At 43.2% G+C, this 72,089-nt stretch overlaps 2 pseudogenes; both read left to right on the plus strand.

Moving 5' to 3' along the window:
- Positions 1–25,966: 25,966 nt before the first annotated feature.
- Positions 25,967–28,161, plus strand: LOC138986923 (testis-specific Y-encoded protein 1-like; annotated as a pseudogene).
- A 10,220-nt stretch (positions 28,162–38,381) lies between these two features.
- LOC138986924 (testis-specific Y-encoded protein 1-like) lies at positions 38,382–49,126 on the plus strand (annotated as a pseudogene).
- Positions 49,127–72,089: the final 22,963 nt, after the last annotated feature.

Consider the following 72,089-nt stretch of genomic DNA (forward strand, 5'->3'; position numbering starts at 1 on the left):
GAAGATCCAATAGCAACAGCCCTAGTCTTGGGTGGAAGAAGCACACTGGAACAGGAGTTTCCAAGGACTGGGTTCTTCAACTCCCAGCACTATGTGCTCAGGCCCTGCCATATCATCAGACACGCTCATGGCTCCATGTCCCTGTGGTGTTCTGCATCTGAGGTGTTCTGCATTCCCCAACCAGGGGCTGTTTCTCACAGCTACTGTACTCCTCCTGACTTGTGTGTGCTGGGTAGTGTCATGTCACTGCTTACCTGGTCAGGATTTGCAGTCCCTGTTGCACACTGTGTCTTCCAAAAAGGGGGTGGTATGCATGGGTATGTATGTGTGTATGTGTGTGTGTCTTCAGCAAGAAAGTCCTGGGTCTTTGACCTGCTCCCTGTCTTCACAGCGGATGGCAAGCATGTGTCTGAATTTGTCTGGCACTCAGAGCAGATGAGAACAGCAGCCTCTTCCAGTTCCACCTTGCATGTGGACCACCTGGTGCCTTTGCACTGCAATAATGAGTGCAACTACAGGGGCTCTGATTGACGGTCATGGGTCTTAGGACACCCCCACTCTCACCTATTTCCCAGGATTATCCACATTTATAACAATAACTGTCTCTGATGGCTGCTCTGGTGTACTGTCTCTGGTCATTCTTGACCTAGAGGTCTCGGGTGCTGCTTCTTCTCAAATGCAGGCCTGAGGGAGACACCCAAAGTCATGGCTGTGACACTTACAGGTGTGGCCCTGCCAGACCCCTCTCAGCTGTGCCTTTGGAACCTGCCTTTCCCCCGGACCACACTTCATTCAAAGGTCTCCCACACCTTCCCTTTTCCCTTGCCCTGTGGCCTCATCTGTTTTAGCAGGATGTTTAGCACAACCCTCTTGAAGGTGTTTTTGCCATTCTTTAATTTGGCTATAAAGCTCACAAATATTAACAACACAGTAACACAATTTTTCTAATGTGCACTGTTAGAGTTTGGGGAGCTCTTGATGAGTTTCTTGGTTTCAGTTAGAAAGCCCTGCATTACTCTTAGGGCCATAGAATCTTCTGAAACTGAAGGAAAGACTACAAATATTCCGGACTAATTTGAGTATGATACATTTTTCTAAAGACTTAAACAGTTTCTTCTTCCCCACCACCCAAAATATGACCCCGAACTCCTGATGATCTTCATGATTTTATTGTGGGAATCTGGTAGGATTGAGATTTTTCAGTGCTTTGTAATTTCATCATTAAGCTTTTCTGAGGTGAAAAACACATTGGAATTAGTTTTTAAATTAGTCCTAGACACAGCAATCAGGGGGAAAAGGAAATAAAAGGAATACAGATTGGCAACAAACTATTACTGTTAGAAGATGGCATGACCCTCCACACAGTGAACACTAAGGATGCCAGCAGAAAATTACTCGAGCTAATCAATGAATAGAGTATAGCTGAAGAATACAAAATTAATACTCAGGAATCGCTTTCATTCTGACACACCAGCAATGAAAAATGAGAAATAGAACTTAAGGAAAGTATCTCATTCACCATCCAATGAAGAGACTCAAAGATTTAGGAATATGTTCCCCCAAAGAAAGCAAGGACGTGGTACAGAAACCTATAAAACCATGTTGAAAGAAATCAAAGATGGCACAAATAGATCAAGAAGTATAGCATATTCTTGGATCAGAAGAATCAATACAGTGACCATGAGTATACAACCCAAGACAATCTATTGGTACATTCATTCACCATTGATATTCTTGGATTCAACTGTGGAATCCCCATAAAAAACACCAACGGGGATTTTCACTGAACTAGAGCAAATAATTTCACAATTTGTGTGGAAACACAAAAGACCTCAATGAGCAAATCAATCTTGAGAAACAATGGAAATGGAGGAATCAGCCTTCCTGACTTCAGACTATACTACAAAGCTACAATCATCAAGATAGTAAGGTACTGGGCCAAAGATAGAAATACAGATCAACGGAACAAAATAGGAAGTCCAGAGATGAAGCCACACACCCACGGCCACCTCATTTTTGACAGAGGGGGCATAAATATGCAACGGAGAAAAGACAACCTCTTGAACAAGCAGTTCTGGGAAAACAGGTCAACCACATCAAAAGAATGAAATGTTTTCTAATGGCACACACAAAAATAAATGCAAAGTGGATTAAACACGTAAGTGGAAGACCAGAAACTATAAAGTTCTTAGAGAAAAACATAGGCAGAACACTCTCTGACAGAAATCACAGCAAGACCTTCTCCTCCATGTCCCACCTCCAAGAGTAATGGAAATAACAGAAGGAAACAAAAGTGACCGATTGAAACTTCTAAGCTTCTATGGAGTGAAGGAAACTATTAGCAAGGTGAAAAGACAGCCTTCAGAACTGGAGCAAATTACAACAAATCAAACAACTGCCCAAGAGTTAATCGCCAACATATACAAGCAGCTCATGCAACTCAATACCAGAAAAACAAACAACCCGATCAAAAAGTGGGCAAAAGAACTAAATAGGACATTTCTCCTGAGAAGATATACAGATGGCTAATGAACACAGGACAGATGCTCAACATCACTCATTATCAGAGAGATGAAAGTCAATACCACAATGAGATGTCATCTCACACTGGTCACAAGGACCATCACCCAAAGTCTCAAACAAGAAACCCTGGAGAGGGAGTGGAAAGGTAACCAGCTTACACTGTTGGTAGGAATGAAAACTGGTATAGCCACAATAAACCATATGATTTCTTAAAAACCTGGAAATAGAACTGTCATATGACACAGCAGGGAGAAGGCAATGGCACCTCACTCCAGTACTGTTGCCTTGAAAATTCCATGGATGGAAGACCCTGGTAGGCTGCAGTCCATGGGGTCGCTAAAAGTCAGACATGACTGAGGGACCTCACTTTCACTTTCCACTTTCATGCATTGGAGAAGGAAATGGCAACCCACTCCAGTGTTCTTGCCTGGAGAATCCCATGGATGGAGAAGCCTAGTAGGCTGCAGTCCATGGGGTCTCACAGAGTTGGATATGACTGAAGCGACTTAGCAGCAGCAGCATGACAAAGCAATCCCACTGCTTGCATACACCCCAAGGAAAGCAGAACTGAAAGAGACACATGTACACCAATATTCATCTCACGACTATTTACAATAGCTAGGACATGGAAGAAATCTAGATATCCACTGCAGATGAATGGATAAGAAAGTGGTGGTATATAAACACGATGGACTATTACTCAACTGTGAAAAAGAATGCATTTGAGTCCATTCTAGAGAGGTGAGTGAAACAGGAGCCTGTTCTACAGAATGAAGAAAAGTCAGAAAGAGAAATGTAAATACTGTGTAGGAATGCATATGTATGCAATTTGGAGAGATGGTCACGATGATCCTACATACAGGGCAGCAAAAGAGACAGAGATGGAAAGAACAGACTTTTGGAGTCTGTGGAGAGGGCAATGGTGGGATGATTTGAGAGAATAGCACTGAGACATGTACATGACCATACGTAAACAGATGACCGGTGCAAGTTCAGTGCATGATGCAGGACACTCAAAGCCAGTGCTCTGGAACAACAAAGAACAATAGTCTGGGGAGTGAGGTGGGAGGAAGGTTCTGGATGTGGGAACACATGTGTACTGGTGACTGACTGGAGGCAAAACAGGAGAGAAATCTTTTCTCTTCTTTCTTTCTTCCCAGTGTTTTCACAGCAGATATTTTGGTTTTACCCCTAAGTTCCATTATATTGAAAGAACCAAGAGTTAACATTTTCCTCAAAATAATTCAGCCTCATTCGTTTTTAAAAGAAATATGATACTTTAAAACAATGAAAACACACTGTTGTTTATTTAAGGTACAGTGTGCTTTAAACAACATTCATATTGAAGTTTTACTCTTTTTCACAGGTGATGACCAAAATTCAAACTGTAGCACGATGCTCAGACCTCTGAGTTCAATTCAGATCTGTAAGTAACAAGAACACCTGATCTACATAAAAATTAATTCTTTTAATAATACATATGGGATCTTCTTTACACTACTTAGAAAATCAGTCCTTTTGAACTAAAGTTAAGGACACCAACCAGATTGTTTTCTCAATTCCTGTTTTCACCGAATCTCTATGATTGACATGAGAACATCACATGTTATACACGCTATTTTTTTTTTTAATGTTTTAAATAAACATTCATTTTAATGGGAGAAGAAAATGGTAACCCACTTCAGTATTCTTGCCTGAAGAACCCTGTGATCAGAGGAGCCTGGAGGGCTGCTCTCCATAGGATTGTACAAAGTCAGACACGAGTGAAGCGACTTAGGATGCATGCATGCATGCACTGGAGAAGGAAATGGCAACCCACTCCATTATTCTTGCCAGGAGAATTCCAAGCACAGAGGAGCCTGGTGGGCTGCCATCTATGGGGTCACACAGAGTCAGACACTACTGAATCGTCTTACAAGCAGCAGCAGCAACAGCATTCATTTTAATTGGAGTTTGGCATCTTATTTCCTCATAAAGAGAGAAGGTGGTAATCAATCAAATTCTTCTGACTCAATTCATCACAAGAGTGGCACTCTAGTAAATCACCGGGATAACTGACTTTGGCAAGAACTGGGATTCTGACATAAAACTTATAAAGATAAACAAAATCTCCAAACTAACGCAGACTTTTTTCATTACTATTGTCTTTAGTCTTTTCCCCAACTGAGCTGCTTAGTCACAGCTCCAGAAAGCTATTCTCTTTTCCTTCTTCTGTGGGGCTTGGTATTCACGTGTTCCCTTTGGTTAGATCCCTTGCTTTCAACTCCAGCTCAGTGGTGACAACCTTCAGGTCTCAAATAACATACTATGCCACTGGTGCATTTTACATTCTTACCACAGAAAATAACTGTCAGTTGTACCTCCACAGTATTAACTTAGCCACAAGGAATCTCTGGAAAAACTGAACAAAATGTTAGAGAGAGAGGAGAGCACTTCTATGAAATCCATTGTCAGTATTACAAATGACATATAAACTACAAAGTCATCACTAAATAGACATCTTAATACGCATTTCATTACTGGATTCTTTCTTTGTATATAATCGTTTTATACTTTCTGATTTGCAACTGATTCATAAAACCTGGGGTCCACTTTTTCAAATAAAAGTGCCTTTTTTTTAAAGCCAAGATTTAACTGACATCTTTAAGATGTTCATTTTAACATTTACATAATTCATAACTCCAAATACATAAAAGATGATGACAAAAACATCATAAATTCATAAAATAAAAAGGTATGTTAAATTTTTAGAGCCTCTGATAAATGATAGCAAAAGTGGAACAGGGAAATTTTCAAAACATTTAATGATATTTCAACAATATTTTTCTAATCTTTTTTCATTTCATAGTTCTCGTGTGCTTTAGAATGCATTATAACATCAGTAGAGTATTAGGCTTCCCTGGTGGCTCAGAAGGTAAAATGTCTGCCTGCAATGCAGACCCGAGTTCCATTCCTGGGTTAGGAAGATCTCCTGGAGAAGGAAATGGCAACCCATTCCAGTATTCCTGCCTGGAGAATCCTACAGACGGAGGAGCCTGGGAGGCTACAGTCTGCGGGGTCACAAACAGTCAGACACGACTGAGCAACTTCACTTTCACTTCAGTAGAATATTATGATATTTTAAAAAATCTGTAAAATATGGTTAAAAAAATTCTGGTAACAGTTTCACTATTAAAGATACATATTCAGCTGTTCTAATTCATGTTGTGAGTAATCTGAAACAACTAGGGTTTTCATTGTTATTTGTGACCATGACACCGCAGGATGCGAACCATTCTTTTCCAACCAGGAATTGAACTCATGAACCCTGCAGTGAGAATCTTAAAACACTAGACCACCAGGGTAGTGTCTTGGTTTTATTTCTTAAATGATTTGGAAATCCATCAACGAATAATATGGACTGATATGAACAGGATAGATGGGACACACTGAGTAGAAGATTGTAAACTGTATAATCTTGGTGAATATGTGATTGCTCACTTCAAATTAAAATTCACTTTGAGTGTCTGAAAATGCTCTTCATAAGAATGTTGGTGACTGAAAGATCTTGAAATCCGTGTTCTAGGTCAGTGATACAATTTAGACTTCGTAAAATCTGCTCCTGGAATTCTAAACTTCTGCTTTTTCAATCAAACACTCATTGATTCTTTTGCGTGTTTGGTTTCTACAGTGCATTTTTACTACAGAAGTACCAAAAGAATAAGAAGAAGTCTAACAGGGCTTACAAGAGTATAAGCCATACTGTCATTCCAATTACTTGATATGCCTGTCTAATCAAGAGATACAAATCAATAAAATGTTTACTTAAATACGTCCATAGCAGAAAAGTGAGGCATTTAAACTCCTACCATCACTATTTCCTTACCAAGATAAACAACCATTTCCCACAAATTCCAAACCAAACGTTTGTCCTAGAGTGATACCAGACAATTAATGTAACCTCTAAATCCATGGGCAACAAAACAGGCCTTCATTTTAAGAATGCTTTGGAGTACACTGGAATTCCAATACTTCAGCAAGATGGCTGCAGTTTGCTTTTCCTCTTTTAATATACCAGCCTTGGGAGATGATACATTTTAAAACTGCCTGTTAAACTTCTTACTACTATCACTGTAGACCCCCTTGTCTAATAAAGTGTCATTATGGAGTACCCAGTGTCAGACCTAACTGATTAAAAAAAAAAAAAAAAAAGAGGATCCAAAGAATTATAAAGTTTTAGAAAATTTAGGAAGGTTGCCAAGCTAGCTTCTGAATATTAATGAATATTCAAATTCATGGATTATTACTGCTGCTCAGTCGTGTCCGACTATGTGTGACCCCATAGACGGTGGCTCACCAGGCGCCCCCGTCCCTGGGATTCTCCAGGCAAGAACACCGGAGTGGGTTGCCATTTCCTTCTCCAATGCATGAAAGAGAAGAGTGAAAGTGAAGTCGCTCAGTCGTGTCCGACTCTTAGCGACCCCATTGACTACTGTCTACCAGGCTCCTCTGTCCATGGGATTTTCCAGGCAATAGTACTGGAGTGGGTTGCCATTGCCTTCTCCATCATGGATACATAATCCTCAATATATATTCAATTCAATGTTCAACCTTCTGAGACCAAAGACGGTGAGAGAATTGACTACTTTCATATATAAAACAGTAAAAAGCACACATACACATGGTCCAGCCTGGAGTTAATGTCTTCATCCTCACCTTCGGGGTCCTTAAACTGGATTTCATCATCATCTTCAGGATCAAAGGTGTCTGTTTCATTAAGTTCAGCTAAAAAGAGTAAGAGCATACTCTTAAAGATATAAAATCAAGATGTTATTAGATTAATTGTCTATTTAAGGAAATAATACTGGATTAATACTAAAACACTGAACTGTACAAGAAACTACTTGTAATAAATCTTCGGTTCAACAGTTTTATTCCAGAAATCTTCCTAACTACACACATATCACAGAGAACAAACTCACAATGAAACCGCTAAAAGAAGTTCACTGCCAAGTAAGTATTTATCTGATTCCCAATTATCTTAGTATTTCTTAAACGACCTATACATCATCAGAATCTTCACTCTTACTCAAAAACTCATGTTAATGTGTTAGTCACTCAGTCGTGCCCAACGCTTTGCGACCCCATGGACTGCAGCCCACCAGGCTTCTCTGTCCATGAGATTTTCCAGGCAAGAATACTGGAGTGGGTTGTCACTTTCTTCTCCAGGGGATCTTCCTAACCCAGGGATCGAACCCTGGTCTCCTGCACTGCAGGCAGAGTCTTTACCAACTGAGCTACAAGGGAAGCAAAAAAACAAAACAAAAACAAAACAAAACAAACAAAACACCTCATAATTTATATAATAAAATGCACTGTAACAGAATAAAAAAATGCTATCATGTTCAAAATGTGAGTTTAGTACACTTCCTCTTTTTTTTCTACTAAAAACTTATTTTAATTTTCCCAAACTTACTAGAGGAAGAATAAAATATTTTTGTCTCTAAGAAATAAAAGGGATTTAAAAACACTGTCCACAAAGCTCCACAACAGTACTCTATACACTAAGAAAAACTGAATACTCTTTTCCAAAAAAATCAATACCAGTACCATAAATGTTGTCCTTGATTAGCTGAAAACAGGTATGATCTCTTAAGAGTTGTTTTTAAGAGTGTAAAAGAGGCATTCCTTTAACAATTATTATGTACAAGTATAGGACTTGTAAGCTTTTTAATTGCCCACCAAAAGAACATATATTAGGGAGAGAATCCATTACTAAGTTGTTAATATTCTGAAGTATTTAATACCTACTTAAAGCAAATTTAAGCATCTATGCAAAAATACAGAAAAGAGAATTCTGAAACGACCGTTTCACCTAAATACTAAGTAGCAAATACTATGAAAAGACAGGGAAATGTAATAACTTTGATATTAACTACCATATTTCTGAAGCTCTCCATAAGCTTTCATATTTCTAGCTTCATCTGCATTGTACTTTAAAATTACATCAGCTTTGTGGTCCTTGGAGAAAAACAAGGAAGGATCAAAACTGGTTATGCAAAGAATCATCATTTGTCTCATAAATTCCTTTCAAATTAAACACACTTAGACCTCCTCTGTCATCTGCACACACACACAATCCTCGTGATGAAGTTTGCATGCATGACCAAATAAAGTATAGACTAGGAAAGTTATGTATACAATGCACTGAATCAAAGAAAGAAAAGAAAACAGGTGGGGTGGCAATGCGGTCCTTGTCCACACTCTAACACTGTAGTTCAAACTGAAAGTGGTATTATTACCCAAGAGATATCTTTCTATAACCCATAGTTCTTAGAGTATCTTACCGATTTGAATTATCTGTGGTGCTTTTAAAAAAGATACCATATCTTCCTAAAACCTGAGAGGCCTGAAGTGAAGTCTTTGTGTGTTTATGATGCAAATATGCTTGAGAATTACTGCATTTTAGGGAGTTCACTGTTCTCCATTTTAAAGAAGCTGAGTCACTGACAGAGGAAAACATTCTGAATGCTTACAATTAAGCTAGAAAAGGCCTAAAGAAAGACAACTGAAAATATCAGTCATAAAACTGCAGTGTAATACAAACCAACACTTCTCACACTACAATGTGTACCAAAAACACATAGGTATGTTGTTAAAACTCTGAGTGTAACTCAGTAGTGAAGAGATAAGCTAATAACCTGCTCATACAATTCCATAGAGTAGTGATGCTGCTATTATCTTTAGATTATGATGTGAGTACCAAGGGTTTGTAATTATCCACAACTGATTAAAAATCAGAAGAGCTATTTGTGGCTATCACTTTACAGTTATATTTTAATCCCTTAAGGGATTAATATAATTGTGGTTACACCACCCATCAAACAGAGGATTTAACTGGGAATTAACTATCATTTGATCCATTTGTGGGGTTATATGAAGTTAAACTAAAATAAATGGACATGAAAATGATGCAGTTTTATGGACAGATTCTATGTTTTTAGTCAGCAAATACAAAAAATGGAAAGGTTTTGCCTATGCTCTCCTCTAGGTGTTTTATAGTTTCTGGTTTAGATCTTTAATCCATTTTGAGTTTATTTTTGTGTATGGTGTTAGAAAGTGTTCTAGATTCATTCTTTTATAAGTCGTTGACCAGTGCTAGAGAGGGTGTGGAGAAAAGGGAACCCTCTTACACTCTTGTTGGGAATGCAAACTAGTACAGCCACTATGGAGAACAGTGTGGAGATTCCTTTAAAAACTGGAACTAGAACTGCGATACGACCCAGCAATCCCACTGCTGGACATACACACCAAGGAAACCAGAATTCAAAGAGACATGTGTACCCCAATGTTCATCGCAGCACTGTTTTTAATAGCCAGGACATGGAAGCAACGTAGATGTCCATCAGAAGATGAATGGATAAGAAAGTGGTGGTACATATCAAAATGCAATATTACTCAGCCATTAAAAATAATACATTTGAATCAGTTCTAATGAGTGGATGGAACTGGAGCCTATTATACAGAGTGAAGTAAGCCAGAAAGAAAAACACTAATACAATATAATAACACATATATATGGAATTTAGAAAGATGGTAATGACAACCCTGTTTGCAAGACAGCAAAAGAGACACAGATGTATAGAACAGTCTTTTGGACCCTGTGGGAGATGGAGGGGGTATGATTTGGGAGAATGGCATTAAAACATGTATAATATCATATAAGAAATTAATCGCCAGTGCAGGTTTGATGCAGGATACAGGAAGCTTGGGGCTGGTGCACTGGGATGACCCAGAGGGATGGTATGGGGAGGGAAGTGGGAGCGGGTTTCAGGATGGGGAACCCGTGTATATCCGTGGCAGATGCATGTTGATGTATGGCAAAACCAATACAATATTGTAAATTAAAAACATAATAACAATAATAATAATAAAATAAATAAAAAAGAATAAAGCTCAAGGACACACACTTCCTGCTTTTGAAACACAACTGTTCAAACAATATGGCACTGACATTCCAGCAGTAATGCAGATCCTGGAACAAAACTGAACACTCAGAAATACAATTTTTCAAAACCACCCAACTAACACTTATGAAAGGAACCAAGATCACAGTGTAGAAAACACATCCTCTCCAAGAGACAGGACTGGAAACACAATACTTAACATAAAAGTAGACCCCCTTTGTTACACTAGAATCTACCTAAAATTACCCTGAAATAGATCAGAGATTTAAACACAGAGCTGAACCCATAAAACTACTACAAGAGAACACAGTGTACAACTACCAAATTCCACCCTGCTCTTTGCTTTTGGTATAGGACACCAAACCCATAATCAACACAAGCAAAACCTAGTAAGTGAAACTATATCACACTAAATAGATTTTTCACGGAAAAGGACACTGTCAACAACAACAACAAAAGACAGTGTACTAGGTCGGTAAAAATATTTGCAAATGATATGACCGATAAGGGATTAACATCCAAGGTAGATAAATCCTGCCATTTGCAACAACATGGATGAACCTGGAAAGTAGTGTGCTAAGAAAAACAAGACACACAGAGAAAGCAAACACTGCAGGACCTCATTTATATGTGGAATCAGGACTGAACACAAACTCATCAAAGTTCAGGGATGCTCCTAATTGCTCAGCTTTGAGTGACCTGGATTTTCTGCACAAGCCTGAAATGAAGAGAAGGATTATCAGTTGCCTGGCTGAGTATATAAGGTATGCCTCACCATGCACAGAGCCTAAAAACAGAGGTTGAGAGGTCTGCTGGTTTTTAATGAAACCTCAAACATGGGCTTTCTGCTAGGTTATAAACAAGCATTCAGTGGCCACACACAAGGAAAAAATACATACCATACAGAATCTGTTTCAGAAATCATCCAACAAATGATGACAAGAAAAAGCTCAGGGAGAAGAAATCTGATGTTCCATCTCACCATGTTATATCTGCATTTTCTAGTTTTCAACAACAACAAAACACGAGATGCACAAAGAAATAGGAGAAGGTGTCTGGTCACATATAAGGAAATAAGTACTTAATACAAAGCATGGCTCAGAAAGCCTAGAAGCTGGACTTAACGGAGACTTTACATCAGGTAGTATAGATAAAAAGAATACGAGAAACAATATGTGTGTGTGTGTGTGTTCATGTGTGTGTATTTAAATTGTCAAGAATATTTCACTAGAGAACCAGGACATACAGATTCTTTAAAAGAAAACCTGTGGAGATGAAAAGTGGAGTGGCTGACTTCAAACTGTCTCTGTAGATCACTAATAGAACAACCACACCAAAAAATCAACAAGGAAAGAGAAGACTGAAATTTTACAAATCAGAAAGTCTTAGGTATTTACAGAAAACATGACCTGATAACAAAATAGAGAGAAACAGCAATTATTTCACTCAAAATTTACTTAAGCACAAGTGATGGGTTTGACCCAGAAATCAGAAGGATTTCTGTCTCACAAGTCATATTTCAAACATTGAGATAATAGTGGGCAACTACCAAGTAGTTCTCTAAGTATCCATCTCAGATTTATAACTTACACTTTAAAAGCTCTAGTCTATGTCTTACCTTTCTCCTATAAGCCCCAAAAAACCTTTTTTGGAGATAGAGGTTTTGCCTTATTTAATTGAATCATCTACAGCAGTGGTTTCTCAAACTTGGAAATGAGATCTTTAAATTTTAAAATCATAACTGAGAACCCAATATAAACTTACTAATATTTTTTTCTTTTGATGAATGAGAATACTAATGAAAATCATTGTCATATGCTACTGTTCTTATTTCAGCAAAAGTCATTTTTCAAAAATATTTAAAATGTAAAACTGGAGGGAGTCCTCTGGTGGTCCAAACATTAGGATTCAGGGCTTTCACAGCAGTATTCTGGATTCAATCCCTGACTGGGGAACTAAGATCCCACAAGCTTGCAGTGCTGTCAAAAATTAAAAAAAAATTGAAAGGAAAATGAATAATCTAGCTCTGTGAAATATATTTCATAAAATACAATGATATCTTCTTGTTTTACTACAGAAACCTGAAAAAGTCAGCCTGCAGCATAAACCCTGAAAATCTAGCATGAAGCTTTGAATACACTTGGACTTTAAATGAATACAGAATGATGAGCTGTAGTATTTATCCAAAATGATAAGAGAATATGTATTGCATATTATATTTAAAATAAGAAAAGAAACAACCAGTCTTCCCAGAGAACACATATACCGTAAGTCAGCCAGAATCCTATCATCTTAAACATAAGTGAATCGTAACAAATTTTGATGCCAGAAGGATGAGAATCATAACTGGCTAGGACAGGTCAAATGCATTTTATCACATCAGAGAAATAATGATATTAATGATTCCTAAATTCAAGAACAATATAAATTTAAGTGTAGTTGTTACCTGATAGTCTCAAAGACCAATCAATATAATATCTGAAGTATTTATCCAAATCTATAAAATAAAACTCACAGTATATTACATTTAAAATACAAACAAAAAATAGTGTTTGGTGTTAAGCCATACTTAACGTGATACAAAAAGTACAGTTCACAGACTGTGTGAAAACTGTCTGCTAAGGTTTAGGGGAAAACTACAGATGTGTGTGGGTGTGTATGGGGGTGTGTATGTGTCTTGTGTGCATGTGCAGGTATGTGTATATGATGTGTGTGTGTGTTCATGCCTATGAGACAAAGTCTAGTTATAGATAGAGACAATATATTAAGCAAAAACTAAAGTTAGGCAGTTCAGTTTGGGTCAAATTTTCTAATTTAGTCTATTAATAAATACAATAATTTTACTTCAACTAAAGTCTTTTAAAATTACAAAAGCATAGTTCTTTGTCACATAAATTACTTTTATTCACAAATCGCTCTGCGAATTTTTAGTTATTTTAAACAAATGAAAATAACCCATTGACACAAATATAGCCATCCATTACCAATCTACATCAGTTCAGGCCCCAAATCACTAACTGGAGAAGAATGATTCAAGAGAACAAAAGGATTTTTTAATCCAAAAAATTAGGGTTGAAAGAATTTTTAAACAAAGTGATCAATAAATATGCCAAAGTTACTAAATAAGATGGTCTATCATGTTTCAATTTCAAATGTTCCTAACAGGACCTACAGCTGTTGTTACAAATCCAAGTCTTACGCTGGACCATACACTATCAGTTCAGTTCAGTTCAGTTCAGTCACTCAGTCATGTCCGACTCTTTGGGACCCCATGAATAGCAGCACACCAGGCCTCCCTGTCCATCACCAACTCCCGGAGTTCACTCGGACTCACGTCCATCGATTCAGTGATACCATCCAGCCATCTCATCCTCCCTAGTCCCCTTCTCCTCTTGCCCCCAATCCCTCCCAGCATCAGAGTCTTTTCCAATGAGTCAACTCTTTGCATGAGGTGGCCAAAGGACTGGAGTTTCAGCTTTAGCATCATTCCTTCCAAAGAATTTCCAGGGCTGATCTCTTTCAGAATGGACTAGATGGATCTCCTTGCAGTCCAAGGGACTCTCAAGAGTCTTCTCAAACACCACAGTTCAAAAGCATTAATTATTTGGCACTCAGCTTTCTTCACAGTCCAACTCTCACATCCATACATGACCACCGGAAAAACCATAGACTAGACTAGACGGACCTTTGTTGGCAAAGTAATGTCTCTGCTTTTTAATATGCTGTCTAGGTTGGTCATAACTTTCCTTCGAAGGAGTCAGTATCTTTTAACTTCATGGCTGCAGTCACCATCTGCAGTGATTTTGGAGCCCAAAAAATAAAGTCGGACACTCTTTCCACTGTTTCCCCCTCTATTTCCCCTGAAGCAATGGGACCGGATGCCATGAATTTCATTTTCTGAATGTTGAGCTTTAAGCCAACATTTTCAGTCTCCTCTTTAACTTTCCTCAAAAGTTTTTTAGCTCATCTTTCCTTTCTGCCATAAGGGTGGTGTCATCTGCATATCTGAGGTTATTGATATTTCTCCTGGCAATCTTGATTTCAGCTTGTGTTTCTTCCAGTCCAGTGTTTCTCATGATGTACTCTGCATAGAAGTTCAATAAGCAGAGTGACAATATACAGCCTTGATGTACTCCTTTTCCTATTTGGAACCAGTCTGTTGTTCCATGTCCAGTTCTAACTGTTGCTTCCTGACCTGCATACAGATTTCTCAAGAGGCAGGTCAGGTGGTCTGGTATTCCTATCTCTTTCATAATTTTCCACAGTTTATTGTGATCCACACAGTCAAAGGCTTGGCAGTGTCAATAAAGCAGAAATTTTTTTTTTTTTTTCTGGAACTCTCTTGCTTTGTCCATGATCCAGCAGATGTTGGCTATTTGATCTCTGGTTCCTCTGCCTTTTCTATATAGTTAATTAGCAATTAGAGTCATTTTGTCTTAAAAATAATTTTCTTTTTTTCTTTCATGGGTTAATATTTTTGTTAAGAGTCTAGGACATTTGTTTCATACACAGAATTTGTCTGTTTCCTCAAGTGCAAACATATCTGGCATCAATCCAGCCTAGGTGTCACAAATCATTCTTTCTAAATATAAATCCTATTATGAAAGTTATCGAGGATTTTCTAATTTTATGGATTTATATTGTCACATAAATCACTATTTTTGAAGTCTTCAAGAATTCACAAAGGTAAGTTTTGTATTAAAGTAAAATATATAACCACATTGACTTTTTGTCTCAAGCTTCCTCAGATAAGAAATAGAGGAAAACAATAGAATGGAAAAGACTAGATATCGCTTCAAGAAAATTAGAGATACTAAGGAAACATTTCATGCAAAGATGTGCACAATAAAGGATAGAAATGGTATGGACCTAAGAGAAGCAGAAGATATTAAGAAGAGGTGGCAATAATACATAGAAGAACTGTACAAAAAAGATCTTCATAACACAGATAATCATGATAGAATGTCCACTCACCTAGAGCCAGACATCCTGGAATGTGATGAACCTTAGGAAGCATGACTATGAACAAAGGTAGTGGAGGTGATGGAATTCCCCTTAATCTATTTCAAAACCTAAAAGATGATGCTATGAAAGTGCTGCACTCATTATGCCAGCAAATTTGGAAAACTGAGCAGTGGCCAGGGGACTGGAAAACGTCAGTTTTCATTCCAAACCCAAAGAAGGGTAATGCCAAAGAATGTTCATACTACCGCACACATGCACTCTTCTCACACACTAGAAAGGTAATGCTCAAAATTCTCCAAGTCAGGATTCAGTAATACTTCAACTGTGAACTATCTGATGTTCAAGCTGGTTTTCAAGAAGACAGAAAAACAAGAGATCAAGTTGCCAACATCTGCAGCATGATCAAAAAAGCAAGCAAGTTCCAGAAAACCATCTACTTCAGCTTTATTGACTATGCCCAAGCCTTTGACTTTTGTATTGTGTATCACAATAAACTGCGGAAAATTCTCAGAGATGGGATTACCAGACCACTTGACCTGCCTCTTGAGAAATCTGTATGCAGGCCAGGAAGAAAGTTAGAACTGGAAATTTGATTGTTGTATGCTTGTTTTGTTGTTGTTGTTTGTTTTTATCTTCCTAAAAATTGTATACTGATGCCCTAACCCCAGAAGATGATAGTATTGGGAAGCAGATCCTCTGGGATGTCCTTATGCCACCATAGAGGAACTGTTGGGAAAGGAATCTCTCCGCGTATGAAGGAGACCTCAGAGGGCCCGCCATGAGCAGAGGCAGCAAGGACTCAGCAGTTTGCAAATCAGAGGAGGATCTACACCAGAACCCTAACCCTACCAGCACACTGATCCTAGACTTCCCATGACTGTAAATGAAACTTTCCATTGTTGAGGAGCCAGTTTGTAGTATTTTGTCGTAAGAACTTGAATGAAGTGACACACTGGTGACAACATGTTTCATTCTCACTGTCTAGTAACTATGAGGCAGTGTTCCTCTTGAGTTGCTTATGTGTAATTTTCTATGGAAGAATTATTTTGATGCATGTCATGTAGAAATTGTATAGGTACATTTTTGTTAGGCCTAGAAACTTTATTCCAATTGAATGTCCCACATTAATTGGTGTTAAAAAGTGAGTAATCTCTTTTGTTTCCTCTCCAGTCACTTGAAACATTCTGTAAGATGTCCTGAAGGGGAGCACAAAGTACTATTTTAATGGAAACCTAACAGTTCTGTTTTGTAGGATTTGAGAGTATTGGAACACAGTCCTTGGCATCAAAATCTGATACTTCCCTCATTCAAATCAGACATTGTTACATAGGTTCAGAAGATATGCTGTACCATGTACTCCCAACACTGAAACCTCAGAAAGCAACCTTTTCATTTTTTCAAATTATTTTAGTGGAAGATATTAAATTTACAATATCAGGTTAGTTTTTGCCTTACATCAACAAGAGTCAGTCAGCAGTACACATGTGTTCCCGCATCCAGAACCTTCCTCCCACCTCACTCCCCAGACTATTGTCCTTTGTTGTTCCAGAGCACTGGCTTTGGGTGCCCTGCATCATGCACTGAACTTGCACCAGTTATCTGTTTACGTATGGTCATGTACATGTCTCAGTGCTATTCTCTCAAATCATCCCACCATTGCCCTCTCCACAGAGCCCCAAAGTCTGTTCTTTCCATTTCTGTCTCTTTTGCTGCCCAGCATGTAGGATCATTGTGACCATCTCTTCAAATTACACACATATGCATTGCTACACAGTATTTGCATTTCTCTTTCTGACTTTATTTCATTCTGTAGAACAGGCTCCTGTTTCACCCACCTCTTTAGAATGGACTCAAATGCATTCCTTTTCACAGCTGAGTAATAGTCCATCGTATAGATATACCACCACTTTCTTGTCCATTCATCTGCAGTGAATATCTAGATTGCTTCCATGTCCTAGCTATCATAAACAGTCGTGGGATGAATGTTGGTGTACATGCGTCTCTTTCAGTTCTGCTTTCCTTGGGGTGTATGTAAGCGGTGGGATTGCTGGGTCATACAACGGTTCTATTTCCAAGTTTTTTAGACATCATACGATTTATTGTGGCTATACCAGTTTTCATTCCTACCAATAGTGTAAGCTGGTTACCTTTCCACTCCCTCTCGAGAGTTTCTTATTTGAGACTTTGGGAGATGGTCATTGTGACCAGTGTGAGATGACATCTCATTGTGGTATTGACTTTCATCTCCCTGATAATGAGTGATGTTTAGCATTTGTCCTGTGTTCATTAGCCATCTGTATATCTTCTCTGGAGAAATGTCTATTTATTTCTACTGCCCACTTTTTAATCGGGTTCTTTGTTTTTCTGGTATTGAGTTGCATGAGCTGCTTGTATATGTGGGAGATTAACTCTTGGGCAGTTGTTTGATTTGTTGTAATTTGCTCCAGTTCTGAAGGCTGTCTTTTCACCTTGCTTATAGTTTCCTTCACTCTGGAGAAGCTTAGAAGTTTCAATCAGTCGCTTTTGTTTCCTTCTGTTTTTATTACCATTACTCTAGAAGGTGGGACATAGAGGAGAAGATCTTGCTGTGATTTCTGTCAGAGAGTTTTCTGCCTATGTTTTTCTCTAAGAACTTTATAGTTTCTGGTCTTCCACTTAGGTCTTTAATCCATTTTGCATTTATTTGTGTGTATGCCATTAGAAAACATTTCATTCTTTTAATGTGGTTGACCTGTTTTCCCAGAACTGCTTGTTCAAGAGGCTGTCTTTTCTCCATTGCATATTTATGCCCCCTCTGTCAAAGACAAGATGGCCGTGGGTGTGTGGCTTCATCTCTGGACTTCCTATTTTGTTCCGTTGATCTGTATTTCTGTCTTTGGCCCAGTACCGTACTATCTTGATGACTGTAGCTTTGTAGTATAGTCTGAAATCAGGAAGGCTGATTCCTCCATTTCCATTGTTTCTCAAGAGTGATTTGCTCATTGGAGATCTTTTGCATTTCCACACAAATTGTGAAATTATTTGTTCTAGTTCAGTGAAAAACACCGTTGGTGTTTTTATAGGGATTCCACAGTTGAATCCAAGAATATCAATGGTGAATGAATGTACCAATAGCTTGCCTTGGGTTGTATACTGATGGTCACTATATTGATTCTTCAGATCCAAGAATACGGTATACTTCTTCATCAATTTGTGCCATCTTTGATTTCTTTCAACTTGGTTTTATAGTTTTCTGTACCAGGTCCTTACTTTCTTTGGGGGAATATATTCCTAAATATTTGAGTCTCTTAATTGGATGGTGAATGAGATACTTTCCTTAAGTTCTCTTTTTCATTTTTCATTGCTGGTGTATCAGAATGAAAGCAATTCCTGAGGATTAATTTTGTATTCTGCAGCTATATTCTATTCATTGATTAGCTCGAGTAATTTTCTGCTGGCATCCTTAGTATTCGCTGTGTGAAGGGTCATGCCATCTTTTAACAGGAATAGTTTTTTTTTGTTTGTTTTTTTTTTTTTTTTTTCCAATCTGTATTCCTTTTATTTCCTTTTCCCCTGATTGCTGTGTCTAGGACTAATTTAAAAACTAATTCCAATGTGTTTTTTACCTCAGAAAAGCTTACTGATGAAATTACAAAGCACTGAGAAATCTCAATTCTACCAGATTCCCACAATAAAATCATGAAGATCTTAAGGAGTTAGGGGTAATTTTTTGGGAGGTGGGGAAGCAGAAACTGTTTAAGTCTTTAGAAAAATGTATCATAATCAATTTAGCCTGGAATATTTGTAGTCTTTCCTTCAGTTTCAGAAGATTCTACAGCCCTAAGAGTAATGCAGGGCTTTCTAACTGAAACCAAGAAACTCACCAAGAGCTCACCAAACTGTAACAGAGCACATTAGAAAAATTGTGTTTCTGTGCTGTTAAAATTTGTGAGCTTTATAGCCAAATTAAAGAATGGTAAAAACACCTTCAAGATGGTTGTGCTAAAGATCCTGCTAAAACAGGTGAGGCCACAGGGCAAGGGAAGAGGGAAGGTGTGGGAGACCCTTGAATGAAGTGTGGTCCGGGGGAGAGGCAGGCTCCAAAGACACAGCTGAGAAGAATCTGGCAGGGCCACACCTGTAAGTGTCACAGCCATGAGTTTGGGGGTCTCCCTCAGGCTTGCATCTGAGAAGGAGCAGCACCCGAAGCCTCTATGTCAGGAATGACCAGAGACAGTACACCAGAGCAGCTACCAGAGACAGTTATGGTTGTAAATATGGATGATCCCAGGAAATAGCTGAGAGAGCGGGAGTCCCAAGACCCATACCCATCAGTCAGACCCACTGTAGTTGCACTCACTAGAGCAGTGCAAAGGCATGAGGTGGCCCACAAGCAAGGTGGAACTGGAAGGGGCTGCTGTTCTCATCTGCTCTGAGTGCCAGACGAATTCAGACACATGCCTGCCATCCGTTGTGAAGACAGGGAGCAGGTCAGAGACCCAGGGTTTTCTTGCTGAAGACACACACACACACACACACACACACACACACACACACATATACACATGCACACCACCCCCTTGCTTGAAGACACAGTGTGCAACAGGGACTGCTAAATCCTGACCAGGTAAGCAGTGACATGACAATTGCCAGCACACACAAGTCAGGAGTACAGTAGCTGTGAGAAACAGCCCCTGGTTAGGGGATACAGACCACCTCAGATGCAGAACACCACAGGGAACATGGAGCCATGAGCTTGTCTGATGGTATGGCAGGACCTGAGCACATCAGTGCTGGCTGGGCATGTGGAAGTACCCAGCATCCTTGGAAACTCAGTTCCAGTGTGCTTCTTCCAACCAAGACTAGGGCTGTTGCTATTGGATATTCTGGACCAGCATGTGGCCTGAATGGCTCCTTGACCTAAAGCACCCTCAATTCCATCATGATCAGCAACCAAGATAAAGACTTTCTTAGCTACAAGATCGACTTGAAGGTCATTGAGGGAGACTGATTATGGGTGGGTATGGGACCTGGTGGGGAGTGGGAGGATCGTGTTAGCCATGTTCCTGCACTGTGAGACTTTGGAGAGGCATCATGGAAGTTTTTAATGCTTGCCTGGGAGGCAACCTGAGGCACCTAGAAGCTTGCACTTTTATCCTTGTCCCTATCCTGGCAGGTGCAGGTGCAGAGAAGGTCCCACTGCAAGCCAATCTTTTCCTTTTGGGACAACTCCTACTTCTGGAACACGATGATCATTAAGGAGTATTACCTTGGCATCACTGGTAAAATGTGGCTCCAGGGTGGTGAGTGTAGGTGTGTAAGGAGGTGGATGATCCACCTGTGGAATCCGCCCCTGTGTCCCCTGTCTTTCTGCAGGTTATAGGGCACGTTATTCCACTCCAGTCCACTGGTTCTGGGACTTTGAATGAGGAGCACAAGCCGCAGGCTGGACATCAGGTGCCTTAACTTTCTCAACTGGTTGTCTGGCCGCTACTGCCCAGAGTCAAACAGGATTGCTGAGGTGGGTTTGCTTTGGGCCTGCATACAGGTGTCGATTGATGTTGGAGTTCTTGGATGCTCACGGGAGGGTTGGGGCCCTGGTCAGCCCCGGGCTGATCTTGCTTGTGCTGCCAGCAGATCATTGGTGGAGATGTGGGGGACGATCATGTGAAATATTATCCTAGGAAGGAAGGTTCTGCTATGAGCGGTAACTGACAGAAACACATGTGATGAAAGGGGTCTGGAGGTGTGCCCTGTAGTGTAGTGCTGGGCCACTGTCCTTTCCCAAGTGAGGATGCTCAGGCACATGCAAGCTATCTGTGGAGCCAGATTTTGGGTCATGCATGTAGCAGATGACCTGCTGAGACCTGGGGCTTTGGGACTCAGTGTGTCGATGAGTGAAGCAAGACTCCCTCAATTTAGCTGTGGTTGCAGTGTGAGAGTCCTAGGTGATACTACTAGAGGCAGGGTGAATTAAGTGTCTTTGTCAGAATCATCCTTCCGTGGGTCCTGCCATCCCCTGGCCTCTTGTTTCTCACTGAGTTTAACCTTACCATGGGAAGGCCTATCATTGAAAGGGCGTCCTCTCAAGGGTCCCAGCGGACCTATGTGCTGACTTTGGGATCTTCTGTGATTTTGCACATTCACCAATCAGCGTCTCACCATGACCACACTTGCTGCACTGGAAGAGGCTTCTGGCTGCCTTCAGAAAATATGGAAGTGCTTGGGGAGGAGGTGGACAGAGAGCTCTAAGTGCAGAACATGGTGCCTACTCATGTCATCTCTGACATTGCTGGACATGGGAGTCTTCAGCTCCTGAAACACCTGTGTTCCCTGTTTGCGTTTGTGTCCCCATATCAAGCCTGTGTATGTATACATGTGTGTGTTTGTGTCGCCTGTGTTTGCGTGTGTGTGTGTGTCCAGCCCAGGGAAAAAGCAGAGATAAAGACGACAAGAGAGGAAGAGCCAAGCAGTCAGAAGAGGCAGCTCAAGGTGTCCCCAGTCTGAGGGTGGTAGGTCGCCCTATCTCCGCAGTGACCCTGTCCAGGATGGGAATGAGGAAAGGATGGCCAGAGATAACTCAGGACCTTGGCTCCAAAAATCTGCAATGAGATGAATTACAAAAACACACTCACCATTTCTACCATGTTCTTGTATGTGTTTGGACGAGAAGAGCAGATGCATGGTCTGCGGATTCACCCAGGGCAAATCAGGTGGGGTGGGGCTTTAAAACCCCCACCTGTGGAGCCCACAGTCTGTGTGAATATGGGCTGGCCTGTGGAAGTGGTGGATGTGGATACCGAGGGCCTGGGATGGTTGAGGAGGCTATGGTCTTGCTGAGAAGGACAGAGACTCAAAGGAGAAAGAGGCACAGATTGACTGCTGTCCTGGAGACTTGTCCTACACACGTGAGAAGGAGACCCGGGAAGGTCCTGGGCCAGTGCTTGCTAGGATCAGCCCATCAGCCGGCACCCTCTCCATGAAGGTGGCAAACACTGGCATGATGTGACACAAAATGTGAGACATGCTAAGGTAGGCTGTCCATGCAAAACCACAGGCATCCTAGGAGAGACAAGGTGTGAGCGTGGCATGCCTCTGGGCACTTCCAGCCTCCCTGGCAGTGCAAAAAGGCGAAGAAAGTGCAGGTGTTGGTGTACGTGTGTGCTCCTCTGCTGGGGTGTGCCTATGAGGGAGGGAACAGGGAGGAAGCAAGGATGGTGGGCTTATTGCATGTCCCATGGGAACTCAAGAGAGTGGGAGACAGGGAAGCCCCTGGGGGCAGTTCGGGGCCTGCTGGTTTTCAGGGTCCAGGGGAAAGGCAATAGCAGTCCTGCCAAAGATACCCCATGGCTCGTGCAGAAAGCCCTGACATAAATTCCCTCTTTCTTCTGGGGCTTTCCCTTGGCTTTGGGGGCCTGAGGGGCAAAGGTGAGTGTCTGCACCTAGGGGAGGATTTTGTCAGTCTCTCTGGACCACAATCTCTGATTTTGTTGTAGGCAATCTGCACCAGGTGACACTCAGAGGGAAGCTGCATTCCAGGTGACCGTCTTGGATGTCCGTGTACACAACCAAGGACTGGCTTCCTTGGCACTTGGGCTGTGTAGGTAAGCAGAGATGCCTGGCTGTAGGGAGTCCTACCTGGGCTTAATGAACCCAATGAAAGAGAGTATTTGCATTTAGCAAATCAATGAGGCCTGGGTGGAATCAAGCCCTCTTGGTGTTTTTGAGATGGAAAAGCTGCTTTCTGCCCAAGGGAGGGATGAGCTGTGGGCCCAGAAAGGGCAGGTTTCCCAGATCATCATCTGTTTGGGGACTCCATGGGTCTGGGTAGGAATAAACAGAAGGGACTACCTGTAGGAATGCCACCTTACCATTATGGCTCGGGTTTCATGCCTTGTATCAGAAGAGACCCTCTATCTATGGGCACCTTCTTCACAATATTGGATCACACCCAGGCCTGTCACAGACCCTGGGGGCCCTTGGAGGCTCGGGCATCTCTTTGGCCTTTTCCTGCTAAAGGGAGGTAGCTCTTGGAGGCACAGGTAGACAGGTGAAAATAGAAAGCTACACAGGTAGAAAGAACAGGGGGCCTCACTCAGAATTTTGGGGGTAGTAGGCTAGCAATCGGGACACAACATTGACCAGGAATGACCTAGATAGGAACACACTGAGAAAGCAGTTCTCCAAGTCAGCTGAGCCCAGACATCCTTGTTTTCTGGTCTCCTGAAAGAATGCACAGGCAATGGATCAGGCCAGCATGACTGGTACTGTGAAGCTGTCCAAGGTGATGGGAGAATGCAGAATGCAGGCACATGTCTTTCAGGTCTCCAGGGCGAGCATTTCCAACCCTGCGCAATGCTCTGCAGATCGGTCCCTGTCAGGAGCAAATGCCAAAATTTTGTAACCTTTGAGGCTAAGTCACAGAGCTGGAAGTGCAACCTCACATGATCAATGAGAAAGTGAAAGAAAATAACCAGGACAAAGAAAATAGGGTGCTTACCAAAATTGATGCTCCTGGACAAGAAAGTTTGTACTTCTGCATATGTGCAATTCCTCTCAGGGATGTTGGTGTGTACACAAGCATGTGTGTGCATATGTGCATGAAAAGCACCTGACAGTACGCTTGTGAGTATGAAGTATAGAAACTGACCTAACCAGGTGATGAAAGTTGGATAGCAAAACCATGCAGGTCATAGGGAAAGATACATACTCTGGCCATCAGAAACACTGGAGCCAGGGTACCAATCCCTGTTATCTCATTGGATGAGCAATTTCTAAGTGGAATTACAGTGGTGCACCCAGGATGCCTGGCAGGAAGAAAGTGCCTGGGGGTGACCAGTAAGAGTGCAGAGGATCCGAGACACAGAACAGGCTGCACTCCCAAGACACAGAAGCCATGGTGGGTGATCCCATAACCCCTTGGACATGCAGCTACAAGGGCCTTTTTATCCTTATCAAACTCTGGGCTTTCTTTCCCTGACCTTGCCATGAGCATGAGCATCCTTTGCCTTTTTTCTGAGGTTTCAGAAATGGACCACCACTGCAGCATGAGCACCTGCTACCTGTATCAGTTTGAACCATCACTGTTTGTACTCTTTGAAGAATGCATATATCAGAGGTAAGGACTATAGGATGGATGGATTAGCTTGATCCTCTTGCTGTTCCTGGCCCCACAGGATTGGGCAACTGGGCAGGCTGTTACGTGTTCTCACATGGATAACAGAAGCACTTTGAAAGGGCCTCGATAGGGTAAATGGGCAGACATGCATGTCTCGGTCACCAGGGAGTCATGAAACTTAACAGGGAGTTGTCCTTCGTGTCTCATTGGTAGGTGTTTGAACAAGGTTCAAAGAATTTCCTCATGCCAGCAGAGCATGCCCCATTTCTCCCTCTGTGCAAAGTGTGGCCAAGACGCTGCAGACCTCTGCAATGTTCACGTCTGTCCAGCGAGGGAGGGAGGGTAACACGACCCCTTCTGAGGTTTAGCAGTGACCGCCCACTGTTGGCTTTCAAGTTTGAGAAAGCACTCTCCAAACGTGTGGACTAAAAAAGTCAGATCGTGTACACCTGTGGCGGATTCATGTTGATGTATGGCAAAGCCAATACCATATTGTAAAGTAATTAACCTCTAATTAAAATAAATACATTTAAAAAAAAAAAAAAGTCTGATCTTAGGTTAGTGCAAATCACTCAGGAGGAGAAGGGCTTGCCTTCACGGCAAGGATAAGCTTCTTGTATGAGTGCTGGTGTCCAGACAGTGGCAAAGGGGAACAGCACCACTTAAAGAGACAGAGACCCATAGACACCAGCCCTGGTACATACATAGAAGGATTGCCCAAAACAGTGCTATGCCAGAAGCAGAGATAAAGAGACACAGAGTGAGCTCTGTACCCTAAGGCTCTGGTGTCCCTGAACAATGGGGATCAACTGTTGCAAACCGTTGGGTTTTTCCCTACTCCGCTAGCATCTGGACAGCAACAGGTACTCTGTCCCATGGAGAAAAGTATCCAGCCACTTGGAGCCCCTGTGTATCATTTGGATACTCAGGGAGAGCTCTCGGTTATTGAAGGTCCTGTGGGACACAGGAGTGTGTTGTTCAGATTGCGGAGCAGGAACCCGTGGTTGAAATTTCCAAATGCAGGTCAATGACAGCGCCTGGGGTAGCGGCAGATGCAAAATCTGCTAGCTCCCTAGAGCAGAATCTGGCCACGTGGTGGAGCTGGAGCCCAGGAACCGCGGAAGATGTCCTCCGGTCTAGGGGCGTGTCCATAAGGGTGCCGTCCAGTACCCTCTCAGCCATTGGTCTAGATTTGGGCCAGCAGCATGTGCGTGGCTCACAGCCTAGGGCCGTGCCTGTTTGGCTGATGTACCAGAGCCTGTTCACCCGGTCCTGGGCTGACCACCACCCCTTTCTTCAACCTCAGGCCACCACAGACACACCAGCCACTGCCTCCCGACCATGCCTCTCACTCCCCACCCCGAAAAAGCAAGTTGGCCCCACAGGTTTTTTGCAGCCTGGGCCGCCATTGCACACCACTTGCTTTGGTGCTCTTATGTCCCATCCTTTCATATCTGACCCAGCCTGGGGTCATGGTCAGGGCCAAGAAGAGCATGAGAGGTGGTCAGAGGAATGTCGGAGTGTCCTGGGACCCCAGACCTTCTTAATTGTGAGCCCGGGTGCTCATGGGGATGGGGCCCTGAAGCCTGCCCTTGTGATGCTGTGCATGGCTGCGACCTTGCAGCCACCAGTTGTCACACCAGGCGAAGATGCCCCTCTCTTCAGTGTGGAGGCAGCAGGGGACCTGCTGGACAGGACCTCTGCCCTGGTGGACAGAGACATGGCGCAGATCAGGCGGATGTTCCAGCTGCTTGTGGAAGACATCATGGAGGAGGTGGAGGTTTTGGCTGATGAGAAGCAGCAACAGGGGTCCTCCCAAGACCTGGATGAGAAGATATTAGAGGATCAAGGCCAGCAACGGCCGGGAGGCCTGAATGAACTTCTGGCGCTAGATGCGCTTCAGGCTCTGGCCACCCTGCAAGTGGAACTGAGCTCTGACCATGAGAAAAACTGCAGGGCCTAAGTTTAGTTCATGTGCAAGAGCCATCAGAGGAGGAAGTGTGACTTGGCTCAGAGGAGTGCCATTATCCAGGGCATCCCTGGCTTCTGGGTCAAAGTGGTATCCTTTCTGCTGCTCCTTGGGGTCTGCTGCTCAGGAGGAGGAGGAGGTGCAGGGGCAGGAGCAGGAGGATGGGTGGGGGCGAGGGCGCAGGATGCGTGCTGGTGGACCCTGAAGGAAGTGTGGTACTGGGCAATTGGCAGGCTCCAAAGGCACAGCTGAGTAGAGTTCAGGCAGGGCCTCACCTGTGAGTGTTGCAGTCATGACTTTGTGTGTCTACTTCAGGCCTGCATCTGAGGAGGAGCAGCTCCGAAGCCTCTAAGTCAGGAATGACCAGAGTCAGTACCCCAGAGCAGCCTCAGCAGACAGTTATTATAAATGTGGATGATCCCAAAAATAACTGATATGGGACACACACACACACACACACACACACACACACACACACACACACATAAACATACACAAACACACACCAACTCCTTTGCTTTCGGACATGATTTGTTACAACGACTGCAAGTTGTTTGACCACGTAAGCAATGACATGCCACTACTCAGCATACACAAGTCTGGAGAAGAGTAGGGATCAGAAACAGCCCCTTCTTGGGGAATGCAGACCACCTCAGATACAGAACACCACAAGGAACCCAGAGCCATGAGCGTGCCTGATGGTATGGCAGGGCCTGAGGACAACCGTGGTGGCTGGGCAAGCAGAAGTGCCCAGCATCCTTGACGATGCCTGTTCCAGTGTCCTTCCACCCCAGACTAGGGCTGATGTTCCTGGCTCTTCTTGGCCTAGTATGTGGCTAATATGGCTCCTTGACCTAAAGCAGATTATGAACCACCCTCAAGTTTCTGTCATCATCAGCGACCAAGATAAAGACTTTCTCAGCTACCTGATCAATTTGCAGGCCAGTGAGGGAGACTGAAGACGGGTGGGTATGGGACTTGGTGGGGAGTGGGAGGATCATGTTATCCATGTTCCTACACTGTGAGAGTTTGGAGAGGCTTCGTGGAAGCTGTTAATGGGAGGCAAGCTGAGGTCCCTAGAAGCTTGCACCTTTCTCTTCTCCCTATCCTAGCAGGTACAGGTGCGAGCCATCCCTGGTCCCACAGCAAGTTGATCTTTTCCTTTCGGTATAACCCCTACTTTTTGAACACAGTGATCATTAAGGAGTATTACCTTGACATCACTGGTAAAACGTGGCTCCTGGGGTGATGAGTGTGGGTGTGCAAGGGTGTGTATGATTCACCTGCGGGATCCGCACCTGTCTCCCCTGTCATTCTTCAGGGTAAAGGGCACATCATTCCACACCAGTCCATTGGCTCTGGGACTTTGAACAGAGAGGACCCAGCTGCAGGCTGGTCACCAGGAGCCTTAATTTTCTCAACTGGTTGTCAGGCCACAACTGCCCAGAATCAAACAGGATTGTTGAGGTAGACTAGTTTTGGTCCTGCATACAGTTGATGCTTGATGTTAGAGTTCTTGGCTGCTCATGGGAAGGTTCGGGTCCTGGCCAGCCCAGAGCTGACCTGGCTTGTGTTGCCACCAGATAATCAGCTAAGACGAGTAGGGTGATCCCCTGAAGTACTACCCCAGCAGGGAAGATTCTTCCGTGAGTGGTAACTGACAGAGACACATGTGGTAAAGGGTCTGGAGGTGGGCCGTGAAGGGACAGCCATGTTGGAGTCGTGACACTTTCCTTTCCCAAATGGGGATGCTCAGGCTCATGCAAGCTGGCTGAGGAGCATGAATTTGGGCCATGCATATAGCAGGTCGCCTGCTGAGGCTAGGGCCTGAGCATTCAGTGTGTCCGTGAGTGAAACAAGTCTCCCTCAAATCAGTTGTGGTTGCAGCATAAGACTCCTAGGTGATACTACTAGAGGCAGGGTGAAGTAAGTTTCTTTTTCAGAATCATCCTGTTGTGGGTCCTCCCATCCTCTGGCCTCCTGTTGCTCACTGAGTTTGACATTGCCTGGGCCCTTCATTCCTGCCCCTTAACCTGGGAAGGTCTATCATTGAAAGGGCATCCTGTCTGGGATCCCAGTGCACCTGTGTGCTGACTTTGGGTTCTTCTGTGAATTTCCACATGCACCGCTTGGTGGCTCACAAGCACCACACATGCTGCTGGAAGTGGCTTCAGGCTACCTTGGGAAAATATGAAAGAGCTCGTGGAGGAGGTGAACAGGAAAGAGCTCGTGGAGGACGTGAACATGGAGCCACAAGGGCAGGGCATGGTGCCCACCGACAACATCTCTGACATTGCAGAGACCACCCACCCTTAGACTGGGGACACCTCATGCCTCCACTTATGGTAACTAGGCTCCTCCTCTCCTGTCACCTTCATCTCTGTGTCTTCCCTGGGCTACACACACAAACACACACACTCACAAACACAGCCGACATAAGCACATGCGTGTATACACACACATGCTCGGCACGGAGACACAAACACAATCAGGGAACACGGGCTTCTGAAACACATGAGTTTCCTGTTTGCATTTGTGTTCCTGTGCCGAGCATTTGTGTGTATGTGTGTGTGTGTGTTGTGTGTGTGTGTGTGTGTGTGTGTGTGTGTGTGTGTGTGTGTGTGTGTGTCTGGCCCAGGGCAGACACAGAGATGAAGGAGACAGGAGAGGAGGTGCCAAGCAACCAAAAGAGGAGGCACGAGGCGTCCCCAGTTTAAGGTATGTTGGTCGCCGTATCTCTGCAGTACCCTGTACAGGATGGGAACGAGGAAAGGATGGCCAGTGATAACTCCAGACCGTGGCTCCAGAAATCTGCAATTAGACCAAATACAAGACAAGCTCACCATTTCTACTGTGTTGTTGTGTGTGTTTGGACCGGGAAGAGGGGATGCATGGCCTGAGGATTCACCCAGGACAAATCAGGTGGGGTAGGGCTTTGAGACCACTGGCTTTGGAGCCCTCAGCCTGTGGTCACATGGGCCGGCCTTTGGAAATGGTGGATGTGGCTATGGCAGGACTGGGATGGTGAGGAGGCTAAGGTCCTGCAGAAAAGGGCAGAGACCTGAAGGAGAAAGAGCCACAGATTGTCTGCTGCACTGGAGACTTGTTCCACACACGTAAGGAGAACTGGAAAGGTCCTGGGCTGTGCTGCCCAGGATCAGCCCAAAAGCCAGCATGCTATGTCCATGAGAGTGGCACACACTGACACGATGTGACACAAAACGGAAGATAAGTTAAGGCAGGCTGTCTGTGCAAAACGACAGGCCTCCTAGGAGAGACAGGATGTGAGTGTGGCATGCCTCCAGGCACTTCCAGCCTCCCTGGCAGTGCAGGTAGGCAAAGAAAGTGCAGGGCTTAGTGTACGTGTGTGGCCCTCCGCTGGGTTGTGCCTGTGAGGGAGGGAACAGGGAGGAAGCAAGGGTGGTGGGCTTATTGCATGTCCCAAGGGAACTCGGGGGAGTGGGAGATGGGGAAGCCCCTGGGGGTAATTTGAAGCCTGCTGGTTTTCAGGGTCCAGGGTCTAGGCAATAGCGGTCCTGCCAAAGATACCCCATGGTGTGTGCTGAAAGTCCTGACGTGAATTCCTTCTTTCCTCTGGGGTCATGCCCCTGGCTCTGGGGTCTAGAGGGGCAAAGGTGTGCATCTGCATCTGAGAGAGGATTCTGGCTCTCTCTCTCTGGAGCAGATTCTCTGATTTTGTCATAGGGGATTTGCACCAGGTGACACTCAGTGGGACCCTGCCTTCCAGGTGACTGTCTTGGATGTCTTTGGGCCCAACCAGGGACAGGCTTCTTTGGCACTTTGGCTGTATAGGAAAGCAGATATACCTGATTGTATGAAGACCTACCTGGGCCTAATGAGAGCAACTGAAAGGGAGTCTTGGCATTTAGTCAATCAGTGATGTCTGGGTGGTTCTAACACAGTTGGTGCTAAGTTACAGAGTCAGAAGTGCAACCTGAGATGAGCAAGTGAAAGAAAATAACCAGGACAAAGAAAGTTGGATGCTTACCAAAGTTCATGTTCCTGGAGAAGAAAGCGTGTACTTCTGCATATGTGCAAGTTTCCTCTCAGGGATGTTACTGTGTACATGCACATGCACACAAAGAACCACCTGCCAGTACGCTTATGAGTATGAGCTGTCGGAAGTGACCTAACCAGGTAATGGGAGTTGAATAGCAAAGCATGAACGTCATAGGGAAAGACTCCACCTAGACTCCAGCCAGCAAAAGCACTGAAGTCAGGGTACCAATCTCTGTTATCCCACCGAGCAAGCAAGTTCTAAGTGGAGTCAGAATGGTGCACCAAGGATGCCTGGCAGAAAGGAGAGGCAGGAGGAAAGTGCCTGTGGGCGACCAGTGAGAGTTCAAAGATTCCAAGACACAGAACAATCAGCAACCTCAGACAAAGAAGCCAAAGTGGGTGACCACACAACCCCTTGACCACCCGGCTACAAGGGCCGTTCTGTCCTTCTGAAGTGCCAGGCATACTTTCCCTGACCTTGCCATGAGCATGAGTAAGGTTTGCCTTTTTTGTGTGCTTTCAGTGATGGACCAGAAGTGCAGCATAAGGACCTGCTACCTGCAGAGTCTTCCAGTTTGAAACATCACTAATTGAACTCTTTGCAGAACACATATATTGGTATCAGGACTACAGGATGGATGGCTTAGCTTGATCCTCTTACTGCTCCTGGCCCCACAGGCTTGGGCAACTAGGCAGGCTTGGGTGTGTTCTCACATGGAGAACAGAACCACATTTGCTGTGAACCACCTCAGGAGATCCCATGCATGCAAAGGTCATGCAGAGAAGACCTGACAGGCAAAGGTGGATCAGGACTCGAGGGATTACCTGGACCTGCTCAAGCATCTGCCCGAAACCAAAATCTGTCTCTACTGTTTACTATATTATGCCTTTCACCAATTATTTTGACATTAACAGGGGGCTCTCCCCGACCACCTTTCTCTGAAGAAAATCAACGTAAGGCTCTAGTTAATAAGTCTCCTGGGCTTGAAAGGAACATTTTAATTCTAACCCCTCTGTTACTATTTTAGCTTCCTTGGCAGGTTTATCTACACTCTTGTAACTAATGCACATGATTGTTCACAACACCCCAAGCATAATCTTTGAGTAAAAAAAAAAAAAAAAAAAAAAAAAAAAAAACTTTATTAGAATAATACTGCATTGTTGAGCCAATGTTTCCTGAATTTTTTCCTTACCCAATTTTTACCCAATTAAAGGCACCTGGGAGGATATTAGCTAATATAGTTGGTATGCAAGAAAAACAAGCAGTAGCCTTGGTATTAGCAACATAAGACCCTTGAGTTAATAAGTACTTTCTTTGTTGTAACCCACTGCACCTTTGCTCCATAAGAATGTAACTCTGTTTCCTGAGGGGGACTACAGACTGGAAAGATAAAGGGAAAGTAGGTTTTCAGGTTGACCAACATTTATCAAGAAAGAGTCACAAAATGTTAACAGGCCATGGGGCCAGAAGATAATGTACATAACATAAGACCCTTGTTTGTGAAAGCTTTGCAAAAAATGTCCTGGTTTCGATAAAGGTAAAACTGATGGAATGTTGAGCTGATTCTGCATGACTTTGTATCTTTCACTTCTGGAAATGTGTAACTCAGAGTATAAAAGCCCCTTTTGAAAATAAAGCTGCAAGACCCGTTTCACCTAAGCTGGGTCTCCCCTGTGTCATTCTCTCTCTCTCTCTCTCTCTCTTTCTCTCTCTCTCTTTTTCTCAGCCAGATTCCCTAGAGCACAGAGGCTCTCTGAGTTCACTTTTTTGCCCAGGCTTCTAACACCCAATCGAGAAGGTGCTCTGCAACTTCGCTCCATCGAGAGGGTGCCTGTGACCTCCATGAACACAGCAAGTGCTGTGTCAAGGGCTTTATTGCCTTTCTGTGTAAACCAAGGAATATCAGCCTCTTTTTCTCTCCTTTACGTTCTCTCTTTTTGCCCGGGCTTCTAACACCCAATCGAGAAGGTGCTCTGCAACTTTGCTCCATCGAGAGGGTGCCTGTGACCTCCATGAACACAGCAAGTGCTGTGTCAGGGGCTTTATTGCCTTTCTGTGTAAACCAAGGAGTATCAGCCTCTTTTTCTCTCCTTTACTTTCTCTCTTGCTGAGGGTATCCCTGAATCCTGCTGGGGCTGGACCCCAGCAAGTGGCGCCCAGAACAGGAACCTGAAGTTAAGTCTCCCCATTGTCCAGTTTTTGGGACGGCTAGGACTCCACTTAGGGTGCTGCAAACCACTTTGCATAAGATAGGTAGGGTGAGGAAGAGTGGGTAGTGTTGAATCTTTCCTTGAAGACAGAAATCACTGACACGGGTAACAACAAATCAAAAGAACAACAACTCTTTATAGGAGTAATCTTGCAATTGTTAAATAAAAGAGGAATTAAAGTTAAGAAGGCTAGTATTCAATCCTTTTTTACATTTGTACAAGAGCAATGTCTTTGATTTCCAGAAGAGGGCACTGATAACCTAGATACCTGGGAAAATGTAGGGAAACAGGTAAAAATTTATTACACTTTGCATTGCCCAGAAAAAGTAACCACTGACACCCTTTCTCTTTTTAATATGATTAAGGATGCTTTAGATCCTGCTCATAAATCTGAAGAGTAAATAATTTGAGACCATAATGTGGGGCGGTTAGGATTGTACCTGCCTAACTGCCAGCAGGGTGAAGAGGGTACAGAATGAATAAGAATATTATCTAGAAAAATAGGTTTCTCTGCATCTAAGAATAGACAAATGTTTATTGAAGTATTACTTCACATGTTGGTCAATAGAGGCATTAAAAAAACCACAGGAAGACTGTCTAAATTTCTATGTTTGTTTTATACTTTGCATAGGCCAGAAAATATTCCTTTAGATGCGTTTGCTCTGTGAAACATGATTAGAAATGTCCTGGACCCTTGTCATGAGGCTGTTAGACAGCCTATGTGGGAGGCTATAGCGGTCGGTGGTGGGTCTCCACTTTTGTGCAGATCATATTTTCTGCCATTGATGAACAGGAGGGGGCTTACAGGACCCTACGGTCAGGCGCCCTGGTGAGCCCCCTCCCCCTCTGCACAAACCTTTAAAGACTTATCTACCACTTTCTGATTTAAGGTGATCGCCGCCACCTCCGTTTGCGCCTCCCAAAGCCTCCAAAGGTCTTGCCTAAAGCTGAAGAAGATAAAAAGTGTTTTGCACAACAGAACTATTAAAGCATACGCATACACAATATGCAGAGCATACTCCTTGGAGAAAACCCCTCAGGGGGGCCTCACCCAGGCTAGGAGAGAAGCGGAATGGTAAGGGGTTTTAACAACAATATTAACCCCGGACATGCTGGTTACTCCAATTGCAACGGGAGTGGCTGGCCCCCTACCTGAGGGTATTGTACGATTTGTGCTTGGGCGTAGCTCGCTTTCTTTTCAAGGAATTTCACTGGTGCCTGTTGTAGTAGGTTCTGATTATATTGGGGAAATTAAAGTTTTGATCTTGCCACTTACCAAAACTGTGCAAATTAATAAAGGTCAAAGAATAACACAGCTTTTGCTTTTAAGTTATTATCAGAAAGGTAAAAAACTTGACTTCTCAAGCTAGAGGCCACAGAGTATTTGGATCTAGTGATCTAGCTTTTTGGGTTCAGGAAATTACAGCTTCTAGGCCTTCAAAAGATCTTTTAATTCAAGGAAATGAAATAGGGCTGTTAGATACTGGAGCAGACGTCTCTACCATTGCTGGACTTTAACCTTTAGAAGGGACAATTTTAGTTTTCACAGATGATTCCTCTAACGTTAAAGCAGACACAATTATTGATAAAATATCCCATGTTCAGGTAACTGAAGAGACATCTGTCCAGAGAGCTGAGTTATGAACAGTTATTTGGGCTCTTCAACATTTAAGAGACCACACCTTCAATTTTTTGACTGACTCCCAATATATTGTAGGGTTGTTTCCTCATATAGGGACTGTTAATATTCAAAAAAAAAAAAAAAAAAAAAAAAAACTACTATATTCTCCTTGTTATCTGATTTACAGAAAAAGATTAAACACAGAGATAACAAATATTTTGTGGGACATATTAGAGCCCATTCTGGCTTGTCTGGCCCTTTACATGAAGGAAATGCTTTGGCAGATGCATTGACTAAATTAATTGCTTTAAACTTACAGAAAAAGATGGACAAAGCCAAAAATTCTCACAAAATTCACCATCAAAATGCAGCTGGTTTAAGGTATGAATTTCATATCCCTAAAAGAAACAGCTAGACAAAGAGTTAAGTTATGTTCAAATTGCCCACTATTTAATCCATATCCACCGTTAGGAGTAAATCTCCGAGGCCTTAAGCCTAATGCTCTCTGGCAAATTGATGTAACCCTATCCCGACCAAAAAATGAGTCTACTTATTTTATTTTAGCTTGCCTACCCTCTCCCTATGTTTTTCTGTTCACTAATGACTCCAAAGGACTTAATATACAAATAAATTATTCAGGTGGACCTAACATAGTATCTTGTGAACAATGTATGCTCTCATCTTGTTTGAACCCTCAATATAATGTTTGCTCCTTTGCAGTGTTGCAAAGTCCACCCTATCTTATAGTGCCGGTGACTGTAATCACTTATTGGTATGATAACTGCAGTCTTGCTGTGTTGCAACGATTACAAGATTTGATGTGATCGTGAAGGTTTGTGAGCTTGCTTTTCTTGAGAATATCAGCTTTAATAACTGCAATTACCTCTGTCACTGTGGCGTCAATATCATTGACTCAAAAAGTGCATACTGCTCAATATGTTAATATTATGTCTAAAATTGCCTGGAAAAATCCCATGGACAGAGGAGCCTGGTAGGCTACAGTCCATGGCATCACAAAGAGTCGGACACGACTGAGCGACTTCACGTTCACATTCACATTCATGTCTAAAAATGGCTCTTTAGCTTTGTCAGGAAGTTATAGATAGGAAACTAGAAATGGAGGTAGATGCCCTGGAGGAAGTTGTAATGCATATTGGGACTGAATTACAGGCATTAAAGAAAAATTGTCATTGTCCTATCATGCCAACTACCTGTGGATTTTTGTAACACCCCTGAAAGTAAACGAGACAGATTATAACTGGGAGAAAATTAGAAATCATATTTCGGGGGTATGGAATAGCTCCAGCATTAGTGTAGATTTAGGAAAACTTCACACTAAGATAAAGACCATGGAACATTCCCGATTGGATTTTACTGCCACAGGAGCAGCAAATGACCATTTTTCATACATTTTCAAACCTTATTTCAGGAAAACAACATTCTGTCTACTATTTTTAGCTACGCCGCTGTGGCCACTCTAATTCTGCTTCTCATAATTATTCTTCCTTGTATTGTCAGAACTCTTTGACAGAGTACTCAGAAGCTCGCGACTGAGTTACATCTGGCTGTTTTAAAAAATACAAAAAGGAGAGATGTCAGGAGCCACAACGGGAGATCCCACCCATGACAAAGGTCATGCGGAGAAGATCTGACAGGCAAAGGCAGATCAGGACTCGAGGGATTCCCTGGACCTGCTAAACCATCTGTCCCGAAACCAAAATCTGTCTGTCTACTGTTTATTATATCATGCCTTTCACCAATTCTTTTGACATTAACAGGGGGCTCTCCCCGACCACCTTTCTCTGAAGAAAATCAATTTAAGGCTCTAGTTAATAGTTCTCCTGGGCTTGAAAGGAAAATTTTAATTCTAACTCCTCTGTTACTATTTAAGCTTGCTTGGCAGTTTTATCCACACTCTTGTAACTAACGTACATGATTGTTCACAACACCCCAAGCCTAACCTTCGAGTTATAAAAAAAGAAAAAGCTTTATTAGAATAATACTGCATTGTTGAGCCAATGTTTGTTGCCAAGTTTCCTTGTCCTTTACCCAGTGTGCAGCCGGAAGTGCATTAGCTAGTATAGTTGGTATGCAAGAAAAACAAGCAGTAGCCTTGGTATTAGCAACAAAAAACCCTTGAGTTAATAAGTACTTTCTTTGTTGTAACCCACTGCACCTTTGCTTCATGAGAATGTAACTCTGTTTCCTGAGGGGGACTGCAAACTGGAAAGATAAAGGGAAATCAGGTTTTCTGGTTGACCAAACTTTATCAAGAAAGAGTCACAAAATGTTAACAGGCCACAGGGCCAGAAGATAATGTACATAACATAAGACCCTTTTTTGGGGAAAGTTATGCAGAAAATGTCCTGGTTTCGTTAAAGGTAAAACTGATGGAATGTTGAGCTGATTCTGCATGACTTTGTATCTTTCACTCCTGGAAATGTGTAACTCGGGGTATAAAAGCCCCTTTTGAAAATAAAGCTGCAGACCCGTTTCACCTAAGCTGGGTCTCCCCGAGACATTCTTTCTTTCTCTTTCTCTCTTTTTCTCAGGCAGATTCCCATGAGCACAGAGGCTCTCTGAGTTCACTTTTTTGCCTGGGCATCTAAAACCCAATAGAGAAGGCGCTCTGCATCTTCGCTCCATTTAGAGGGCGCCTGTGGCCTCTGTGAACACAGCAAGTCCTGTGTCAGGGGCTTTATTGGCTTTCTGTGTAAACCAGGGAATATCAGCCTCTTTTTCTCTCCTTTACTTTTCTCTCTTGCTGACACCATTTTTCCTGAGGGTATCCCTGAATGGTGCTGGGGCTGGACACCGGCACATGTTGAAAGGGCCTTGATAGGGTAAATGGGTAGCCATGCATATCTCTGGCACCGGTGGGTCGTGGAACTCAAAGGGGAGCTGTCCTTACCGTCTGCCTGGCAGGTTTTCAAGTGATGTTCATGGAGTTCCCTTATGCCAGGAGAGCATGCCCCATTTCTCAATCTGTGCCAAGTGTGGCCAAGCCACCTCAGGCCTGTGCAGTATTCACATCTGTCCAGCAAAGGAAGGAAGGTCGAAGCCCCTTCTGCAGTTCAGCATTGACCACCGACTGTTGGCTTTCAAGTTTGAGAAAGAACTATCTGAACGCGTGGACTAAAAAAATTGGATCTCCCATTGGTGCAACTCACTAAGAAGGAGAAGAGCTTGCCTTCACGCCATGGATTAGCTTCTCATATGAGCGCTGGTGTCCAGAGAGTGCCAGACAGCAACAGCACAACATGGAGAGACGGAGACACACAGACACCAGCCCTTGGTACACACATAGAAAGATTGCCCAAAACAGTGCTGTACCAGAAGCAGAGATAAAGAGACACAGATTGAGCTCTGTACCCTAAGGCTCTGGTGTCCCTGAACAGTGAAAATCAACTGTAGCAAACAGTGGGGGTTTTCCCTACTTCCCTAGCATCCGGACAGCAACAGGTTCTCTATCCCATGGAGAAAAGTATCCAGCCACGTGGCGCCCCTGCTTAACCTTTGGATACTCAGGGAGAGTTCCCAGTTATTAACGGGCCCGAGGGACACGGGAGTGTGTTGTTTGGACTGTGGAGCAGGAACCTGTGGTTGGAATTTCCAGAGCCTGATCAATGACTGCGCCTGGGCTAGTGGCAGATGCAAAACCCACTACCCCCCTGGAGCAGAATATTTCACATCGGTGGGCTGGAGCCCAGGGACCGTCGAAGATGCCGTCTGGTCTAGGAACATGTCCATAAGGGTGCCGCCCACCACACTCTCAGCCTTTGCACTAATTTGGGCCAGCAGCCAGAGAATGGCTCATAGCCTTGGGCCCCGCCTATTTGGCTGATCTCCCCAGGGCCCTTTCACTATGTCCTGTGCTGTCTGCCAACCCATTCTTCAGCCTCAGTCCACCCTACACACACCAGCCCCACCTCCCTACCATCCCCCTCACTCCATGCCCCCAAAGAGCTAGTGGGTCCCACAGGATTACTGCAGCCTGATCCGCATTTGTGCACCACTTGTTGTGCTATTATGACCCATCCCTTTGTATCTGCCCCAGCCTGGGTTCGCGACCAGGGCCAAGAGGAGCGTCAGAGGCGTTCAGAGGAATGCAGGAGTGTCCTGGGGCCCCAGACCATCTTAGTTGTAAGCCCTGGTGTTCAGGGTGCTGGGGCCCATGGCCTGCCTTCCTGATGCTTTTCGTGGCTGGGACCTTGGAGCCACCAGTTGTAATGCCAGGCAAAGAGGCCACCCTCTTCAGGTTGGAGGCGGTGGACGACACTGAGCCCCTGGTGGATGGAGATGCAGCGGGTATTGGGTGGGGGGTCCAGCTGCCTGCAGAATACATCATGGAGGAGGTGGAGGTTGTGGCAGATGAAGAGCAGCAATAGGGGTCCTCCCAGGAGCTGAAGAGAAGATGGTGGAGGAACAGGGCCAGGAAAGGCCTGGGAGATCGACTGAGCTTCCGGGGCAAGATGCATTGCAGGCACTGGCCACCCTGAAGGTGGAACTGAGGTCTGAGCATGAGAAAAACTGTGGGGCCTACTTTCGGTGCATGAGCAAGAACCATCAGAGGAGGAAGCCTGACTTGGCTCAGAGGAGCGCCATTTTGCAGGGCATCCCTTGCTTCTGGGCCATAGCTATATACTTTCTGCTGCTTCTTGCAGTCCACTGCTCAGGAGGAGGAGGAGGAGGAGCAGGAATCTTTTCCCTCCTCCCTACCCTGGCAGGTGCAGTTGCAGAGCCATCCATGGTCCCACTGCAAGGTGATCTTCTCCTTTCAGGACCACCCCTACTTCTTGAGCACGGTGATCACTAAGTATGGTTACCTTGACATTGTTTGTAAAACATGGCTCCCGGGGTGAAGAGTGTGGGTGTGCAAGGGTGTGGATGATCCACCTGTGGGATCCGCACCCATCTCCCCTGTCTTCTGCAGGGTATAGGGCAGGTCATTCAACTCCTGTCGACTGATTCTGGGGCTTCAAACGGGGAGCACCCAGCCACAGGCTGGACACTAGGAGCCTTAACTTTCTCAGCTGATTGTCAGGCCAAAACTGCCCAGAATCGAACAGGATTGTTGAGGAGTGGTGGTTTGAGACCTGCACAGTTAATGATTGATTATGGAATTCTTGGTTGCTGGTTCACCTTACTCTTTGTGCCAGCAGATCATCAGCAAAGATGTGTGGGATGATCCCCTGAAGTAGTACCCTGGGGAGGAAGGTTCTTCCATGAGCGTAACTGACAGAAACATATGTGGAGAGGAGGTGTGGAGGTGGGCCCTGAAGGGAGAGTCGTGTAGTATCTAGGACACTGTCCTTTCCCAAGGGGATGCTCAGACTCATGCAAGCTGGCTGTGGAGCCTGAATTTGGGTCGGACATGTGCAGGTGACCTCCTGAGACTGTGGATTTGGGGGTTCGGTGTGTCCATGAGTGAAGCAAGTGTACCTCAAATTAGCTGTGGTTGCAGTGCCAAAGTCCAGGTGATACAATTAGAGGGAGGGTGAATTAAGTATCTTTTTTCAGAATCATTGTTCCATGGGTCCTGCCATCCCCTGGCTCCTGTTACTCACTGAGTTTGAGATTGCTTGGGCACTTCACTCCTTCCCCTTACCCTGGGAAGGCATATCATTGAAAGGGTGTCCACTCCAGGGTCCCAGTGCACCTGTGTGCTGACTTTGGGATCTTCTGTGAATTTCCACATTCACCACTCGGCATCTCACCACCACCATACACGCTGCACTGGAAGCAGCTTCAAGCTGCCTTGGGAAAATATGGAAGAGTTCGTATAGCCAGATTAGAATGGCTTTGTTATGGTATGGTCCCTTGTGCTGCTGAACTCTCTGAAGTGCCTCTGTTTTGCTGATCTAGGGCCCTGGCTCCAAAAGCCTGGTGTGGAGAAGTTGATGGAGAAGCTATGATGTGAGTTTGGACCAGACATGGGATTTAGTCAATGCAGAGCTGTGGCTCCTTGTCCCTTTGGAGGAAGAGGTATGCATTCACTCCAGGCATGGAGCCAAGGCAGAAGGAACACTGTCTCAGAGTGTCTTTACCTAGCCCAGGGACATCTCAAGGAAGCCAACCATTTAAAATGCCTGTGTTTGGTGAGAGGCCCCTGCAAGCATCAAGCAGGCCCTGTGTTATCATTGACTGCAGTTGGAGAAGCAGAGATAGTTAAGAGAATGGGACCTGGTGCCTGTGGACCTCCTGTTGAGTGATCAAAAGGGGAATTTGATTCATTCCATCCCCTTTCCCATTTGGCTAGCCTTTAGCCACAGTGAAGTAGCCATATCTGTCTCAGTCACAGTAATAAAGCCAGTTAAGATTCCCAAGTAAAAAAGCCTTGACATCCAGTTTGATTTGCACTGGACCCATAGTTTTAACTGAAAAGGATCAAACACAGGGAATCTGTTCAGTTTATGAATTGGGCTAAATTTAGTTCTCTTATCCTTAGGCTACAATGGAGTTGTCTGAGAATAGTAAATGTAGTGGATACAAAGGGTCCAGGGTGATTAAACCCTCTATAGAACTTTTCCTTACCTTTTCCAGTTACATGTATCTTACCCTAGTTGAACATGTGAAGATTTCAGTTTTGTATCTTATCTTGCCTTGAACACGAATGTATTGCAGTTAACAGTTAATTCTTTGTGTGTGTAATTTACCATTTTATCAAACTAATACTGATTTTCAGTCTTACTTGACACAGTCTGATGTGCAGGAATTGTCTCATTTATTTCAGTAATTATCAGGTCATAGAGTTATTATCCTTCCTCTACTCTATCCAACTATCTAGTCTGTGATTATACTTGTGGAAACCTTTTTTCTTGGGGTCTCCAAGAGCTCTTTCACAGACCTGTGGTGTACCCTCTAAGTATTGGTTCCTGAACATCAGCACACTTGTCTTCCTCTGTGGGTTCCTGGAGTTGAGTCTCCTCCTCGAGTTGAATGCCATACCTTCTCCACTTTTGGCACAGGTACCTAGCAATCTCTGTGCACCATTCAAGGAACCTGGGATCCTGGCTGTATATCTATGCCAGGAGAAATCTCTCCATTTCCTCTTCCTTTCTCCTCCTCTTTGTCTCTCCCCACTCTTTTGTTTTCCCCCTCCACAATTTATTTAAATGCTCTAAGCTTTCACAAAATGCTGGAAAGTGGTAATCACCAAGGTGTTAGCATCCGTCTCAGAAATGAAGTGGATGGACTACAGATGACTAAGCTGTAGTAAGTCTATTGTCTCCATTTTAGGTAATTTCCTGAGTGTAAATTCAAATACAAGTAGATTGTATTTATTTATTCAATGCTTCATTGATTGATTTGCACTTTGAATATATTACTAAGCCTTTCCAGTTAATTTGCTTGGGCCCACGCACTTTGCTAAATGTCAGCTTAAACCACTTTTTTAGGTGTTGTGTGTGTGTGTGTGTGTGTGTGTGTGTGTGTGTGTGTGTGTGTGTTGTGTCCTGGTCTCAGGTGAAAACTCTATGTATAAATAAATGTACAGACCATTGCATTCTTATCTCCTTTATTCTATTTCTATAGTAAAAATATGAAATGTTTTCTTTATATGTTTTTATTGTTGCTTAGTATTTTGAACACAGTTACTGTTGTTTGCTCTGAAGTATGCTCCTAAGGAGTACAAGTTGTATTTATTGCCAAATAAAAAGGTCCCAGTGATATGGTCCCTGACTACTTCCTCTCTTCCATTCTCTGTCGTTCTACTCTACTATTTTCCCCACTGGTGCCCTGTTTTTGACAACACTGGCCTTGCTTTTCCTTAAGCAAATACATTTCTTCCCAATCCAAAAACTTTGCAACTGCTGTTCTTCTGGAAATGCTCTTCCCCTAGGCCTGCATGGCTTGCTACCTCCCTTGTTTGAGCTTCACCAGTGCTGTTCAAATCACACAATGAAATCCTCAACCCCCTCCATTTCCTCCTCCTCCTTAAAGGCACTTTAAGTCTCTACCCTCTTCTTACCTCTCCAGCCTAAATTTCCTACTTTACACACACACACACACACACACACACACACACACACACACACACACACACACAAACTGAGAAGAGATAATAACATCAGGGCTTTGCTTCTTAGAATTAACTTGAGTCAGTTTCTGTGCCTGCAAATAAAATATGGTTAATAGCGAGTTGAGTTCTTTCAGGAGCTTCCTCTGTTTTTCTGTTGATATCTCTGTATTTTTTTCAGGCAATGACACTTTGTTTTGTTTACAAATGTTTGAATATCTGTCAAGATCACTATTTTGTAATTGCTTTTGGGAATTTCCTTGTCTACTTTGCTTGTTCTTTCAGGTAAAATTTATTGTTTTATTAATGTTGCCAAAACATTCTAAGTAAAATTACTATTTATAGAAATAAAATGTTTTTTTAAAAAAATATTTCTGCTGTCCATATTTTTTTACAAATAACATGGCATATTTCTATTTCTATTTTTTTTTAATAATCATATTGTGTTTGCCAGAAATTCTAAACAGTGATGTGTAAATGGGTTTTCTTGTTCTTAGTACCATCAAGTGCAATGAGGCTATGGCTTAATGAATTTCTATTTCTGTTTTTAGATTTTAAAGAGAATTGTTTTATTGGAGAGTTTACAACATCTGTTGAGACATTTCCTTTTCTTTACTTTCCCTTCCTTTCCTTTTTTTCCCCTGACTCTCTTCCTCTTTCTTTCTTTCCCTTTCTTTCCCCAGGTTTTTGCTTGACTGGATCTTTCCTGAAACAAAAGTAATTCCACTCAGACTTGAACATTATCCTTTGAACATTATCCTTTCAGAACCACATTCCGTTTCTCATTTCTAGTATTGGAATTAACCTCCTCTTCCCCTTATTAGATTGCCACAGTTGTGTCAGTGTTTCTGATTTTGTTTTTCCAAGAAGCAGCTCTTGTTTTATTATCCCAACAAGATTTATTTTTGTTGTTTTCTATTTTTGTTTCAATTCATATATACCTTCTACTTTCTTTAGATTTTTTCCTTATAACCTTGTATTTTAAAAGCTTTCTTTACAAATTTTCATGGAAATATATTTGATTTACAATGTTGTGTTTCAGATGTATATCACAGTGATTTAATTATACAGATACATATCTATTCTTTTTTAGGTTCTTTTCCAATGTAGGTTATTACATGATGCAGAGTCTTTTCTTTCTTTTTTTTTTTTAAATAGATGGTTTAGGGCTTGACCTAACTTTATTTAAATAGCAAATTTTATCTAAATCCCAAATATTTTTTTATGTATATTTTTTTTAACTAATATTTCATTCTCTACGATTTTTGGCAAGTTAATTAATTCCAAAGATTTCTCTCTTTGCAGGCTGAATGTTTTAATTTATAGTTTACTGAGAATTAAGTTTTCCTTGGAGCTCTGAGGGTATATGTGTATATACACTGACATGTCTATATACACATCCTTTTCAGATTACTAAATTTTTTTTTTTAGGATATATAAATGTATTTTAAAAGCTATTTTCTGTTTGTATGGTAAAAACATGAAATGCTTTAATTCTAAAAATTTGTTTCCCAAATGAATATAGTATAAAAAGTAAAGGTATAAAAGTATTCCTTTGAGAATAATCCGTACTAACAGAACTTGGAAATGTTAAAAAATTATTCATAACACTTACTAAAAGTGGTAAGAAAAACTTTATTCAAAGTAAGAGTACTACAGCTGGGTCTTATAATACGGGAGAGACATTGAGCTTAAGTCTGACTCCAGTAGGGACACAACTAGGATTTATAGCTACGGAACAGGGTGGGTCCATGGGATTGCAAACAGAGACTGGGAGACTGCAATGAACAACAACAACAGAGTGGGTGTCAGTGAATGGAAACTTATTAAGAGGGCCATAAGGGTGAGGGTGGATTCTGGCTCAACTGAGAAGATCATTGCTGAGGCTAGGCAAGGCTGATAAGATATTGAGGTGAGTGATAAGGAATTTGATCTGATACTGAGGGTGGTCAGATCAAGGGTGAGGTATGTTTTCTAAACTGAACTAGCAGATTCTGACTTAGATTGGACTAAATGGGCAGGCACCCCGGGATAAATACATGGCCCAAGGTTGGCAGTGCATTAATGAACTACTGCTACATAACAAATTACCCCAAACTAACAGCTTAAAACAATATTATCTCATACTGCTGCTGAAAGGAATCCAGGAGTAATTCAGTTGAGTGTTCTGGCTCAGGGTTTCATGAGATTGTCATTATCTGAAGCCTTGACATGGGCTGGTGGATTTCCTTCCAAGATGGCTTCCTCACATAGCTGTTGAAACCAGTTTCCATGCTGGCTATTGGGAGAAAGCCTCAGTTCTTTCACATGGGCCTCTCTACTGGGTTACATGAGTGTTGTCAAGATACTACTAAACTGGCTTCTAGAGTGATCCAAGAGGATGAGCAAGGAGGCTGCAGTGTCTTTTATGACCTAGTCTCAGACACTTCATTTTCATTTCTACAATATTCTAACATTAGAAGTGAGCCACTAAGTCCAGCCCACATGTGAAGGGGAGTATAAAGATCCACCCTTGAAAGAAAGGACTTGTGGACATCCTTTAAAACCACGTGGTACACACATGGCCACAAAATTGTTTACATACTTGTATGTCCAAAATGCTTTTTCCTGCCAATGCTTTCAAATAATTTATGCATTATAACATTAACTTGTAGTTCAGGACCTTGTCATCTAAGTCAGTTTCAGATATGGATCAGGGTCTACTTGTGCAATATCTCAAGTGTTCAGTCGCTCAGTTGTGTTCTACTCTTTGTGACCCGATAGACTGCAGCACGCTAGGCTTCTTTGTCCACCATCAACTCCAGGAGCTTGCTCAAACTCAAGTCCATTGAGTAGGTGATGCCATCCAACCATTTCATCCTCTGCTGTCCCCTTCTCCTGCCTTCAATATTTCCCCCATTAGGCTCTTTTCCAATGGGTCAGTTCTTCGCATCAGGTAGCCGAAGTATTGTAACTGTAGCTTCAGCGTCAGTCCTTCCAATGAATATGCAGGACTTATTTACTTTAGGATTGCCTGGTTTGATCTCCTTGTAGTACACTAGACTCTCAAGTCTTCTCAAACACATCAGATCAAATTATACAAGTGTAATTCCTCTAGATCTGATGATCTGTGAACAAAAGAGATGAGTTAATCTGCTCACTTTCACAACCAACATACAGTGCTGGGTCAGGCATAGATAACCTTTATAGACACTCCAGTTCCAGAAAGGGCAGGGGAGTGGGAGTCAATAGTAGCAGTTCTGAAATCCCACGGGTTCTTATTGGCAGTCCTTTGATTAGGATTTAAGGCCTGGAAACATCCTAGGCTTCAGTCTCTGAATTTTTAATTCTGCCCTCTGACATGATTCCATTGCATGAAAGGTGGCTAGTATATGGTTACAGTGAAACAGTCTCCCTAGCCTGCTTCCTGCTTGTCAAAGGTAGAAGTCCAGAGCTCTCTTATTTTGTACTATTTCTAGTCCTTTCAGTCCAAGCTGAACATATATATATGTTATCTTAAAATCTTGGTGTGCCTCCTGATAATCTTACTGGTGTTCATGGCAAAGCACCCACTCTAAAGCCACAATCACACGTTTTCATAAAAAGTCCTCCTCTGTCTTGGTTTTCTGCTGAGATAGCTGAGGGATAACACCCTGAAACTTGGTAGAAGTCTTATTGTGTGACTGAAATGATCTCTGAGTGACACCCCTAAACTCTTTGGAGGGCATTGGCCTGCCTAAATAATGTCATGAAGCATCCCCTTCCAGCTTTCTGAGGCTTAACAAAGAATTTTACAGTCACACTCATCTTTAGACAACCTTTATTAAAAAAAAAAATAATAAGAATGACCTATAGGTGATGTAAAATGTTATATTTAGACCATCTTATCTCAGTGCCCTGGAAATGACCTTGCTTGAGAGCCATTGATTTTAGCATCTTCTGTCATCTTAAAAGACTGGAAAATTTCCAAATCAGCAAGTTCTGTCTTATTTTTTTAAATCCTTCTCTTATTTATTTATTTTTTTAATTTCCCTTCATATTTTACTATAGGCAGCAAGAAGAAACCAGGAAGCACTTTTGGCTGTTTGGGCTGAATTCTCCTTGGCTAGATATCTCAATAAATAAGATACAGTTTCTCCTTCCAGGTCATTAGGTACATTTTCTACTTTTCATAAACTGCAGGTGTAGTGGCCTTTCCTCGGCCCACTCTCTAGGCTCTTTCCCCCTGCCTCTCCTTTCTGCCAGGCATCCAGGGTGCACCACTGTGATTCCATTTAGAGTGTGTTTGCTCAGTGAGATAATGGGAATCGATTCCCTGGCTTCAGTCCTTCTGCTGGCCAGAGTCTATGTACCTTTCCCTAAGACCTTCATGTTTTCATTATCCAACTTCCATCACCTGGCTATGTCATTTCTGACAGCTCATACTCACAAGCGTACTGGCAGGGACTTCTATGTGCACACATGCGTGTGTACACAGTAACATCCCTGAGAGGAAACTTGCACATATGCAGAAATACAAGCTTTCTTCTCCAGGAACATGAATTTTGGTAAGCACCCAACTTTCTTTGTCCTGGTTGTTTTCTTTCCTTGCTCATTAATCATGTCACGTTGCACTTCCAACTCTGTGCTGCTACTGCTGCTAAGTCACTTCAGTCATGTCCAACTCTGTGTGACCCCATAGATGGCAGCCCACCAGGCTCCTCAGTTCCTGGAATTCTCCAGGCAAGAACACTGGAGTGGGTTGCCATTTCCTTCTCCAATGCATGTCTTATGTTGCTAATACCAAGGCTACTGCTTGTTTTTCTTACATACCAACTATATAAGCTAATGCACTCCCAGGTGCAAATTGGGTAATGGACAAGGAAACTCGGGAGGAAACATTGGCTCAACAATGCAGTATTATTCTAATAACACTGTTTTATCACTCGAAGGTTATGCTTGGGGTGTTGTGAACAATCATGTGCATTAGATAAAAGAGTGTGGATAAAACTGCCAAGAAAGCTAAAACAGGAACAGAGGGGTTAGAATTAAAATGCTCCTTTCAAGCCCAGGAGACTTATTAACTAGAGCTTTAAGTTGATTTTCTTCAGAGAATGATGGTCTGGGAGAGCACCCTGTTAATGTCAGAAGAACTGATGAAAGGCATAATATAGTAAACAGCAGACAGACAGATTTTGGTTTCGGGCGGATGCTTGAGCAGGTCCAGGGAATCCCTCGAGTCCTGATCCGCCTTTGCCTGTCAGGTATTCTTTGCATGACCTTTGTCATGCATGGGGTCTCCCGTATTGGCTCCTGGCAAATGTGATTCTGTTCTCCATGTGCGAACACACCAAAGCCTGCCTTGTCGCCCAAGCCTGTGGGGCCGGAAGCAGTAAGAGGATCAAGCTAAGCCAACCATCCTATAATCCTGATACCAATATATGTGTTCTGCAAAGAGTACAATTAGTAATGTTTCAAACTGGAAGACTCTGCAGGTAGCAGGTCCTTATGCTGCACTTCTGGTCCATCACTGAAAGCACAGGAAAAAGGAAAGCCTAGTATGCCTGGCACTTCAGAAGGACAGAAAGGCCCTTGTAGCCGGGTGGTCAAGGGGTTGTGTGGTCACCCACTTTGGCTTCTTTGTCTGAGGTTGCTGTCTGTTCTGTGTCTTGGAATCTTTGAACTCTCACTGGTCGCCCACAGGCACTTTCCTCCTGCCTCTCCTTTCTGCCAGGCATCCTTGGTGCACCATTCTGACTCCACTTAGAACTTGCTTGCTCGGTGAGATAACAGAGATTGGTACCCTGACTTCAGTGCTTCTGCTGGCTGGAGTCTAGGTGGAGTCTTTCCCTATGACGTTCATGCTTTGCTATTCAACTCCCATTACCTGGTTAGGTCACTTCCGACAGCTCATACTCATAAGCGTACTGGCAGGTGGTTCTTTGTGTGCATATGCATGTACACAGTAACATCCCTGAGAGGAAACTTGCACATATGCAGAAGTACACGCTCTCTTCTCCAGGAACATGAACTTTGGTAAGCACCCAACTTTCTTTGTCCTGGTTATTTTCTTTCACTTGCTCATCTCAGGTTGCACTTCTGACTCTGTACCTTAGCGCCAAGAGTGTTTGAACCACCCAGACTTCACTGATTGACTAAATGCCAAGACTCCCTTTCAGTTGCTCTCATTAGGCCCAGGTAGGTCTTCATACAATCAGGTATACCTGCTTGCCTACACAGCCGAAGTGCCAATGAAGCCTGTCCCTGGTTGGGCCCAAAGACATCCAAGACAGTCACCTGGAAGGCAGGATCCCTCTGAGTGTCACCTGGTGCAAATCCCCTATGACAAAATCAGAGAATCTGCTCCAGGGAGAGAGCCAGAATCCTCCCTCAGATGCAGACGCACACCTTTGCCCCTCTAAACCCCACAGTCAGGGGCATGACCCCAGAGGAAAGAAGGAATTCACGTCAGGACTTTCAGCACACACCAAGGGGTATCTTTGGCAGGACCGCTATTGCCTAGACCCTGGACCCTGAAAACCAGCAGGCTTCAAATTGCCCCCAGGGTTTCCCCGTCTCCCACTCCCCCGAGTTCCCTTGGGACATGCAATAAGCCCACCACCCTTGCTTCCTCCCTGTTCCCTCCCTCACAGGCACATCCCGGCAGAGGGCCACACACGTACACTCACCCCTGCACTTTCTTTGCCTACCTGCACTGCCAGGGAGGCTGGAAGTGTCTGGAGGCATGCCACACTCACACCCTGTCTCTCCTAGGATGCCTGTCGTTTTGCACGGATAGCCTAGCTTAGCGTATCTTGCGTTTTGTGTCACATCGTGTCAGTGTGTGCCACCCTCATGGAGACAGCGTGCTGGCTTTTGGGCTGATCCTGGGCAGCACAGGCCCAGGACATTTTCGGTTCTCCTTACGTGTGTGGAACAAGTCTCCAGTGCAGCAGACAATCTGTGGCTCTTTCTCCTTCAGGTCTCTGCCCTTTTCTGCAGGACCTTAGCCTCCTCACCATCCCAGTCCTGCCGTAGCCACATCCACCATTTCCAAAGGCCTGCCCATGTGACCGCGGACTGAGGGCTCTATAGCCAGTGGTTTCAAAGCCCTACCCCACCTGATTTGTCCTGGGTGAATCCTCAGACCATGCACCCCCTCTTCCCGGTCCAAACACACACAGCAACATGGTAGAAATGATGAGCTTGTTTTTGTGTTTGGTTTAATTGCAGATTTCTGGAGCCATGGTCTGGCGTTATCACTGGCCATCCTTTCCTCGTTCCCATCCTGTACAGGGTACTGCAGAGATACGGCGACCAACCACCCTTAGACTGGGGACGCCTCGTGCCTCCTCTTATGGTTGCTCAGCACCTCCTCTCCTGTCGCCTTCATCTCTGTGTCTGCCCTGGGCCAGACAGACAGACACACACACACACACACACACACACACACACACACACACACACACACACACACACACACACACACACACACACACACACATATACACACAAATGCTCGGCACAGGAACACAAATGCAATCAGGAAACACAGTGTTTCAGAAGCCCGTGTTCCTGATTGTGTTTGTGTCTCCATGTGTGTATACACGCATGTGCTTATGTCGGCTGTGTTTGTGAGTGTGTGTATGTGTTTGTGTGTGTGGCCCAGGGAAGACACACAGATAAAGGTGACAGGAGAGGAGGTGCCGAGTTACCATACGTGGAGGAATGAGGCGTCCCCAGTCTAAGGGGGGGTGGTCTCTGCAATGTCAGAGATGTAGTCGGTAGGCACCATGCCCTGCTCTTGTGGTTCCCTGTTCACCTCCTCCACGAGCTCTTTCATATTTTCCCAAGGTAGCTTGAAGCCTCTTCCAGCACAGCATGTGTGGTGCTTGTGAGCCACCAAGTGGTGCATATGGAAATTCACAGATCCCAAAGCCAGCACGCAGGTGCACTGGGATCCCAGAGAGAATACCCTTTCAATGATAGATCTTCCCAGGTTAAGGGGCGGGAATGAAGGGCCCAGGCAATGTCAAACTCAGTGAGCAACAGGAGGCCAGGTGATGGCAGGACCCACAGCAGGATGATTCTGAAAAAGATACTTACTTCACCCTGCCTCTAGTAGTATCACCTAGGAGTCTCATGCTGCAACCACAGCTGATTTGAGGGAGACTTGTTTCACTCACGGACACACTGAATGCCCAGGCCCCAGTCTCAGCAGGCCACCTCCTACATGCATGGCCCAAATCCATGCTCCTCAGTCAGCTTGCATGAGCCTGAGCATCCACATTTGGGAAAGGACAGTGTCACGGCTCCAACATGGCTGTCCCTTCACGGCCCACCTCCAGACCCTTTACCACATGTGTCTCTGTCAGTTACCACTCATGGAACAATCTTCCCTGCTGGGGTAGTACTTCAGGGGATCGTCCCACTCGTCTTAGCTGATGATCTGGTGGCAACACGAGGAATGTCACCTCTGGGCTGACCAGGACCCGAACCTTCCCATGAGCAGCCAAGAACTCCAACATCAATCATCAACTGTATGCAGGACCAAAACTAGTCCACCTCAACAATCCTGTTTGATTCTGGGCAGTTGTGGCCTGACAACCAGTTGAGAAAATTAAGGCTCCTGGTGACCAGCCTGTGGCTGAGTCCTCCCTGTTCAAAGTCCCAGAACCAATGGACTGGTGTGGAATGATGTGCCCTTTACCCTGAAGAAAGACAGGGGAGACGGGTGTGGTGGACCCCCACAGGTGAATCATGCACACCCTTGCACACCCACACTCATCACCCCAGGAGCCACGTTTTACCAGTGATGTCAAGGTAATACTTCTTAATGATCACTGTGTTCAAGAAGTAGGGTTGGTACTGAAAGGAAAAGATCAGCTTGCTGTGGGACCGGGGATGGCTCGCACCTGTACCTGCTAGGATAGGGAGAAGAGAAAGGTGCAAGCTTCTAGGGACCTCAGCTTGCCTCCCATTAACAGCTTCCACGAAGCCTCTGCAAACACTCACATTGTAGGAACATGGATAACATGATCCTCTCACTCCACACCAAGTCCCATACCCACCCATCTTCAGTCTCCCTCACTGAACTTCAAGTCGATCATGTAGCTGAGAAAGTCTTTATCTTGGTCGCTGATCATGACAGAAACTTAAGGGTGGTTCATAATCTGCTTTAGGTCAAGGAGCCATATCGGCCACATGCTAAGCCAAGGAGAGCCAGGAACATCAGCCCTAGTCTGGGGTGGAAGGACACTGGAACAGGCATCATCAAGGATTCTGGGCACTTCTGCTTGCCCAGCCACCACTGATGTCCTCAGGCCCTGCCATACCATCAGGCACGCTCATGGCTCTGGGTTCCTTGTGGTGTTCTGTATCTGAGGTGGTCTGCATTCCCCAAGAAGGGGCTGTTTCTGATCCCTACTCTTCTCCAGACCTGTGTATGCTGAGTAGTGGCATGTCATTGCTTACATTGTCAGACTTGCAGTCATTGAAACAAATCGTGTCCAAAAGCAAAGGAGTTAGTGTGTGTTTGTGTATGTGTATGTGTGTCTGTGTGTACGTGTGTGTGACTCCCAAGTCTCAGTTATTTTCGGGATCATCCACATTTACAATAACTGTCTGCCAAGGCTGCTCTGGTGTACTGTCTCTGGTCATTCCTGACTTAGAGGCCTTGGAGCTGCTCCTCCTCAGATGCAGGCCTGAAGTAGACACACAAATTCATGGCAGCGACACTCAGGGGTGTGGCCCTGCCTGGACTCTACTCAGCTGTGCCTTTGGAGCCTGCCAATTGCCCAGTACCACACTTCCTACAGGGTCCATCAGCACCCATCCTGCGCCCTCGTCCCCACCCATCCTCCTGCTCCTGCTTCTGCACCTCCTCCTCCTCCTGAGCAGCAGACCCCAAGAAGCAGCAGAAAGGATACCACTTTGGCCCAGAAACCAGAGATGCCCTGGATAATGGCACTCCTCTGAGCCAAGTCATGCTTCCTCCTCTGATGGCTCTTGCACATGAACGAAACATAGCCCCTGCAGTTTTTCTCATGGTCAGAGCTCAGTTCCACTTGCAGGGTGGCCAGCGCCTGCAGCGCATCTAGTGCCAGAAGTTCATTTGGGTCTCCCGGCAATTCCTTGCCCTGATCCTCTAACACCTTCTCCTTCAGGTCTTGCGAGGACCCCCGTTGCTGCTCCTCATCAGCCAAAACCTCCACCTCCTCCATGATGTCTTCCACAAGCAGCTGGAACACCCGCCTGATCCCCGCCACGTCTCTGTCCACCAGGGCCCCGCCATCCCCTGCCACCTCCACGCTGACGTGGGTCGCATTGTCGCCTGCTGTTGCAACTGGTGGCTGCAGGGTCGCAGCCGTGCACAGCATCACAAGGGCAGGCTGCAGGGCCCCATCTCCCTGAGCATCTGGGCTCACAACTAAGTAGGTCCGGGGTCCCAAGACGCTCCCGCATTCCTCTGACCACCTCTCGTGCTCTTCTTGGCCCTGGCCATGACCCCAGACTGGGTCAGATGTGAAAGGATGGGACATAAGAGCACCAAAGCAAGTTGTGTGCAATGGCGGCCCAGGCTGCAATAAACCTGTGGGACCCACTTGTTTTTTCGGGGTGGGGAGTGAGAGTCATGATCGGGAGGCAGTGGCTGGTGTGTCTGGGGCGGCCTGAGGCTGAAGAAAGGGGTGGTGGTCAGCCCAGGACCGGGTGAACAGGCTCTGGTACATCAGCCAAACAGGCACGGCCCTAGGCTGTGAGCCGCGCACATGCTGCTGGCCCAAATCTAGACCAATGGCTGAGAGGGTACTGGACGGCACCCTTATGGGCACACCCCTAGACTGGAGGACATCTTCCGCGGTTCCTGGGCTCCAGCTGCACCATATGGCCAGATTCTGCTCTAGGGAGCTAGCAGGTTTTGCATCTGCCACTACCCCAGGCGCTGTCATTGACCTGGATCTGGAAATTCCAACCACGGGTTCCTGCTCCGCAATCTGAACAACACACTCCTGTGTCCCACAGGACCTTCAATAACTGGGAGCTCTCCATGAGTATCCAAATGATACACAGGGGCTCCAAGTGGCTGGATACTTTTCTCCATGGGATAGAGTACCTGATGCTGTCCAGATGCTAGGGGAGAAGGGAAAAACCCCACCGTTTGCAGCAGTTGATCTATATTGTTCAGGGACACCAGAGCCTTAGGGTACAGAGCTCACTTTGTGTCTCTTTATCTCTGCTTCTGGCACAGCACTGTTTGGGGCAATCCTTTTGTGTATGTACCAGGGCTGGTGTCTATGTGTCTCATGGCAATGTCAGGGAAAGAAATCCCAGAGTTTGATAAGGATAGAAAGGCCCTTGTTGCTGCATGTCCAAGGGGCTGTGGGATCACCCACCATGGCTTCTGTGTCTTGGGAGTGCAGCCTGTTCTGTGTCTCAGATCCTCGGCACTCTCACTGGTCACCCCCAGGCACTTTCTTTCTGCCTCTCCTTTCTGCCAGGCATCCTGGGTGCACCACTGTAATTCCACTTAGAAATTGCTCACTCAGTGAGATAACAGGGATTGGTACACTGGCTCCAGTGTTTCTGATGGCCAGAGTATGTACTTTCCCTATGACCTTCACGGTTTCGCTATCCAACTTCCATCACCTGGTTAGGTCAGTTTCTACACCTCATACTCACAAACATACCGTCAGGTGCTTTTCATGAACATATGCACACACATGCTTGTGTACACACCAACATCCCTGAGAGGAATTGCACATATGTAGAAGTACAAACTTTCTTGTCCAGGAGCATCAATTTTGGTAAGCACCCTTTTTTTTTTGTCCTGGTTATTTTCTTTCACTTTCTCATTGAACATGTGAGGTTGCACTTCCAGCTCTGTGACTTAGCCTCAAAGGTTACAAAATTTTGGCATTTGCTCCTGACAGGGACCGATCTGCAAAGCATCAGGCAGGGTTGGAAATGCTCGCCCTGGAGAGCTGAATGAGCTGTGCCTGCGTTCTGCATTCTCCCATCACCTTGGACAGCTTCACAGTACCAGTCACGCTGGCCTGATCCATTGCCTGTGCATTCTTTCAGGAGACCAGAAAACAAGGACGTCTGGGCTCAGCTGACTTGGAGAACTGCTTTCTCAGTGTGTTCCTATCTAGGTCATTCCTGGTCAATGTTGTGTTCCTATTGCTAGCCTACTACCCCCAACAGTCTGAGTGAGGCCCACTGTTCTTTCTACCTGTGTAGCTTTCTGTGTTCACCTGTCTAACTGTGCCTCCAAGAGCTACCTCCCTTTAGCAGGAAAAGGCCAAAGAGATGCCCGAGCCTCCAAGGGCCCCTAGAGTCTTTGACAGGCCTGGGTTTGATCCAATGTTGTGAAGAAGGTGCACATAGATAGATGGTCTCTTCTGATACAAGGCATGAAACCCGAGCCATAATGGTAAGGTGGCATTCCTACAGGTGGTCCCTTCTGTTTATTCCTACCCAGACCCATGGAGTCCCCAAACAGATGATGATCTGGGAATCCTGCCCTTTCTGGGCCCACAGCTCATCCCTCCCTTGGGCAGAAAGCAGCTTTTCTATCTCAAAAACACCAAGAGGGCTTGATTCCACCCAGGCCTCATTGATTTGCTAAATGCAAATACTCTCTTTCATTGGGTTCATTAAGCCCAGGTAGGACTCCCTACAGCCAGGCATCCCTGCTTACCTATACAGCCCACGTGCCAAGGAAGCCAGTCCTTGGTTGGGCACACGGACATCCAAGACGGTCACCTGGAATGCAGCTTCCCTCTGAGTGTCACCTGGTGCAGATTGCCTACAACAAAATCAGAGATTGTGATCCAGAGAGACTGCCAAAATCGTCCCCCAGGTGCAGACACTCACCTTTGCCCCTTAGGCGCCCAAAGCCAAGGGAAAGACCCAGAAGAAAGAGGGAATTTATATCAGGGCTTTCTGCACGAGCCATGGGGTATCTTTGGCAGGACTGCTATTGCCTTTCCCCTGGACCCTGAAAACCAGCAGGCCCCGAACTGCCCCAGGGGCTTCCCTGTATCCCACTCTCTCGAGTTCCTATGAGACATGCAATAAGCCCACCATCCTTGCTTCCTCCCTTTTCCCTCCCTCATTGGCATACCCCGGCAGAGGAGCACACACGTACATCAACACCTGCACTTTCTTCGCCGTTCTGCACAGCCAGGGAGGCTAGAAGTGACTGAAGGCATGCCACGCTCTCGCCTTGTCTCTCCTAGGATGCCTGTGGTTTTGCACGGACAGCCTACCTTAGCATGTCTCGCATTTTGTGTTACATTGTGCCAGTGTGTGCCACCCTCATGGAGAGAGGGTGCTGGCTGATGGGCTGATCCTGGCAAGCACTCGCCCAGGACCTTCCTGGGTCTCCTTCTCACATGTGCGGAACAAGTCTCCAGTACATCAATCTGTGCCTCTTTCTCCTTCGAGTCTCTGTCCTTCTCAGCAAGACCTTAGCCTCCTCAACATCCCAGGTCCTCTGTATCCACATCCACCATTTCCACAGGACGGCCTATGTCCCCACAAACTGTGGGCTCCACAGGCGGTGGTTTTAAAGGCCCACCCCACCTGATATGCCCTGGGTGAATCCACAGACCATGCACCCGCTCTTCCTGGTCCAAACACATACAAGAACACGGAGAAATAGTGAGCGTGTTTTTGCATTTTGTCTCATTGCAGACTTCTGGAGCCAAGGTCCTGAGTTATCTCTGACCATCCTTTCCTCATTCCCATCCTGGACAGGGTCCTGCGGAGATAGGGCGATCAATCACCCTCAGACTGGGGACGCCTTGTGCCTCCTCTTCTTATTGCTTGGCATTTCCTCTCCTGTCGCGTTTATCTCTGTTTTTTCCCTGGGCTGACACACACACACACACACACACACACACACACACACACACAGGCGACACAAGCACACATGTGTATACACACACAGGCTCGATATGGGGACACAAACACAAACAGGGAACATAGGTGTTTCAGGAGCTGAAGATGCCCATGTCCAGCAATGTCTGAGATGGCATCAGTAGGCACCACGTCCTGCACTTGGAGCTCTCTGTCCACCTCCTCCCCGAACACTTCCCTATTTTCTGAAGGCAGCCTGAAGCCTCTTCCAGTGCAGCAAGTGTGGTCATGGTGAGACACTGATTGGTGGATGTGCAAAATCACAGAAGATCCCAAAGTCAGCACAGAGGTGCACTGGGACCCTGGAGAGGATGCCCTTGCAATGACAGGCCTTCCCAGGGTAAGGTGCAGGAGTGTAGGCCCAGGCAATCTTAAACTCGGTGAGCAACAGGAGGCTGGGGGATGGCAGCACCCACGGAAGGATGATTCTGACAAATATACTTAATTCACCCTGCCTCTAGTAGTATCACCTAGGCCTCTTGCACTGCAACCACAGTTAAATTGAAGGAGACTTGATTCACTCACGGACACACCGAGTCCCCAAGCCCCCCCAGTCTCAGCAGGTCATCTGCCACATGCATGACCCAGAATCTGGCTCCACAGACAGCTTGCATGTGCCTGAGTCATCCCCATTTGGGAAAGGACAGTGTCCGGCCACTACATGGCTGTCACTACACAGGGCCCACCTCCAGACCCCTTCACCACATGTGTTTCTGCCAGTTACTCCTCATGGCAGAAACTTCCTTCCTAGGGTAATACTTCACAGGGTCGTCCACACGTCTTTGTCAATGATCTGCTGGAGGCACAAGCAAGATCAGTCCAGGGCTGACCAGGCCCGCAACCCACCCGTGAGCATCCAAGAACTCCAACATCAATCGTCACCTGTATGCAAGCCCAAAGCAACCGCACCTCAGCAATCCTGTTCGATTCTGGGCAGTAGTCGCCTGACAACCAGCTGAGAAATTTAAGGCTCCTGATTTCTAGCCTGTGGCTTGTGCTCCTCATTCATAGTCCCAGAACCAGTGGACTGGAGTGGAATATCGTGCCCTATAACCTCCAGAAAGCGAACACAAGGGTGGATTCTGCAGGTGGATCATTCACCTCCTTACACACCTACACTCACCACCCTGGAGCCACGTTTTACCAATGATGTCAAGGTAATACTCCTTAACGATCATCGTGTTCCAGAAGTAGGATTTGTCCCAAAATGAAAAGATCAGCATGCAGCGGGATTTTGGATGGTTCTGCATCTGCACCTGCCAGGATAGGGACGAGGGTAAAGGTGCAAGCTGCTAGGTGCCTCAGCTTGTCACCCAGGTAGGCATTAACAGCTTCCACGATGCCTCTGCAAAGTCTCACAGTGCAGGAACATGGCTAACACGATCCTCCTACTCCCCGCCAGGTCCCATACCCACCCATCCTCAGTCCCCCTCACTGACCTTCAATCTTGTAGCTAAGAAAGTCTTTATCTTGGTTGCTGATCATGACAGAAACTTGAGGGTGGTTCATAATCTGCTTTAGGTCAAGGAGCCATTCAGGCCACATGCTGGGCCAGAAGATCCAATAGCAACAGTCCTAGTCTTGGGTAGAAGAAGCACACTGGAACAGGAGTTTCCAACGATGCTGGGTTCTTCCACTTGCCCAGCCAACACTGATGCCTCCGGCCCTGCCATACCATCAGACACATTCATTGCTCCGTGTCCCCTCTGGTGTTTTGCATCTGAGGTGGTCTGCATCCCCCAACCAGGGGCTGTTTCTCACACCTACTGTCCTCCTCCTGACTTGTGTGTGCTGGGTAGTGTCATGTCACTGCTTACCTGGTCAGGATTTGCAGTCCCTGTTGCACACTGTGTCCTCAAGCAAGGGGGTAATGTGCCTGTGTGTGTGTGTGTGTGTGTGTGTGTGTGTGTGTGTGTGTGCCTTCAACAAGAAAGCCCTGAGTGTTTGACCTGTGTCCTGTCTTCACAACGGATGGTAGGTGTGTGTCTGAATTGGTCTGGCACTCTCAGCAGATGAGAACAGCAGCCCCTTCCAGTTCCACCTTGTGCCTTTTCACTGCACTAGTGAGTGCAAACACAGGGATTCTGACTGACGGGCATGGGTAGTGGGACTCCCGCTCTCTCAGATATTTCCCGGGATCATCCACATTTACAACAATAACTGTCTGCCGAGGCTGCTCTGGTGTACTGTCTCTGGTCATTTCTGGACTCGGGTGCTGCTCCTCCTCAGATGCAGGCCTGAGGGACACACCCAAAGTCATGGCTGTGGCACTTACAGGTGTGGCCCTGCCAGACTCTTCTCAGCTGTGCCTTTGGAGCCTGCCTCTTCCCCAGACCACACTTCATTCAAGGGTCACCCATACCTTCCCTCTTCCCTTGCCCTGTGGCCACACCTGTTTTAGCAGGATCTTTAGCACAACCATCTTGAAGGTTAAATTCTTAATTTGGCTATAAAGCTCACAAATTTTAACAGCACAGTAACACAATTTTTCTAATTTGCACTGTTAGAGTTTGGTGAGGTCTTGGTGAGTTTCTTGGTTTCAGTTAGAAAGCCCTGCATTACACTTAGGGATGTAGAGTTTTCTGAAACTGAAGGAAAGACTACAAATATTCCGACTAATTTGATTATGATACATTTTTCTAAAGACTTAAACAGTTTCTGCTTCCCTGCTGCCCAAAAAATTACCCCTAACTCCTGAAGATCTTCATGATTCTATTGTGGGAATCTGGTAGAATTGAGATTCCTCAGTGCTTAGTAATTTCATCAGTAAGCTTTTCTGAGGTGAAAAACACATTGGAATTAGTTTTTAAATTAGTCCTAGACATAACAATCAGGGGAAAAGCAAATAAAAGGAATACAGATTGAACACAAACAAACTATTACTGTTAGAAGATGGCATGACCCTCCACACAGTGAACACTAAGGATGCCAGCAGAAAATTACTCGAGCTAATCAATGAATAGAGTTAGCTGAAGAATACAAAATATATACTCAGGAATCGCTTTCATTCTGATACACCAGCAATGAAAAAGGAGAAAGAGAACTTAAGGAAAAGTATCTCATTCACGATCCAATGAAGAGACTCAAATATTTAGGAATATATTCCTCCAAAGAAAGCAAGGACCTGGTACATAAAACTCTAAAACCATGTTGAAAGAAATCAAAGATAGCACAAGTAGATGAAGAAGTATACCATGTTCTTGTATTAGAAGAATCAATATAGTGACCATCAGTATACAACTCAATGCAATCTATTGGTACATTCATTCACCATTGATATTCTTGGATTCAACTATGGAATCCCTATAAAAACACCAATGGTGTTTTTCAATGAATTAGAACAAATAATTTCACAATTTGTGTGGAAACACAAAAGACCTCCAATGAGTTAATAACTCTTGAGAAACAATGGAAACGGAGGAATCAGACTTCCTGACTTCAGACTATACTACACATCTACAGTCATCAAAATAGTAAGATACTGGGCCAAAGACAGAAATACAGATCAACAGAACAAAATAGGAAGTCCAGAGATGAAGCCACACACCCACGGCCACCTTGTCTTTGACAGAGGGGCCATAAATATGCAATGGGAAAAAGACAACCTCGTGAACAAGCAGTTCTGGGAAAACAGGTCAACCACATTAAAAGAATGAAATGTTTTTTAATGGCACACACAAAAATAAATGCAAAATGGATTAAAAACCTAAGTGGAAGACCAGAAACTATAAAGTTCTTAGAGAAAAACATGGGCAGAAAACTCTCTGACAGAAATCACAGCAAGATCTTCTCCTCTATGTTCCACCTCCAAGAGTAATAGAAATAAAAACAGAAGGAAATAAAAGCGACTGACTGAAACTTCTAAGCTTCTGCAGAATGAAGGAAATTATAAGCAAGGTGAAAAGACAGGCTTCAGAACTGGAGCATATTACAACACATCAAACAACTGCCCAAGAGTTAATCTCCCACATATGCAAGCAGCTCATGCAACTCAATACCAGAAAAACAAACAACCCGATCAAAAAGTGGGCAGAAGAATTAAATAGACATTTCTCAAGAGAAGACATCACTTTGCCAACAAAGGTTCGTCTAGTCAAGGCTATGGTTTTTCCTGTGGTCATGTATGGATGTGAGATTTGGACTGTGAACAAGGCTGAGTGCCGAAGAATTGATGCTTTTGAACTGTGGTGTTGGAGAAGACTCTTGAGAATCCCATGGACTGCAAGGAGATCCAACCAGTCCATTCTGAAGAAGATCAGCCCTGGGATTTCTTTGGAAGGAATGATGCTAAAGCTGAAACTCCAGTACTTTGGCCACCTCATGCGAAGAGTTGACTCATTGGAAAAGACTCTGATGCTGGTAGGGATTGGGGGCAGGAGGAGAAGGTGATGACAGAGGATGAGATGGCTGGATGGCATCACTGACTCGATGGACGTGAGTCTCAGTGAACTCCGGGAGTTGGTGATGGACAGGGGAGGCCTGGCATGCTGTGATTCATGGCGTCGCAGAGAGTCAGACTCGACTGAGCGACTGATCTGATCTGATCTGAATGAACACAGGACAGATGGTCAACATCTCTCATTATCAGAGAGATGAAAGTCAATACCAGAATGAGATGTCATCTCACACTGGTCACAATGACCATCACCCAAACTTTCAAACAAGAAACACTGGAGAGGGAGTGGTAAACTGACCAGCTTGCACTGTTGGTAGGAATGAAAATTGGTATAGCCACAATAAACCGTATGATTTCTTAAAAACCTGGAAATAGAACCATCATATGACCCAGCAATCCCACTGCTTGCATACACCCCAAGGAAAGCAGAACTGAAAGAGATATGTGTACACCAATATTCGTCCCACAACTATTTACAGTAGCTAAGACATGGAAGCAATCTAGATATCCACTGCAGATGAATGGATAAGAAAGTGGTGGTATATATACACGATGGACTATTACTCAGCTGTGAAAAAGAATGCATTTTAGTCCATTCTAGAGAGGTGAGTGAAACAGGAGCCTGTTCTACAGAATGAAGTAAAGTCAGAAAGAGAGATACAAATACTGTGTAGGAATGCACATGTATGCAATTTGGAGAGATCATCACGATGATCCTACATGCAGGGCAGAAAAAGAGGCAGAGATGGAAAGAACAGACTTTTGGACTCTGTGGAGAGGGCAATGGTGGGATGATTTGAGAGAATAGCATTGAAACATGTACATGACCATACGTAAACAGATAACTGGTGCAAGTTCAGTGCATGATGCAGGGCACCCAAAGCCAGTGCTCTGGAACAACAAAGAACAATAGTCTGGGGAGTGAGGTGGGAGGAAGGTTCTGGATGCGGGAACATGTATGTACCGGTGACTGACTCTTGTTGATGTAAGGCAAAAACTAACCCAATATTATAAATTGAATATCTTCCCATTAAAATAATTAAAAAAAATGAAAGGGTTGCTTTCTGAAATTTCAGTGTTGGGAGTCCATGGTACAGCATATCTTCTGAACGTATGTAACAATGTCTGATTTGAATGAGGGCAGTGTCAAATTTTGATGCCAAGGGCTGTGTTCCAATATTCTAAAATCCTACAAAACAGAACTGCTAAGTTTCCTTTAAAATATTACTTTGTACTCTCCTCCAGGGCATCTTACAGAATGTTTCAAGTGACTGGAGAGGAAACAAAAGAGATCACTCACTTTTTAGCACCAATTAAAGTGGGGCAATCAATTCTGAATAAAGTTTCTAGGCCTGACAAAAATGTACCTATACCATTTCTACATGACATGCATCAAAATAATTGTTCCATGGAAAATTGCACATAAGCAACTCAAGATGAAACACTATGCCTCACAGTTACTAAACAGTGAGAATAAAATGTGTTGTCACCAGTGTGTCACTTCATTCAAGTTCTTACGTCAAAATACTACAAACTGGCTTCTCAACAATGGAAAGTTTCACTTCCAGTTGTGGTAAGTCTAGGATCAGTGTGCTGGTAGGGTTAGGGTTCTGGTGTAGATCCTCCTCTGATTTGCAAACTGCTGGGTTCTTGCTGCCTGTGTTCATGGCGAGCCCTCTGAGGTCTCCTTCATACACGGAGAGATTCCTTTCCCAACAGTTCCTCTATGGTGGCAAAAGGACATCCCAGAGGGCCTGCTTCCCAATACTATCATCTTCTGGGGTTAGGGCATCAGTATACAATTTTTAGGAAGATACAAACAACAACAACAAAACAAGTGTACAACAGTCAGACCATGACAACTAACGAACACAATTTAAGTGTAGATTAAATCTTTGGACAAACCTGTATGTGTTTGTCCACAGAGAAAGTTTTTCATGTTGTCATGTGTGCAGATTCTGAAATTTTTGGCAAAGGGTTGAAGAAAGATATGTCAAAAGATTAACTATCCAGGAAGTTTTGTTTATCCATGAAGTCAACTTCTCAAGATTTTTCTTCAGCATACTAAAACTAATCCTCCATCTCAAATACATTCAGCATATAAGGGTTGAGGACCTCCACAGATGAAACACCACAGACCACATCGGTGAAGTTTTTCTTGGATTTATTTATGTATACACTCAGCTTATAAACTTGGGAAAGAAAACTCTAGCAAAGTGAAATGAAACCCTCTGAGGGTTTACTCCCCTGTTTTTATTTTAGAGAAACCAGCTAAATGCGTATTCCGTATAAATTCTCAGAAGAAATGTGTTTCAGAAATTACTCGATGAATGGTCTCTCACTACAAACGAGTATAATTGTATTGACTTTAATGAACTAGCCCTGAACTTCATTTCATCTTACTACAGAGGATATATTCAAAGCACATTGTTAAAAAGCAAGGGTAGTATCTAAATTTGCAGGAAAATACACACACACAAATACACACCAGTGACAAAGAGTAAGGACAAAATACACTGCGTGCAACACTTTCTCGAATTTTTCAGTGGCTCTTCCTTCCTTTCCCTTATGTCAGCTAAGGGATACATTTATGAAGGTCTTAGTTTATAGAATTTAGTTATGAAATTAGATTTTCACTCAAACAACATAATTATATGATTTATCAAATTCAGCACTATTTGGTTACAACACATATAACTTTAGAGAATGAAATGACATAAAATCTATTTTATCTGTAAAGGATCATCTAGTTATTTTATCCTTAATGGTTGTTGTACTTGAGAAATATTTAAAATGCTAAGTAAAAACACTCTCAACAAACAGATCAAAACTTTCAATGTTAAGAAAACTGAGGATTACTTAGTATAGAAAGTCTGCAACTTCTAATCACATGAATTGAAAATTATGACTCCACTCTGTCTTCTGAAAGCTTCACTCTGGAAATGCCCTTCTTATGGTAGTGGCAACACAAAATGATGAAAAGAATAGATGTTAGCAAATGGTGTAAAACACTTGGGCAGTGTCTGTAAGAAAACAGCCCCTTTTATTAACCTCAAATGCATATTTCTGCTTTCCTTAAATTCTATCAAAAATCTCAAGAAAATATCTAAATAAGTGGAATATATAGAAAGACTCCCAAACAGACGAGTTCATACTCGTCTTATGATGGTGAGACAATTTATTCAAAACATCTGTTTACTGGAGGTAAAACAGGAGAGGAATCTTTTCACTTCTTTCTTTCTTCCCAGTGTATTCACAGCAGATATTTTGGTCTTTACACCTAAGTTCCATTTTATTGAAAGAACCAAGAGTTAACATTTTCCTCAAAATAATTCAGCCTCATTAGTTTTTAAAAGAAATATGATACTTTAAAACAATGAAAATACACCGTTGTTTAATTAAGGCACAGTGTGCTTTAAACTATATTCATACTGTAGTTTTTTACTCTTCTAAAAGGTGATGACCAAAATTCAAACTGTAGAACGATCTTCAGACAACTGAGTTCAATTCAGATGTGACAAGAACATCTGATCTACAGAAAAATTAATTCTTGTAATAATACATAAGGTATCTTCTTTACACTACTTAGAAAATCAATCCTTTTGAACTGAAGTTAAGGACACCAACCAGATAGTTTTCTCAATACTAAATACTAAAGTTCTAAATACTAAAACACTGAACTGTAGAAGAAACTGCTTTTAATCAATCTTTGGTTCAACAGTTTTATTCCAGAAAAATCTTCCTAACTACAAACATATCACAGGGAACAAACTCACAATGAAACCGCTAAAAGAAGTTCACTGCCAAGTAAGTATTTATCTGATTCCCAATTATCTTAGTATTTATTAAAAGGCCTATATGTCATCAGAATCTTCACTCTTACTCAAAAACTCAGGTATTAGTGTGTTAGTTGCACCGTTGTGCCCGACTCTTTGCAACCCCATGGACTGCAGCCCACCAGGCTCCTCTGCCAAGGGATTTTCCAGGTAAAGATACTGGAGTGGGTTGTCATTTCCTTCTCCAGGGGATCTTCCCAACCTAGGGATCGAACCCAGGTCTCCTGCACTGCAGGCAGATTCTTTACCAACTGAGCTACAAGGGAAGCCCCACCCCCAAAACAAAACAAAAAAAAAAACCTCATAACTTTATATAATAAAATACACTGTAAAAGAATTTTTAAAAATTGCTATCATGTTCAAAATGTGAGTTTAGTACACTTCCTCTTTGTTGTTAGTAGAAACTTATTTTAATTTTTCCAAGCTTACTAGAGGACGAATAAAATACTTTTGTCTCTAAGAAATAAAAGGGATTCAGAAACACTGTCCACAAAGCTCCATGAGAAAACTGAATACTCTTTTCCGAAACATCAATACCAGTATCATAAATGTTTTCCTTGATTAGCTGAAAACAGGTATCATCTCTTAAGAATTACTTTTAAGAGTGTAAAAGAGGCATTCCTTTAACAATTATTATGTACAAGTCTAGGACTTGTGAGCTTTTTAATTCCCCACCAAAAGAACATATATTAGGAAGAGAATCCATTACTATGTTGTTAATATTCTGAAGTATTTAATACCTACTTAAAGCAAATTTAAGCATCTATGAAAAAATACAGAAAAGAGAGAATTCTGAAACGACTGTTTCACCTAAATACTAAGTAGCAAATACTATGAGAAGACAGGGAAATGTAATAACTTTGATATTAACTACCATATTCCAGAAGCTCTCCATAAGCCTTCAGATTTCTAACTTCATCTGCTTTGTACTTTAAAATTACATCAGCTTTGTGGTCCTTGGAGAAAAACAAGGAAGGATCAAAACTGGTTAGGCAAAGAATCATCAGTTGTCTCATAAATTCCTTTCAAATTAAACACACTTAAGAAAATCCTCACTATTCTCTCACCTTCCTTGTGTCATCTGCACACACACACACACACACACACACACACACACACACACAATCCTCATGATGAAGTTTGCATGCATGACCAAAAAAAGTATAGACTAGGAAAGTTATGAATACAATGCACTGAATCAAAGAAAGAAAAGGAAACATGTGGGGTGGCAATGCGGTCTTGTTCACACTCTAACACTGTAGTTCAAACTGAAAGTGGTATTATTACCCAAGAGAAACCTTTCTATAACCCATAGTTGTTAGAGTATCTTACCGATTTGAATTCTCTGTGGTGCTTTAAAAAAAGATACCGTTATCTTCCTAAAACCTGACAGGCCTGAAGTGAAGTCTTTGTGTGTTTATGATGTAAATATGCCTGAGAATTACTGCCTTTTAGGGGGTTCACTTTTCTCCATTTTAAAGAAGCTGAGTCACTGACAGAGGAAAACATTATGAATGCTTACAACTAACCTAGAAAAGGCCTAAAGAAAGACAACTGAAAATATCAGTCATAAAACTGCAGTGGAATACAAACCAACACTTCTCAAACTATAATGTGCACCAAAAACACATACGTATTTTGTTAAAACTCTGAGTGTAACTCAGTAGTGAAGAGATAAGCTAATAACCTGCTTATACAATTCCATAGAGTAGTGATGCTGCTATTATCTTTAGATTATGATTTGAGTAGCAAGGGTTTGTAATTACCCACAACAGATTAAAAATCAGAAGAGCTATTTGTGGCTTAAGGGATTAATATAATTGTGGTTACACTGCCCATCAAACAGAGAATTTAACTGGGAATTAACTATTATTTGATCCATTTACAGGTTTCTATGTAGTTAATCTAAAATAAATGGACATGAAAATGATACAGTTTTATGGACAGATTCTATGTTTTTAGTCATCAAATACAAAAATGGAAAGGTTATCAATGGATGTTCCAGATAACAAAACATATAAATGAAAAAAAAAAAAAATGAGTAAAACATCAGGATATAAAATGGATATACTTAAATCTGTTGTAATATTAATGCATCCATATTACCCAAAGTAATGTACATATTCCATGTAATTCCTATAACAATTCAAGTAGCATTATTTTTCCCCAGACAAAGTTATATGGAACCTCAAACAATCCAAACCGCCAAAGCAATCTTGAGAGTTAACAAACATATGAAAAGATACTGAACATCACTCATTATCAGAGAAATGCAAATCAAAACCACAATGAGGTGCCATTTCACTTCAGTCAGAATGGCTGTGATCCAAAAGTCTACAAGCAATAAATGCTGGAGAGGATGTGGAGAAAAAGGAACCCTCTTACACTGTTGGTGGGAATGCAAAGTAGTACAGCCACTACGGAGAACAGTGTGGAGATTCCTTCAAAAACTGGAAATAGAACTGCCTTATGACCCAGCAATCCCACTGCTGGGCATACACACTGAGGAAACCAGAATAGAAAGAGACAAGTGTACCCCAATGTTCATTGCAGCACTGTTTCTAATAGCCAGGACATGGAAGCAACCTAGATGTGGATCAGCAGATGAATGGATAAGAAAGCTGTGGTACATATACACAATGGAGTATTACTCAGCCATTAAAAAGAATACATTTGAATCAGTTCTAAAGAGGCAGATGGAACTGGAGCCTATTATACAGAGTGAAATAAGCCAGAAAGAAAACCACCAATACAGTATACTAATGCATATATATAGAATTTAGAAAGATGGTAACAACAACCCTGTATGCAAGACAGCAAAAGAGACACATATGTATAGAACAATCTTTTGGATCCCGTGGGAGAGGGAGAGGGGATGATTTGGAATAATGGCATTAAAACATGTATAATATCCTATAAGAAACGAATCGTCAGTCCAGGTGATGCAGGATACAGGAAGCTTGGGGCTGGTGCACTGGGATGACCCAGAGGGATGGTATTGGGAGGCAGGTGGGAGGGGATTCAGGATGGGAAACATGTGTACACCCATAGCGGATGCATGTTGATGTATGGCAAAACCAATACAATATTGTAAAGTAAAATAAATAAATAATAATAATAACAATAATATAATAAATAAAAGAAAGAAAGAAAGAAAGAATAAAGCTTGAGGACACATACTTCCTGCTTTTGAAACACAACTGTTCAAACAATATGGCACTGGGATTCCACCAGTAATGCAGGTCCTGGAACAAAACAGAGCACTCAGAAATACAATTTTTCAAAACCACCCAACTAACACTTATGAAGGGAACCAAGATCACAGTGTAGAAAACACATCCTCTCCAATAGACAGGACTGGAAAAACAATACTTAACATAAAAGTAGACCCCCCTTTCTTACACTAGAATCTACCTAAAATTACCCTGAAATAGATCAGAGATTTAAACACAGAGCTGAAACTATAAAACTACTGCAAGAAAACACATTGTACAACTACTAAATGCCACTCTTGCTCTTTGATTTTGGTATAGGCCACCAAACCCATAAGCAACACAAGCAAAACCTAGTAAGTGAAACTATATCACACTAAATTGATTTTGCACAGAAAAGGACACTGTCAACAACAACAACAAAAAAGACAGTGTACTAGACTGGTGAAAATATTTGCAAGTGATATGACTAATAAGGGTTTAACAGCCAAGGTAGATAAATCCTGCCATTTGCAACAACATGGATGAACCTGGAGAGTAGTGTGCTAAGAGAAACACGTCACACAGAGAAAGCAAACACTGCAGGACCTCATTTATATGTGGAATCAGGACTGAATACAAACTCATCAAAGTTCAGGGATGCTCCTAATCTCTCAGCTTTGAGTGACCTGGATTTTCTGCACAAGCCTGAAATGAAAAGAAGAACTATCAGTTGCCTGGCTGAGTATTAAAGGTACGCCCCACCTTGCACAGAGCCTAAAAACAGAGGTTGAGAGGGCTGCTGGTTTTTAATGAAACCTCAAACATAGGCTGTCTGCTAGGTTATAAACAAGCATTCAGTGGCCACACACAAGGAAAAAATACATACCATACAGAATCTGTTTCAGAAATCATCCAACAAATGACAACAAGTAAAAGCTCTGGGACAAGAAATCTGATGTCCCATTTCACCATGTTATATCTGCATTTTCTAGTTTTCAACAACAACAACAACAAAACATGAGACACACAAAGAAATAGGAGGTGTCTGGTCACATAAGGAAATAAGTAGGTAATACAAAGCATGGCTCAGAAAGCCCAGAGGCTGGACTTAATGGAGACTTTACATCAGGTAGTATAGATAAAAAGAATACAAGAAACAATATAATTGTCAAGAATATTTCACTAGAGAATCAGGATATACAGATTATTTAAAAGAAAACCAGTGGACATGAAAAGTGGAGTGGTTGACTTCAAACTGTCACGGTAAATCACTAATAGAACAACAACAACAACAAAAAAAAAATCAACAAGGAAACAAAAGACTGAAACTTTACAAATCAGAAAGTCTTAGGTATTTACAGAAAACATGACCTGATAACAGAATAGAGAGAAACAGCAATTATTTCACTCAAAATTTAATTAAGCACAAGTGATGGGTTTGACCCAGAAATCTAAAGGATTTCTATTTCACAAGTCATATTTCAAACATTAAGACCATATTGGGCAACTACCAAGTATTTCTGTAAATATTTATTTCAGATTTATAACTTACACTTAAAAAGACCTAGTCTATGTCTTAGCTTTGTCATATGAGCCAAAAAAAAAAACATTTTTTGGAGATAGAGGTTTTGCCTTATTTAATTGCATCATCTACAACAGTGGTTTCTCAAACTTGGATCTGAGATCTTTAAATTTAAAAATCATAACTGAGAACCCAATATAAACTTACTTTTTTTTTTCTTTTGATGAAAGAGAATACTAATGAAAATCACTGTCATATGCTACTGTTCTTATTTCAGCAAAGGTCTCATTTCAAAAAATATTTAAAAAACAAAACTGTAGGGAGTCCTCTGGTGGTCCAAAGATTAGGACTCAGGGCTTTCACAGCAGTATTCTGGATTCAATCCCTGACTGGGGATCTAAGATCCCACAAGCTGCAGTAATATCAAAAATTAAATTAAAAAAATTGAATGGAAAATGAATACTCTAGCTCTGTGAAATATATTTCATAAAATACAAAGATATCTTCGTTTTACTACAGAAAACTGAAAAAGTCAGCCTGCAGCATAAACCCTGAAAACCTAGCACAGATCTTTAAATACACTTGGACTTTAAATGAGGACAGAGTGATGAGCTGTAGTATTTATCCAAAATTATAAGAGAATATGTATTGCATATTGTATTAAAATAAGATAAGAAACAACCAGTCTTCCCATAGAACACATATACCGTAAGTCAGCTAGAATCCTATCATCTTAAACATAAGTGGATCATAACAAATTTTGATGCCAGAAGGATGAGAATCATAACTGGCCAGGACAGGTCAAATGCATTTTATCACATCAGTGAAATAATGATATTAATGATTTTAAATTCAAGAACATTATAAATTTAAATGTAATTGTTACCTGATAGTCTCAAAGACCAATCAATATAATATCTGAAGTATTTATCCAAATCTATAAAATAAAACTCACAGTATATTACATTTAAAATACAAACAAACAATAGTGTTTGATGTTAAGCCATACTTAACGTGATACAAAAAATACAATTCACACAGCGTGTGAAAACTATCTGCTAAGGATTGGGGGAAAACTACAGACATGTGGTGTGTGTGTGTGTCTTGTGTGTATGTGCAGGTATATGTGTATGATGTGTGTGTGTGTTCATGTCCATGAGACAAAGTCTAGTTATAGATAGTTAGAGTATATTAAGCAAAACTAAAGTTAGGCAGTTCAGTTTGGGTCAAATTTTCTAATGTAGTCTATTAAAATATACAGTAATTTTACCTCAACTAAAGTCTTTTAAAATTACAAAAGCATAGTTCTTTGTCACATAAATTACTTGTATTCACAAATCACTCTGGGAATTTTTAGTTATTTTAAACAAATGAAAATAATCCATCCACACAAATATAGCCATCTAGTTACCAATCTACATCAATTCAGGACCCAAATCACTAACTGGAAAAGAATGATTCAAGAGAAAAAACTTTTTTTAATCCAAAAAATTAGGGTTGAAAGAACTTTAAAACAATATGATCAATAAATGTGCCAAAGTTACTAAATAAGATGGTCTATCATGTTATGAGGTCGATAAAGGACAGCAATGGTATGGACCTAACAGAAGCACAAGATATTAAGAAGAGATGGCAAGAATACAGAGAAGAACTGTACAAAAAAGATCTTCACGACTCAGATAACCACGGTGGTGTGATCACTGACCTAGAGCCAGACATCCTGGAATGTGAAGTCAAGTGGGCCTTAGAAAGCATCACTACGAATACAGCTAGTGGATGTGATGGAATTCCAGTTGAGCTATCCCAAATCCTGAAAGATGATGCTGTGAAAGTGCTGCACTCAATATGCCAGCACATTTGGAAAACTCAGCAGTGGCCAGGGGACTGGAAAAGGTCAGTTTTCATTCCAATCCCAAAGAAAGGTAATGCCAAAGAATGCTCAAACTACCGCACAAATGCATTCATCTCACACACTAGAAAGGTAATGCTCAAAATTCTCCAAGGCAGGCTTCAGCAATATGTGAACCATGAACTTCTTGATGTTCAAGCTGGTGTTCAAGAAGGCAGAGAAACCAGAGATCAAGTTGACAACATCTACAGGACCATTGAAAAAGCAAGCAAGTACCAGAAAAGCATCTATTTTTGCTTTATTGACTATGCCAAAGCCTTTGACTCTGTGGATCACAATAAACTGTGGAAAATTCTGAAAGACATGGGATTACCAGCCCTCTTGACCTGCCTCTTGAGAAATCTGTATGCAGGTCAGAAAGCAAGTTAGCACTGGAAATGGAACAGCAGACCGGTTCCAAATAGAAAAAGGAGTACCTCAAGGCTGTCTATTTTCACCCTGCTTATTTAACTTCTATGCAGAGTACATCATGAGAAATGCTGGGCTGGATGAAGCCCAAGATGGAATCAAGATTGCTGGAAGAAATGTCAATAACCTCAGGTATGCAGATGACATCACCCTTATGGCAGAAAGTGAAGAAGAACTAAAGATTCTCTTCATGAAAGTGAAAGAGGAGAGTGAAAGAGTTGGCTTAAAGCTCAACATTCAGAAAACTAAGATCATGGCATCTGGTCCCATAACTTCATGGGAAATAGATGGGGAAACAGTGGCTGACATTTTATTTTATGGGTGGCTCCAAAATCACTGCTGATGGTGATTGCAGCAATGAAATTAAAGGACACTTACTTGGAATGAAAGTTATGACTTACCTAGACAGCATATTAAAAAACAGAGACATTACTTTGCCAACAAAGTTCCTTCTAGTAAAGGCTATGGTTTTTCCAGTAGTCATGTATGGATGTGAGAGTTGGACTCTAAAGAAAGCTGAGTGCCAACAAAGTGATGCTTTCTTACTTAGTGTTGGAGAAGAGCCTTGAGAGTC

This window comes from Bos mutus, unplaced genomic scaffold, assembly GCF_027580195.1.
Source record: "Bos mutus isolate GX-2022 unplaced genomic scaffold, NWIPB_WYAK_1.1 CTG260, whole genome shotgun sequence".
In the NCBI taxonomy this organism is placed as follows: domain Eukaryota; kingdom Metazoa; phylum Chordata; class Mammalia; order Artiodactyla; family Bovidae; genus Bos; species Bos mutus.